The sequence below is a fragment of the Furipterus horrens genome, unplaced genomic scaffold, assembly GCF_987537825.1.
Source record: "Furipterus horrens unplaced genomic scaffold, mFurHor1.1.pri manual_scaffold_3, whole genome shotgun sequence".
NCBI lineage: Eukaryota > Metazoa > Chordata > Mammalia > Chiroptera > Furipteridae > Furipterus > Furipterus horrens.
In genome coordinates, this window is record NW_028327173.1 from 78,924,981 (window position 1) to 78,985,928 (window position 60,948).

The 60,948-nt window shown below is 37.6% G+C and overlaps 1 protein-coding gene across 2 annotated transcripts; it reads left to right on the plus strand.

Moving 5' to 3' along the window:
• The first annotated feature begins 31,808 nt into the window (after positions 1-31,808).
• Positions 31,809-60,625, plus strand: DEK (DEK proto-oncogene). 2 transcript variants are annotated; one of them, XM_090269774.1, is made up of 11 exons: positions 31,809-31,983; positions 32,350-32,500; positions 35,278-35,379; positions 35,630-35,739; positions 38,205-38,299; positions 39,081-39,201; positions 43,420-43,608; positions 54,535-54,670; positions 55,001-55,149; positions 58,427-58,495; positions 59,179-60,625. In XM_090269774.1, the coding sequence occupies exons 2-11, from the start codon at positions 32,359-32,361 to the stop codon at positions 59,188-59,190; spliced, it is 1,125 nt and encodes a 374-aa protein (XP_090125900.1). In that variant the 5' UTR covers positions 31,809-31,983; positions 32,350-32,358; the 3' UTR covers positions 59,191-60,625. The 2 variants fall into 2 exon arrangements, with proteins under 2 accessions (XP_090125900.1, XP_090125901.1); XM_090269775.1 differs by lacking the exon at positions 31,809-31,983 and adding an exon at positions 32,159-32,227.
• Positions 60,626-60,948: the final 323 nt, after the last annotated feature.

Here is a 60,948-nt window from a genome sequence, read left to right on the forward strand (position 1 = left end):
GGAAGTATAATATATTATGGCTAAACACATATGAAAATGTTAAAAAACTGAATTATGTATTCCAGTAAGTTTGTCACTTTTATACTCACTAAACAATTGAGTTAAATAATAGTAATTAAACAGTTCAACCAAATTAAAACTATAATGATTAATTTGCTCATGGTTATTCAACAAGCCAGGAATGATACCTAGGAATAAAGTATAAAACCTATAACTAAATTTAATAATAAGCACACAGTACCTATTTTTTAATTGTTCAATTTCAGTAGGACAATGATTTTCAAACTTTTTCATCTCACGACACATATAAACTAATTACTAAAATTCTGCAACACAGCAAAAAATATATTATTTTTTGCCAATCTGAAAAAAAAAAGGTATAATTTTGATTCATTCACACCGAAAGCCTATTGTCATGTTGGCTGTTGTCATTATTTTATTTCACAATCTAAGGGAAAAAGAGGTCAGTGCCCCTAATTAAACAGTCAGGTGTTGCATGTTTTAAAAATTCTAAGACACAACTGTTGGAAATCATTGTAGTAGGACATTAAAAGGAAGTCTCAAATAAATGACGAGATATATGTCAGATTCATATAGAAAGATTCGATATCATGAGTACATAAATCCTCTCCAAGTTAATCTATATATTCAATGTAATTCCAATAAAAATAAAATGAAATTTGGGGGTGGAAAAGTTACAAAATTAATTTACGGCCTTCTAGTTGGTCAATAAAGCATGTTGAGCTAATTGGAAAGCTCACTCCATTTCCACTCCTTGCTGCCCCACCCTACACCCTGCTCTGCTAACAAATAAGCTCTACATAAAATATAAGAAATTATTTTTAAGTACATCTGGGATGAAAGCAAGAAAGGGAAATCTCCTAGAAACAAAAAAGAAACTCTACACCCACAATGGTGATTAGGAATTGAAGACCTAGTAAGCACACAAGAACATAACATTCACCTTGGAGGGTGGAGTTTATCCACCATGTGGAGCTGGAAATAAGCACCTTACATAAAATTAGGAGAGGGGGTGGACAAGAAAAACTCCATCGTTTCAGAAGGGATATAACACAAAAGCATGCCACTGGCTCTGGGCTAGAGATGCAAAAGGAGACACCCATGAGAAATTAGAGACTTATGTCTGTTCAAGGCATGGGAAGGAGTTCAAATGTACTCTAACTACACAGGATTGGAAACCAGATCCCAAACTGCGGAAACATGCAGACCTCAACAAATGAAACGGAAAACTGCCTCATAGGAACACCTCCCCGACCCAGGATACATGAAACGTAAATGATAAGGCACATGAGCAAGCAAATCACCAAGAGAAAGATGAAATTAGCAGGGGAATCAAAAAGGGAAGTTTACTCCACCAAAAGTAGTAAATAGAGCACTCCATTAATTTTAACATTTTAAGCTGTTTGACAAGATAAAAGATGGAATAGAACATATATAAAAACTAAAACATTACAAGAGAACAAGGAAATTTCAAAAAGAAGCACTTTTGCTTCATGACATTGCCTGTTTATAGTGTTAGGCATACACATAAAATAGGTTTAGACTGAGAATTTCTTTGAGCCAAGTGAAATGAAGGACAACCACATTATATGTTTTAAGGAAAACCTGCACACATATATACATATGGATGTGTTCATCCTTCTTTTCCGATTTGTTTTCTAAAGCTTTGCTTATACAACTTGTACATATTTGTGTGTGGCAGTGGTGGGAGAATGTGTGTTTATTTCCAATTAGCCTAATTGCAGGCTCCTCAGAGGTATATAATATTACATAAAAATATGAATTTTTTTAAGAACAATAGAATTAAAATAGGTAATGAAAAAAAACAGAACAATCTAATATATTGCATTGTTGGTTAAAATTTTTCTTCTCATCTTCCCCTGGTGAAGAGTCTAGTTCTCCATGTCATTGATGTTGGGCTTGGCTGCTGACTTCCAGTTATGAGCAGAGGCTTTAGGAAACACGGCAAGTCTCAGCCAGCCCTCTCGCCGCACACCATCCTAACCTCATGTCCCAGACAGGGGCTACTCTCTTCCTGTTGAATGAACCTGACCCACTACCTGGAGCAGAGACACTGCACCCAGCCTGCAGCCACTGATGTGCAATGTGAGGAAGATATACCTAAGCCACTAGGGTTTTAAATTGCTTGTTACACTGTATTATCAAAGCAAAAGCTGATCAATGAAGCCAGCTGAAGAATGAATTAATGAAACTAAGAATAAATCTGAAGGAAGCCCAGGACACAATATAGAAAAACAAATTTAATGGAAAATATATGCAGTTAAGAGACATGAGGATAGAATAAGAATTTCCAGCATATGCTTTAATAACTCTGAGAGTATAGAATTTAAAAAATGGGGCATGTATTAGTTTTCTGAAGTCATGAAATAACTTAGCACAAATTTAGCAGCTGCTCTAGGGTCCTAGTCACATGGCCCTCCCACAACATGGCAGCTTGCTTCTTCAACACCAGCAGGTGAATATCTCTCCAGTCTTATGTAATGTAACATCATCATGGGCGTAACTAATTCCATCATCTTCACAGACTCTAGTCAACTCAAGGGGAAGGAATTTACAGCGGTGTACACCAGGGGGCAGAATCTTGGGGACATCTTAGAATTTAGCCTACCATGGGGAAAAGAAGATATGCGTCAGATCACACCACTTCTCTTACTTTGGCTCTCACCACTACTGTCAAGGAAGTCCACGTGGTGTCTGTAGCAGGGCACTAGAACAACACAGCATTGCCCTCAGGAATCCTAAATGCACAGCAGGGTTTCCTCTAGAGATATAGAAGACTGACTCATGCCAAGTCACCAGCTTTATTCCATCTTTCAGATCAATCTAATATCCTACCTCTGAGTCCAAAATTCCACTTCTATGGAATAAATTGCACTTGTTCTCTGTCAATGTACATACTTTGTATGTGTTTCACATGTATTTTTCAAGTTGTCTTTTTAACTTCTAGGAACACTTTAATAGAAACATTATTTAGATAGTCCCCTTGTCACTCCTTTACTATTAAAAGACTTTGATTGAATGAGCAATGCAAATTCGGGGAAGATAATATAGACACTAATAATTTAAAGCCCTTTTAAGATTCCCCAAAGCTGAAAAGAGAAATCATTAGCATTCTATTTACTCTGGAGTGTATGGGCTTATAGACATCATCTTTATTGTTTTACTGGAACACACACACTTTTTCTTAATTGATCAATGACAGAATACAAGTGATAAACAATTAATCTTTACTGTTTTTGCTTCTGTGATTCTCTGGAAAAAGAAGCGGAAAAATGTCTTATGTGCTTATTACACAAAGGCAATATCTCAGCTCACTTCCCCAGCTGTGGAACAGATTGCAAACCTCATTTTTAAATTACCTAACGTGTATTTTAATTAATTAAAATTCTGCTAGCATCATTTTAAGATATGAAAATAGCTGTTGTGAAATTTCTGTGAATAGAATAAGTTTAATTCCTGTAATAATCATCTCTGCTCTTCCTTTCTACCCTCTTGTCAATTATATCTGAAAACTATACATATATCACTGAACTATATATATCACAATTATATCACTGAAGAACTATAGATGGTTTTACATGTATAACCCATATAATGAACAAGCAGGGCTCATGGGATATAATCAGAAAATTACTTTATACGTTTCCGCCATTGCCTCTTTAAGTTTATTGTATGGGGCTGGCTCTTCCCTTATTCTTGGATAAAATTCAGGACAGTAGTCATGACTTTTCTAGTCACTCTTAAATAATGAAAACACTTGCAAGTCACTCTAAGTCTTAAACCCAATCACAATTCTATAATTAATGTGTTCAATCTAATATAGTCCTCAAACTCTTTCAACTTCACGTAAAATTAAACTTTTGCCCTCCTGCAATAATGGCCTGCTGCACATTGGCCACTGGTGCTCGGGAAGCTGGACAGGGAAAGATTCTTCTCTGTAGCCAAATTGCTAGTGTAGGTTAACCCACTTTCTGATACAAAAGCGGGGATGAGATACAGGGAAGAAGAGGCAGCAGCAATATTCTTCCATGACTAATAAATATGTAATGATCTAATGCTGGTGATTTATGAACTTGGTGGGCATTTAAATCTCACCTGGTGGGATGGTGATGAGGAGAACAGGGGGTGAAGAGGTGGAGAGCCTCCATGCCACCTCCATCACTGGGGATCTTTCACCTACAGATCCCTTTTTGCAGATGATTACTTAAGGCTCTTCCCTCAGTTTACCCTTCTGGGGTCCAGGTGGCTCTTTACACATGACCTGAGATGACTTCTGGCTAGCTCACTCTCCACTGTAGTCTACCTTTGGTCCTTGGGGAATGAACCTGCACTCCGTGCTATCCAACTCTGGAACAATGCAGCTATATCTCTTTTGATCCACCAGCAGAGGACCTAGCAGCCAGTCTCTTGTCCTTTAGATTACTCAAGCATGAATCTCTGATCCACTGTGCCTCTGAGTCTGTAGGGCATACACATTAGACACGCCAAATGGTCTGCATGAAACCCCTTCCTCCAGACTTGAGATGAAGGGTCAAGTACCTCACACCCTCCTCTCACTGTGGCCAGGAAGGGACACTCAAACCCACACCAACTCTCTAAATACTGTCTTCTAATCATTATTTTCTTGGCCACCATAGCCTGTTTTATCAGCTGGGGATAGCAGATAATCTAACTGCGAAACAATGCTAACCTGGTTGTCCTGTACTTCTTTTTCAGTCTGCGCTGTGCAATTACACCTGACTTTGGGACGTGGCCTCTATTGGCTGGAGAGCCACAGCTAAAACTGAAAACTAAGACGGTTCCATTTTAACATCTTGTTACATGTGTATTCATATTTCTATCAATCGGTTCATTTTTATTTTTTCTAGTAGAAAATATATAGATTCAGTTGGTTCACAAACTCCTGTAAGCAGGATTTGAAATCCCATGGGTTAAGTAACTGCAGAAACTGAAGTTTAAGCACCAGCCATGAGGGATGAAATGACAATGGCTGAGGTGGGATGTTGGGGTGCAGTGGCGGCTTAGTTAGAGGCATATAGGAGCCAGAGTCAAAGATACAGTCCGAGCTCCCAACCTATAAAGCCTACTGCACACTGAGCAGAGTCGTCGTCGGCAGCCGTCCGTCTCGAGAGACGATGGTGTAGCTTCTTAAGAGTCTATCTGCACCGCCGAGAATGGCTGTGCAGTCCGACTCGGGAGTGACACGGTATCTGTCTCCTCCCGTGTTGAATCGACATCTTGTGATGACGCTGGAGTGTCCTCTCCAGTGAAGCTGAAGCTACAGAGCCTGGGCAGGGTGATATGGAGGGTCTGCTGTTGCCCATGCAGCAGACCCCCCCCCTCTCTTCGCAGCTGAAGGATCCAAGGGAAAGACGGAGTCAATACAGCTTGGCTTCAGGTGCGCCGCAGGAGTTGCCGGTGTTGACTACAACGTCAGACCGCCTTAGGGACTCCGGCTCCGGATTTTCTGTCGGGGTTTACTCCCTTAGCCTTTCCCCTGAAGAGGTATGCCGCAAGGCAGTGGAGGTTTTTTGGACTCAGAGTTTTCCTTCACTGAACAGAGTGCATGAGTGTTTATTCTCCCAGTCCTGCTTCAATCAGTCACCAAGTTCTATTAATGCTATTTATAAAACATCCTTCCTACCTAGCCCCTCCTCCCATCTCCTCTGCCACTGTTTTCACTTAGGTCCTCATTAACTCCTACGTATGTTTTTAAGATAGGAGAGGAGAACACACTTACATGCTAATGGAAGAGTCCATAGAGAAGAAGAGATTGAAAATATTTGAGAGAGAAGAACTATGGTGAAGCCAGACCTTTAAAGGAGGAGAGATAGAAACACAAACCCAGGAAAAAAGAAATCTTGGACAGAAGAAAAGCTTCACTATCTGAGATGGTTCCTCATAAAGCTCAATTTATTCAGTTTTTTAATGTCAATGCTTTCTTCCTTTTCTGAAACAAGTTAAAATTAGATGGTAGTATTTTTAATGTCATTATTTGAAAAAAAAAATTTAAACTTGGCAAATTTTCAGTCCCTAAATTTATTTTTGAAATTTTGCTATTTCTTCAAGTCCAAATCCAATTGTGCAATCTTGAGTATCTGTCTAGCTACTGACTTATCTCTCTCCTTTTGGCTGTTTACACTCTCCTATCTTCCTATGCTCATTAATCATTCCACTGCAATCTTCCTTCTAGCTGTCTGTCTCTTCTGAAACTGCCTGTCGCTGAGGTCGTGCTAATCTAATCGCCAAACCCAATGGTAACTTCTTTGTCCTCATGACGCAAATGAGAGTTCCTTTCATCTTAAATTTCTAAATTTCCTTTGATTCACCAGTCTCTCCTGATCTTTGTCTTTCACTCTGCCACTCCTTTCCAAGTCTCCTTTTGTTGGCTTTTCCTCTGTGTCCTCAGGGTTTCATTATTGAAGACCTGGCTCCACTCTCTCCAGGGGCCACCTCATCCATGCCTTCTACCATCTGTATTCTGACAATTCCTATATAATTATGTCATGAAATCTGTATCATTCTGTGAGGTCAATATTACCTTTTCCAGGTGAAGGAAGTGAGGTTAGAAAATGAAAGTAATTTGCAAAGTTTCCATTTTTAGTAGTAAGGAACACATTTAACCCACAACCTTCTGAATCTGAAGGCCATGCATGGCCCTTTGACTCTAAAGCAATAGTGTTAAGGATAAAATAAAATAAACCACAGCACATTTCAACTTCTTCCTTCTCCTTTCACTGACTATGGATTCCACACATATGTACATCTTAACTCCTGATTTTGTACTAATAGGGATTACTTCTCCAAGGTAGAGCAAACAAACAAAAACTACTATGTATATGAAGAGACTGTATTTCAAAAGGAGACACTTCTAATGAATTACGATAGATAGTATTTATTTCTACTAAATAAAGTTGCTGCACAGTAGCAAGTTTTATATATTTTCTATTTAGTGGACTCAATAAAAAGCAAAAGAACATCATCACTATGAAGTCAAAGTAGGTAATCACAAAGCAGGAAGGATCTGAAATTAGGAAGGACAACTTGGATACTAAAAAAAACACCATTTCCAAATAAAAAGTTGCAATAGAGGTAGTAATATATTAAGAAATGACTGAATATCTGATCAAAGTAGATAAGCTTGAGAAATTCTGCTAATATTCAGAGAAAAGGCAAAAAAGACTAAATTTATTAAATTAAAGATGATATGGGAGATGAACACACAAATGTATGTGTAATTGTAAACAGAAAAACACCAATAAAGAATAATCAGAAAAAAATAATTGAATATTGAGATACAAAAGGATTTGTCTTCAAATTGAAACTACTCAAAAGTGCCAGGAAAAAGTAATAAAACAGATTATCACCATACCATAGTCTGTTGTTGTTTTTTAATGAGAAAAGAAAACTATGTTTTAAGCAACCAGACAGAAAAACAGGTCACCTACAAAATTAACTTCTTTTCTGCAACACTAATGCTGGAATTCAGTCAAGCAATATCTAGAGTATTGAGGTAAAGACTGTGACACAAGCATTTCACATAGAGCAAGAAAAGCAGAAAAGTATTCTCATCTATACTGGCTTCCTGAAACAATTTCTTAAAAACATCCTCAGAGCTCCGCGGCCTTGTCCCAGGCTGCTGAGCAATCCTGTCGTGCTTCGGGCCAAGACTTCACCAAAATGCCATCTCAAATGGAACACACCATGGAAACCCTGATGTTCATGTTTCACAGATTTGCTGGGGATAAGAGCTACTTAACAAAGGCAGACCTGAGAGTACTAGTGGAAAAGGAGTTCCCTGGATTTTTGGAAAATCAAAAGATCCTCTGGCCGAAGACCAAATAATGAAGGACCTGGATCAGTGCCAGGTCGGCAGAATGGGCTCCCAGTGCCAGGTACTGGGCTCATTGTTGCATGCAGTGACTTCCGTAGTACACATGAAGCAGAAGGAAAAGTAGGCCCTGAGCAGCTACTTCCTCCCTGATGAAGAGTTCTCCCAGTGGTTTACTTAAGGAATCTATGCCCCACAGCTTCCCCCTGTATAAGGATTTCATGAGCAGATTGGGACCCTTACAAAATGTACAAATAAAAACCCACACTCGACAAGAGAAAGAAAAGCCAATTAAAGCCAAATAAGTTTTTATTTTTATATTGCTTGCATCCTCTTGCTTTCAATAAACAAATTTCTTTAAAAAAAATTCTGAACCACACATGACCTCCTAAAAAAAATTGAATATATACTTAAAATTGTTGTGATATGAATTTAAGGATGGAGGAACTGTAATATTATTAAGCTGGTATAAGCAAAACAACTTAAACAGAGTTAAGTCTAAGTAAACTTGGTCAATATGGGCATAAACCTTAAATACAATGTCAAAAGTAATTCTTTAAATAGAAAATAAATTACTTCAGCATTTATTACTACTAATAAGTTTCATTTTAATAATTCTAAAGTATACAACAAAAAACTAGAAAATAGCCCTGGCTGATGTGGCTCAGTGGATTCAATGCTGGCTTACGAACCAAAGGGTCACTGGTTCAGTTCCCAGTCAGGGCACATGCCTGGGCTGTGGGCCAGGTCCCTAGCTAGGGGTGTTCAAGAGGCAACCACACATTGATATTTCTCCCCCCTCTTTCTAACCTCCCTTCCTCTCTCTCTAAAAATAAATAAATGAAATCTTAAAAAAACAACTAGGAAATGGAGGAGCTAGATAAAGAGATAGTAAAAGTGTCAAATTTCTCATTTTACAGTAAGAAAAGTAATAAATACCATTTATTCTTCCTGGTACTGATTAGGGAAAACAAGGGTATACACACACACACACACACACACACACACAAAATCCTTAAAGGCAGCAATTGTTGGATTTTTAGATATAATCCACACCTTTCAATCCATCAGAAGAAAAGTAAACAAATAAAATATAGTCCAGATAGCTAAGAAAAATGTTCAATAGCATGGGCAATTCTTATAACACTGCTAAATTTTTGTAAAGAAAAGAAAAAGAATGCATAGAAAAAAAAATTCATCCTGTAACAACATTCATAAACATAAATGCCCAAATGCATAGTTAAAAAACTAGAAAAGTGATGCTAAAATATCAGATGTAGTTGGAAGGTAACATTAGAGGTGATTCTGATATTTTTCTTTACACAGTTCTGTATTTTCCAAACCCAAATATAAGATTTGCCAGTTGTTACATATGCTCTTTAATCTTTTTCATAAACCTACTTGTAAACTTAACTATATTTATTTAAATATATTTAAATATGAAAGCCCAAATATTCTTACCTCTTTCTGCTCACATGGTTTCTCAGAAAACATTTAAGCAGCGATAAAGTCCTGAAGTATACTAAAGGAGAATATGATTTTTTTAAAAAAAATTTAATGCATTTTTATTTTAGAGGGAAAGGAAGGGAAAGAAGGAGGGAGGGAGAGAGAGAGATTGAAACAGAGAGGGAGAAAGGGAAACACTGATGTGTAAAAGAAACATCAATTGATTACCTCCCATATGTGCCCCGACTGGGAATGGAACCCGCAACCTAGGTACTATGTGCCTTGACTGTGAATTGAACCCCCAATGTTCCAACCAACTGAGCCACAGTGGCCAGGCAAATAAAGAATATGATTCTTAAATAACTGGACTAATTAAATATTATGGGGGGGAAAGTACTGTTATAATAATTTGAAATTTTCTTAAAAAAATTTTTTTCAATTACAGTTTACAATCAATATTGTTTTGTTTTAGTTACAAGTGTGTAGCATAGTGATTAGACAATCATATACTTTACAAAGGGTTCCCCCTCATATTTCCAGTACTTATTGGCACCATACATAGTGATTACAATATTACTGACCATATTCCCTACGCTGTACTTTACATCCCCATGACTGCTTTGTAACTTCTCAGTCCCTTCACCTTTTTCACCCAGTCCTCAAACCCCCTCCCCTCTGGCAGCCATGCCTGTTCTCTGCATCTGAGTCTGCTCTTGCTTTGCTCATTCATTTATAAAGCAGAATTTCATGAGGCACTACCACCCTCTCCAGGAGGAGATGGAGGTGAGAAAGGGGGCAAGCACTCTGAGTTGCTCACAGCAACATTCCCACACTGCAGACCGGGCAGCTGGACTTTACCAAAGGTGTGGCCAAGGGACAACTGTTGTATGTACTAAACCTGGCAATGGGGCCTTTCAAAGTTTACAAAGATATTCTATGAACCAACTAATGCAGAGAATAACCTCTGCTTCTGGGGATATGGAAGAAACTGCAACGGAAGAATATGGTAATATGTGAAAGAGGAACAAAGCCCTCTATGGTAGAAGGACTCTCTCCTGGGGTAGAAGCTTCAAGATTAGACTTTAAGGAGATAACTCTTCACCTTTTGATGTAAGGCTCAATGCTAATCAAGAGCCAAAAGTAGCTGATTAAAATGTATAAATTCCTAAAACTAAAGGTAAAACATGCTGCTAAATAGTTATATTTGTGACAGATTCAGTAAGTAATATTCTTTATAGGGCAACAACTCTCTACCCTATCAAACTAATACCCAATTTTTTAATGAATATTTTGAAGTTACCTCTTTACTATCTTGAAATGAAACTCATAGAAAATATAGCCTAATTATAATAAATACTTTCTAAACCAAACAAACATAACATGCTAACTATAATATAAAGAAGACATAAAAGAAACTAAATTTAATAAAGTAATACACATTTTAACTTATACCTGCTCTGGCGGGATGGCACTACAATACAATTTTTAAGAAGTCTTAAAGGAATCAGTACCATACATTGGAGAATCACTTGTAGAGAGCAATGGAGAGTATGGCAAATTAGTCATAATATTGATGTCTTGTGAATCACCAAAATTTCATGGCATTAAAAAGAAAATATATTTTTAAAGGCATCCTAGTTGTTATGGATTAATTCCACATATTTGAAATGTAATAAATGTATTTAATCATGAAATCAATGTCAGAATGTTGAGCTCCGTACACTGAATACACCTAACTGAAATATAAACACATATGAAAACTTTATAAAGTCCTTTCAGAATTAGGAAATGTGTCAGATACACCCGAATAAGCAGACTATAATCTATAGATTCTATCCAAAGCTTACACTAGTTACAGAAGCAATATGGGGTATTGAATGTGATATGTGTCCTTGGTCAAGATGCTTAACTTCTCTGAATAACAGGTCTATGTGAAGGGGATAATAATGGCTACCTGTTGGGGCTGTGAGGAGTTTATGGTTTCTTGTTTTATTTTTTTTATCCTCACTAGAGGACATGCCCATTGATTTTAGAGAGAGGCAAAGGGAGGGAGAGAGAAAGAGAAATATCGATGTGAGAGAGAAACATGAATCGGTTGCCTCTTGTATGCATCTCAACTGGGAACTGAACCTGCAGTACAGCCATGTGCCCTTACTTGGAATCAAACCCGCAACCTTTTGGTTTACAGGACGACGCTCCAACCAAGCCACACCGGGCAGGGCTCTATATGATTTCTTAAGATTAAATGCAATCTTGTTGGTGCCTACATAACAGAACAAATTCTTTTACAGCTGGTGACAAAAGAAAAATGTCTTTACACTAGGATCTTGGGCAAAGAGATCATTTAACACAGAAGATCTTGAAAGACAGAAACATCAAGCGGGATTTCCAAAATCAAGCCTTAACTCAGTAAGATGTTGAGGAGTAGAAACCCCAACAATTGTTGGCATTATTTCAAATTAAAATATCTGGGAAGGGGTCTAAAGGTCAACCATCCCTGAAGGATGTGCTGATTTTGTAGGTTATGCTTTTCACATGCCTCACCACCTTACTCTTCTCTGTTTATACTCATCTTTCTCAGTGTACTCTCAGTGTCAGCCAGGTGAAGTAGTTCCCCCACCACCACCACCACCTACCGTAATGAAAAACCCAGGATGCTAGTTCAGTAGTTCACCACCTTTGTGAATGGCCTGTACTGCCTTTAACACCACATTTCAAGTTTCACTGGATATCTAGTTGAGATTTACTGACATTTTTACATTATTGAATTGTATAAAAATCCATTTAAAATGAGCAAGATCCACATTACTACAAGAACTGGAAAGAATATAAAATTTAATGGGTATTGTCAAAGTATGGATTGTGACTATGAGTGCTTCAATATTCATCTGTAGAAATAAATGATTAAAATCTAGATGACTTCTAAAGTGCCTTCCAATTTTAGGACATTATGACTATTATTTCTGCACAGTTGAATCACTGGGAAATTAACACAGCAGTTAAATAAGGCAAGTTGTGATCTAGGCCACACTAAGACTACTCTCTTCATAACTGAAGGTATTTCTTAGAATACTGAGCTAAAAATGTAACTACATTCTGCAACCAATGCAGACATGTTGTAATTGATGGGAGGGAAAAAAATTCAAGCCAGAGTGCCAGCAATTCCTCTGTGAGCTATAGTGGCAGGGAGAGTGTGGGGTCACTGAAGCATCAAGTTACAGACCAAATTAAAGGTCTGAAGAAGATTGGCAGGATCTAATCACCCACTGTCTGAAGCTGCCAGAATTGGATCTACCACCCTTACCAGCTCACAAAGGATTGCTCTACATATCCTAAGCCCACAGACCAAGGGCTTCAAAGATGTTTTATTAAAAAGACCTTCAGTTCTAAATAGATCTTTATGGAATTATTTCGTTGAAGATTTTAGTTCTGTCATATTAAAATTTCCATTAAAAAGTAATCAAAACCCAATGCTTACAGTGTTCTGCCACAAAGAGAAATATTGTGGGTTTTTGTTCCTATTAAAAACATGTGTTACATATATATACATAATTATGTAAGTCTCAGACTCAATATACACACATATACACAAAACCTCAGGAAAAAAAATAACAATAGTTTTGCCTAAGCCAACGAAATTCATAATTTAATTTGTATTCTGTCCATAATTCCCATTATTAAGCCAATGCTTTGAAAAGGTCAGCAAGCAATAAATATTTCTGCATATTTTGTGACACAGGTTACAAACATTAGATCTATAGTACAGATGAATTAAGGTCACTTTTAAAATTCAAACAGTATTTTCTGTACCTGGTTAGCTGAATTGTGTGCATCAGCACTATTTTTCCTAAGGGAAAGTTAATTTTATAAAGAAGAAAAAGTTTGCCAAGAAAACAACCACATTGGCTCAATACCTAGACAGTGGCTCTTAAAGTTCAAAATGCTTTACAGAAAGTTCCTACTTGTCCTTAAAATCCTTGAAAGCAATTACCAAATATCGTTCCTGTTTCATAGCAAGCATCTCATTTTATGTATGACTTAATATTATACCCACTTTATGGTCTTTTTAAAAGTTAGTCCTTTACCTCAACTTTCCAAAAGACAAACTAAAAACTTTATTTTTCCTAGCAGTTACACTCTGAAAGTGTACTTAGAATGGTTCAGGTACACATACAGATACATATATATATATATATATATATATATATATATATGTAGTGTGTGTGTGTATATATATATATATGGCAGCAGATGTACATCTATGACAGAGTGCAAGATAGAGAAACAGTTGTGTAAATTCAAATACAATATAATTTACAGACAAATCATGGTAGAAGAGCTTCCTTTAGATAATTAGGAATGTAAAAGGATCCAAATTAATTTATATGACCACTCCTCCTTCTGTTGCTAGAGATAATAGGCCATTTGGGTCTCTAGTCTTAAAGTCATCAGCATGTAAAAATGCCAGCGGTCCTTGACAGAAAATCAATGAACTCAAGCACCTTAAGGAAGATTTTCTGATTGCCACCAGCATAGGCCTCATTCTTTCGAATAACTACAGTACTAGTGAAGGAATTCTTACATTTTTTAAATTGATGTTTAAAAGCTAACTCTTTAACGAGGGCTCTTAGAAGTGGTATTTCTCTCCACCCTATATCTGAGTTTCAAATAAATGTTAACGCTCCCTTCCCAAAACTGTCATCTCTGAACCAATGGTACCCCACCAAATTCATCAACTTTAAAGAAACCAACTTTCACTCCGTTTTTATTCTCTATTCACACTACTATTTCCAGGTGAGGTTTACCAACAGTTGGGTGCTCCCCTCCTAAGCGGACCCTACAGATACTTGCAAGTGATTTTAAGGGAATGCATCTCAATCACCTAGAGTGCTTTCCAATTCACAGAATCCTGCGCACACACACACGCATTTCTGAATCGATCTCAGCGCTGGACTAAGAGCTATTGCTCTAAGCTAAAGTTCTAGCACCACAGTCACCCAGAAAACCTTGAAAACATCACAGAATTTGATTTTCAGGAAAATTAAACCCCAAACACCCTCAGCCTATTGTTGGGGCAGATACCTACCTTGACCAAGAGTGAATATCTCCCCTAAGTTAGGAAGGTAACAGAAGGCGGGGACAGGCGTGTTTTGGAAGGAGGAGCGGTAATAGTTCAACCTGGAAATCATTGCAGACTGGGGAGGGGGGGCGGAAGCGGGTGCCAGTGTTTACTCCCCACACCTGGTGAGGGTGGAAGACCTTCCGCCTCCTCCCCTAAAGCCCGAGGTGTGGGGTTCCGGGAGCTGCCTACGGGGAGGGGAAGTGAGAGAGGGGAGGAAACAGGGGTCCTAAGCTCCGCGGAGTAAAAGCAGGGATGGCGAGGGTCCCGAGTCCCTGCGGTCAACCCGCCCAGGACTCCCGGACGCCGAGGAGACCGGGGAGGGGCGAGGAAGGCCGAACCCTACCTGGTAAGCTGGCCCGGCCGCGCTCGGGAGAGGGTTGCACCCCGCGCCCTTCCTTACCTTGCGCGCGAGGTCGTAGTGAGGAGCAGGGAACCAGCGAGCGCAGGGCTCCGGCGACAGCTTGCGCCGCTCGGGGTCTGCTGTCAGCTCAGCCCCGCAGCTGCTCCGGGTCTCCAAGGCATTCGGGTCTCCAGCAGCCAGCCCCTGAGCGTGTCTCGGCCCCCTCCTCCGGCCCTGCCCCTGAAGCCTGACTCTTCTCCCCCTCCCGCGGCCCTTTGCCGCGCTCCCCTTCTCCCCCTGCCGTTGATTTCGGAGAGCGGTGGCCCCTCCGAACCTGCCCTCCCCCTGCGTGTTCACGCACACACCTCCCCCAGAAACGCACTGTCGAGCCAGGAGGCAGCGACTGGGGTCCTTCAAATTCTGGGACTGGGCAATCTCAGAAAATCCTTTTAAAAATCTTAATCTGCCCGATGAGGTTTAAGATAGGCACCACCTCCGTTCACCGCCGCCTCCGTCCGCATTCGTGTTAACCACAACATCACTTAACACTTGACGTTCATGTAGATTGTGCTCTGAGACTCTCCTGCCAGTCATTTTATTTTTTTCAAAATAACTCCTTCCTTTTTATTGTTTTTAAAACGAAGACGCCTCTATTATTTAAACTTAGGTTGCCGGGACGTTAGACTGGCCCCAGGGAGGAAACATGTTCAGTTGCACAAGACAGGACAAGTCTCCTTTGCCAGCTTTGTCGATAACCTGCCACCTGTCAGGACTCTGAGTCAGGGCCAGAACAGTTCATTATACCTGACTTTCGTTACTGAGCATGCTCTGAGCCTCTGTTCTCACTTAGGAGAGATGCAATCCCGAAGCCAAATTTCTGGAAAGGAACAGGTGAATGCACTCAAAGAGAGTTCTAATGGCGAGCGAACTGGCAATGGGCAAAGCATACTGAGTGATATAAAACATAACGATGGGAAAGGATTCATGAAAACATTGCTTTATCACTAATAGGCAGGAGCTGGAGTGACATAATCCCTACTGGCAATGTGGGAGGTGACTAGTTAAATGGCATTCCATTCATTCATTCATTCATTTATTCACCTATCTATATACTATCTATTTATGGAGTAGGTTAGAGGCATAAAGGATGTTGGGAATTAAGATGGGAACCAACCAGTTTATTACAGAGCCCTGATCATACAAATACCTATTAAAGATTGATCAGATAACCCTTAATCTGAGGGTTGAGGGCAAGGGGAGAATGCTTACTAGAATTGTCAGGTTCCTCTGTTGGGCAGGAAGTGGGTATCAGAAGATAAACTCATCAAACAAGTTATTGTGCAAGGACCAGTTTAGATGACATAGGAAGAGGGGTGGGGGGGTGGTTAGCACAAAGACTCTGGCCTTCTAATTCATCCTGTCAATATTAATTGAATGCTTGCTAGTTCTGGACACTGCTGGGTGCTAGAGATTCAAGAGTTAATAAGAAGGGCAACATCCTCAACCTCACCAAGCTGAGGAGGGGGATAGACAAGTAAACAGGCTGCTAGAACTAGATGCTCTGATGGAGGGCAACGCACATGGAATGCAGTGTTTATGAAGCCCAGAAGAAGTGACTCTTACACTGAGACCTGAAGAGTGAGTGTAATTTGGCCAGGGACAGGAGACTAGGAGGAGAAAGAATTTGTCAGGAGGGGATATAGCATGGAGAGAAAGCCAAAGGTAAGAAGGAACATGTCAATTCAAAGACTTTAAAGAAGCTCATTATGGCTGGAGGATTTTTTCCTGGGGATGGCAGTGGGAGTGGATGGGAGGAAGAATAGAGACAAGGCTACAGTGGTAAGCAGATGCCAGATCATGGAGAGCCTTCTAGGCTATGTTTTCAAAATTGCACTTTATTCCACAATGGGAAAGCATTGAAATGTTATAGGCAAGGTAATGGTGAGATCAAGTTTTTCCTTGAAAAAGATTTACTGGCTCCAGTAGTAGTCTTTTTCATAGGAGGATGGGGTTAGGGATGGGAGGGAATCAGGGAGAAGAGCTCTAGAAGCAGCACAAGATCAGTGAATACCAGAGTACAGATCTTGCTGTCTTAGTGAAATCTAAATTCAATCCTATGACCAGTCCCTAGAGAGATAAACATTTTCTGAAGGAAGGTATGGAGGGAGGAGAGTCAGTGGTGGTAGTAAACAACTGGGGAATAATAGAAGTAAATAGAAATTAGAGATAGAAAAAGGTTTGTTCGGTTTTTTTAAGAAATAAGAGAAGTAAATAGAAATTAGGAAATGGTTTGTTTGGGTTTTTAATGAAATATTTTTTTTACATAGTAACTATTTCATACAGTTCAAGGATAAAAAGAATATTGATTTGTAACTGAATAGTGGAGTAAATTAATGGAAATTCTGACACATAGGAATCACTTTGATATATATCCCAAACTTCCTACTATGTAACAGCATGCTCCTACCACAGCTTCCCTCTCCTTTCTAGAGTTATTTTATTCCTACTGTCTTTCACTCCTCCCATCTAACTGTTTTATGACCTTTCTTAATCTGGATCCATCTGTTCATGCTACTTCTATTAGGCCATGTTTTCTAGATTCACTAAGCTCTAGACATCTGTGGCTGCCACTGGGAGCTGAATTACTTTGTTGTAACTATGTGGGCTATAATCAGAAGATCTCATGGAAATAGTGAGTGCCTGGGGAAGGGTACCCTGTGGTACTAGGGCTCCATGTTGGATCCTCCCACCTGACTCTGAGATAAATGAGCAAAGGTTAAAGCAAGGGGGAAGGGCTGGACAAACAGAAGAGCAGAGCCAGAGCGAGACAGACAAATATTTTACCCCTAGAGCATGCTCTTCATTATTCTCTTGTTGTTTTAAGATCATTTGCTGCCTCTCTTTCTCTCAGTTCAGTTCTATTTGCCTCAACTTTTTTCCTATTTTTTAATTTCTATTTCTCTTCTTCTTTTTATTTTAAACCTCTCATTGCTTCTTTTTCCTTTCCTTTCTTCTTTTCCTCCTTTCATCCTTCATTCATTCATTCCACAAATATTTTTGTATCTAGTATTTATTTTGTATCTATGTAGTACTATCTATGATGTCACTAGGATACGTGCTGGGTATACAAAGATGGCCAAGGCAATGTCCTTACCCTTGAATTCATAGTGGGTGTATGAACTCTATGGTTCCAAGTAATAGAAATGCAATCAAGATAACGTATGGGGGGTGGATTATTTAATAGGTAACAGGGCTGCCATCTAGAAGTCCAAGGGATGGATACAGACAGGCCTCCTCAACAATCTGGAACTGGTGATTAAATATGATCATGAATCTCTGTTCTTCCCTTGTTCTAATTCACTTTCATCTTCAATCTGTCTCAATCCCAAATTCACAGGGAGGAGACTAACTGGCTTTACTTGAGTTAGATGCTTAGTCAAGAAGAACAAGGTGTTAGGGTCATGACATAGAAACAAGAGCTCATCATGTAATTATGTGCATGGTGGCTCACAAAGGGTTGGGGATAAGGATGAAAGTTGTTTCAGGAAGTTGGGAGGAAGGCGGCTCTTCAGAAAGAGTACTTTAGGCAGGCAACTTACGTGTTTATTATAAAAGAAGATATGTAAATAAGTAATTATAATTTTGTAAGTACTCTAATAAAGATATGAGCAAAGTACTGAAGGAACACAGTGCAAAGGGGAGGAGAAGGAGTCTCAAATTCAGAGTCATAAGGAATGCTTCATGGAGAAGGCAGTGGTTTGAGTTCTTACAAAATTAATCTATGTTTTCCAGACAAACATACTAGCTAGTTATAGGATTTGCAAGGTATTTCTCTGTCTGGTGGACTAGTTTTTCAGCAATGACAAGGCTTCAGTAAGGAATCTATTACAACAGTTAAGGAGAGAACTAATATGGCCTGAAAGAAAAGAAGATATACAGGGTGTCATAAAAAAATGTATCCACACTTTAATAGTTGGTAACTTGCTGAATTTTTTGTTTATTTTAGATTTAACCATTGAGAAATAATGGCTGAAACCAGATTAAGTTTTGAACAAAGAAAGTTTATTCTAAGGTGCTACTGGAAGTACGAAAACGCAGTAAAAGTCAAAGACATGACTGACGGTGTGGTACGGCGTATCCATGCATAGATTAATTGGCCCTTTCTATTTTCCAGGTACTGCCAAACACCAGTGCCACTTACTTGAATTTACTGTAGGAATGAGCCATGCCACGTATTCACAAAGATTTTCATGATGAGGACTTTTATTTCCAACAAGATGGAGAGCCTGCCTCCATATTACCATCGTGATGTAAGGGCCTATCTTAATAAGAACCTGCCAAACAAATGGATCGGGCAAAGAGGTCCTGTAGATTACCCTGTGCATTCACCAGACCTCACACCACTAGACTTTTTCCTTTGGGGATTTCTCAAGAATAACATTTATGCTAAAACCCTGAAACCATTGATGAATTATGAGTAGCCATTGAAAGAGAATGTGCCCAAATACCAAATGAAATGATTCTTGATGTTTGTAATTCTGTTGCTTCGCATTGCCAGCAATGTCTAGACCAGAATGGTCATCAGTTTGAAAACTGGTGTTAAGTATAAAAAAGTACATTTATGTAGTTTATTGTAAACATTGAAAGGGAACTGTATGCTAATAAATACAGACTTTATAATCCTTGAAAATTGTGGATACATTTTTTTTTTGCAACACCTTGTAATATGAGGAATAGTTAGAGGTTTAGAATTGAGAGAATTTGATGTGAGGTTGCAAAGAGGGAGACACCAAAACTGACTTCCAATATTCAAGCTTGAAACAAGGTGGACAACAAAATGATTAAATACATCAGTAAAAAGAGGAAAGATTTGCTAGAGTAGAAAATGAGCTTAGTTTTTGACATGTTGAATTTCAGATATTGATGGGACACTGAGTGAAGAAATCTAATCTGATACTCAAGGAGAAAGTAAATTGCTAAATATAATCATTTAATTTTTTTAATCTAGAGGTCATTGATCCCATGGGTATGGAAGAGATCAACTAGGGAAATCATGTGTAAGGAAAGAACCAAGGGCATAAATGGATCCCTGAAAAACACCAACATTTGCAAGGTCAACAGACACAGGATAGCCAATAGAGGAGGATGACCAAGAGAAAAGAATGTCATGCAAGTCAAGAGAAAAAGTTTTTGAAAGAACAGGATGGTAAATCATGCCAAATGCTGCATAGAAACTAAGTAACATTATAGGAATATTCAAAAGAAGCCTTTAAATTGCATAGATCATTGTTAGTCTTTATGAGACCAGCTTTAGTAGAATTCTATGAAAAGACAGTACACTGCATTCTATCAGCGTTTCTCAATCTCAGTTCTAATAATGTTTGGACCCAGACAATTATTTGTTGTGAGGGCTGTCCTGTACATTATAGGATGTTTAGCAGTATCCCCACTAGAATCCACTAGAGTCCAGTAGCACCTTCCCCAAGTTGTGACAACTGAAAATTTCTCTAGATAGTATCAAATGTCCCTGGGGGGCAAAACGCACACCCCCTTTGACAACCACTGCATTAAATTGAGATGTAGGTGGGAGACACACAAATGGATTTTTCAAAAGAGTATATACTTTTTTCTTTTTTTAAATTAGGAGGTAGCATCACCTTTTAAAAGTTTTTTTTTTATTTTCCTAATTTGCAAACATGTTTATTCTAAATTTAATTTTTAAAACCCAAGCAGCCTATGGGACAAATATCCACCCAAACCTTCCCTTGTTCACTTAAATAAAGGATGTTATAAAAATAAATATTTTATTTTTAAAAATCTAGATTCAAAATAAGATTTACAAAAATATTTTAGAGTTACATACCTTTTTTTTTCTATAGTGGCAGAAAGACTATTATTAGTCATTATCCAGGATTAGAGGTTGGACAGATGAGAGAGTAAGAAAACAAAGGACACACAAAAAAACTTTAGGAGGTGATGGATGTTTCTTATCTTGACTGTGGTCATGGTTCCATGCTATATATATATATGTCAAACTTATCAGATAGTATATTTTCATTATATGCATTTTATTTCATGTTAACTATACCTCAATAAATTGTAAAAAAAACAAAAAACAGAAAGACAGAAAAAATAGATTGTATGAATAGTAAGGAAGAGTAGGCGATGAAGCTAGACAAGTGAGCTAGTGCTCAGGGTGTCATACAACTTGTTGTAGCTTTAAATTCTACTTGTGTTAATGGGGAGTCCATTGAGACTGCTTAGCATGGGTATGACCTAGACATATCTATTTTCTAAGATAACATCCCATTTTGATAATGTTGTGACAATGTTGAGGATTTCTAGACAACTAGTGGAAAACACTTTTACTGTCTCTGATGTTCTGATTCCGCCAAAAGTGATGGCATTAAATATAATCTAAACACTGAATGTTAGTCCATAAGCAGAAAAGACCTCTTCAACAGAGATTATCTTATTGTATTTTACGAAGAACAAAGGAGCCCTGGCTGGTGTCTCAGTAGATTGAGTGTCGGCCTGAGAACCAAAAGGTTACTGGTTTGATCCCTGGTCAGGGCACATGCCTGGATTGCAGGCCCAGTCTCCAGTTGGGGGCATGCAAGAGGCAACCAATTGATGTTTCTCTCCCTCTCTTTCTCACTTATTTTTCCTCTCTCTAAAAGTAAAAAAATAAAAATAAAAATAATTTTAAAAAGGAACAAAGGAAACAATACCAAATCTCTTTGCTTCTGTATTTCTTTGGTCTCATTCCAAAGAAGAGTTGATAAAGATATTTTAATGAACTGTGTTACAAGTTACACTTGCTAAATTTAGAGCAAAATTGGTGGTAGGGTACAAAATTGGTAACATTTATCCTTTGTTATCCAACTTATATAAGTCTCACCACCGCTTCCCTCATTTTCTCCTATTGCTGAACTTGAATAGTCGTCCTTGGCCAAATGGATATTGCTGCATTCACATATTTTCAAACCTAATCTCATATTACTAAATTGTGTGCTTTGGCTAATTCTTTCTACCAAAATAGAGTATGATATCTTGTTTTTAGAAGAACAAAATGTGTCACTATATTTATATTTATGACCAGGTTTAAAGAAGAATCTATCCTCAGCTTATTCAAGCCATATCCATTTACTGAGTTGCTATTGCTGGATGGTCTTTAAATAGCAGCCAGACAACAGACTCAAGCCACTGTTCAAGAACTAAAAGGGGCTGTATTTCATTTTTTTAAAGTATATTTTATTGATTATGCTGTCACCGTTGTCCCAATTTCTTACCTTTGCTCCCCACTGCCCATTCCCCTTAGTTTATGTCCATGTGTCATGCATGTAAGTTCTTTGGCTTCACCCTTTCCTATACAGTTATTAACATCCCCCTGACTATTTTTTATCTACCAACTATGGTTCTTAATCCCTGTACCTTTTTCCCATTTCTGCCTTCCCCCTCCCTGCTGATAACCCTCCAAATGATCTCCATACCTATGATTCTGTTCCTATTCTGGTTGTTTTCTTAGTTTGTTTTTTTAGATTCAGTTGTTGATAGTTGTAAATTTATTGCCATTTTAATGTTCATAGTTTTGATCTCCTTTATCTTAAATAAGTCCCTTTAACATTTCATATAATAATGGCTTGGTGATGATGAACTGCTTTAGCTTTACCTTGTCTGAGAAGCACTTTCTCTGTCCTTCCATTCTAAATGATAGCTTTAATGGACAGAGTAATCTTAGCTGTAGGTCCTTGCTTTTCATCACTTTGACTATTTCTTGCCAGTCCCTTCTTACCTGCACAATTTCTTTTGAGAAATCAGCTGATAGTCTTATGGGCACCCCTTTGTAGGTAACTCTCTTCTTCTCTCTTGCTACTTTTAACATTTTCTCTTTATCTTTGGTATTTTATCTATGGTAAAATACCTTTGGTATTTTAATTAGGATGTGTCTTGGTGTGATCCTGTTTGGGTCAAGCTTGTTTGGGACTCTGTGCTTCCTAGACTTGCATGTCTATTTCCTTCACCAAACCAGGGAAGTTTTCCTTTATTATTTTTTCACATAAGCTTTCAATTTCTTGCTCTTCCTCTTCTTCTTCTGGCACCCCTATGGTTTAGATGTTGGCATATTTAAAGTTGTCCCAGAGGTTCCTAAGCCTCTTGTTTTTTTCAATTCTTGCTTCTTCATTCTGTACTGGCTATTTCTTCCTTATGTTCCAAATCATTGATTTGAACCCTGGCTTCCTTCCCTTCACCATTGGTTTTGTGTGGATTTTCCTTCATTTCTCTTAGTATAGCCTTCACTTCTTCCCTATATGTTTGCTGTACTCAAGCATGTCTGTCAAGTCTGTGAACATCGTTATCACTGGTGTTTTGAACTCTGCGTCTGTTAGGTTAGCTATCTTGTCTGTTAGGTTGGCAACCTCCTTGTCGCTTAGTTTTGCAATTGGAACCTTGATCTGCTCCCTCTTTTGGGCGATACTTCTCTGTCTCCTCAACTTGACAGCCTCATGTGTTTGCCTCTGTGTCTTAGGTAGAGCTATTGCACACTGTTGTGCTGTATGTCGGGGAGGGGTCTGAGAGGGAACAATGCTGCTTATTCAGCCCTCGCCTCTTTTCCAGACACTTCTCCTGCTTCCCGTAGACAGACTGGTGCCCCTCTAGCTGTTACCCTGGTTGTGGTCCCCAGAATGGCTGCATTTGTAATGTTTTAGGACCTTGAGGGCCCTCTAAACAGACATTGCTGAGAGATTGGAAGTTTCTTTCACTGCCCCAACTCCCACTGGTTTTCACAGTCAGAAGCAATGAGGCTTTATTTTCCCCAGCGCTGGAACTCTGAGCTGTGCAGTCTGGTCTGGGGCTAGGATTGCTCCCCAGGTGTCCCTCCCAATTTTTATAACGTGTGTCTGTGCTTTCCACCAGCCAGCCACAGCCACTGCCTTGCTGCCTCTGCCACCACCGCCACCATACTGCATCCTCTCTGCCCTGGCTCTGTCCCTCCTACCTGTCTGGATGAGTGTTACTTCTTCATATCTTTGTTTGTTGGACTTCCATGTGATTCAACTTTCTGGTAGTACTGGTTTTTAGTTTTGAGGTAGTTGTATTTCTTCTTACGATTGTGCACGGTGGTGACGCATGTCTACCTATGCCTTCATCTTGGCCAGAAGCTCAACTGAACAAATATTGTTAAGGTATTTACTGTGTTAGGTACTATGCCGAGTACGGGGAGAGAATAGCATGAATTTGGTCTCTGTCCACAAGGCTTATCAAATTTATAGTCTGGGAAAGATAGATACATGTATGTAAGAACAAGATATGTGTATAGGAAAGGCAGATAGATCTGTGCAGTGTATGTCAAAACTTTTCATGGAAAAATAAGGAAAATATTAAGAATCAGGATTTTGGTACAGGCTGGGGCAAAAGTAGATTTATAGTTATGAGTATGTGAAACACAGAGTTTATTATTTACTATTTATTTATTATTGTATTATTTTCCACACGAACAAATATAAACCTACTTTTCCCTACACTATATTTCCAAAATAAACCTAACATGTTTTCAGATATATTCCCTGTTCACCCCAGTTGTACCTTATCTGGTTGCAATTATTGGTCCCTTCTGTGCAGAGAGAACAATGCTCACCAACTACTCCATATGTGCTCCAAATTGCCTGGATTCTTTGGAGTCAGATGACTGATTTGATCAGTAGCGAATGAGCAGAATCATAGAATAGGAATGAGTTCTGCAGTCTTCCCCTACCATCACTAACACCAAGGACTTGAGTTGAGACAATGGATGGATCTCTAAGATCAAAGTAGCCTAGAGAAACAAACCACATGAATGGAAGCCCTGGGGAATTGCCAGACCCAGCAGAAAGCTTTATGGAGTGAGAAATAAACTTTTGCTCTTAAAAAAAAACCTCTTAAAACGACTGTTAAATAAACTTCTGCTGAAATAACCTGTCATACCCTAATATACCATCTCATTAAACAAAAAAAATGTTCTGAATCTTCATAATAAGAGTTTAATAAGAGTTGGTTTGCATTCTTTTGGCAAATACTACTGGTGACTTACTATGTGTTTGGCACTGCTTCAGGTGCTGAGATGAAATTTTCAGGTAGTGATAAATGCAACAAAGAAATAAAGATTTTACCCAATTTTCAATAAGTCTCACCTCTCCCATGTCTTTATTTTCCTCCCTACTCAATCTGATTCTATGTACCATCATAATGTTTGTTTTCCTGCCCATATTCTCACCTCACTTATCCTTCTCCTATCTTCATATTTGCCTGGAAAAATCCTAACACAATTAAAGCCAAATGTTTGCCATCTTCACACCTATAGCTGAATTTGGCTGGAGAAAAACAATAATTTTGACTGATCTCACTTTGACTTCCTGTTCACTATTCTCACTTAGTCCTCCTTGCAGCTTCCTGGCAACCATTTTATATTCCCTAATCCATCCATCCCCCATTTTCCTACCAAGCTAGTTCACATTTCCTTTCTCCTAAAACTTCCAACAGTCCTCTCCCACACTCATTCACTGTCAATGATTTTGCTCCTGATTTCACTGAGAAACTGAATGGCATAAGGACTTCTAAAACTCCCACTACATCTGCCAATCCCCACCCAGATTTGGAACTCATATCCTCCATGTTTTCCCTTGTTACTGTGTAGAAACTGTCCATTGCTCCACCTAAGAACAACTCCTCCACTTATGCACTATATTCTGTCCTGTTTCATCTATTGTGGTAAACATGGAAATGCACCACCCAGATCCCCTGTCAAGGAAGGACCTGCTGCCCAGTTGCAAGCCTACAGTCAGCAGCCTCCATGCGTCAGCTCCCTCAGGGTCTGCCACAGCTATGGAGTCACTTTACCTGAGGTCATGCCCTTCCTGAGGCAGCTTGCATGCAGTGACTGAGCAAAGCTGGAGTATAAAAGTCAAGCCAGGCAGGACACTCAGAAGAGCAGTATTCATGCCAGAGCTTACTACAGGGCTGGCTGAGGCTTTGTCTGATCTGATTCACAGTTGGACGTCTTCCTCTGTCCAATCCTGCTTCCTACCCTCTTTCTTTCATAGGTACTGATCCCTAATAAATATCTGGCACCTCAAATTCTGCCTCAGCATCTGCTTACAGAGAACCCAACTTGACATACCTACCACCACCACCGAAGGTTGCTTGTCTCCAACTATTGCCCACACCATATTTCATCAATTGCCCCTCTCAACTGATTCATTTCCATCATCCTATAAACGTAGAGTAATATCTTCCTTCCTGAAAACCAAACACCCTTTGAGCTAACTGCTCAATTTCTCTGCTCCCTTGAACATAAAAATTCCTAAAAACTGACTTCCGGCCAAGATGGAGGCCTAGACAGACACGCTGTGTCTCCCTCCACAACTAAGAAGGAATACAACTACCTCAACACTAGAAACAACCAGAAGTTTCAGAAAATTGAGCTGCATGGAATTCCAACAAACAAAGATATAAGGAAGAAATACTCATCCAGACAGGTGCGACAGCTCTACCTAAAACACAGAGGCAAACAAACACAGGAGCCTGTCAAGATTAGGAGACAGAGAAGTATGGCCCAAAAGGGGGAATGGATCAAGGTTCCAGTGGGAGAACTAAGTGACGAGGAGATAGCCAGCCTTACAGACAAGGAGGCAGCCAACCTAACAGATATATGTAGAGTTCAAAATACTGGTGATAAAGATGCTCACAGGCTTGACAGACATGTTTAAATATGGCAAATGCATAAAGGAAGAAGTGAAGGCTAAGCTAAATGAAATGAAGGAAAATAAATACACAATCAATGGAGAAGGGAAGGAAACCAGGATTCAAATCAATGATTTGGAACATAAGGAAGAAAAAAACAGTCAACCAGTACAGAATGAGGAAACAAGAATTGAAAAAAATGAGGAGAGGATTAGGAACCTCTGGGACAACTTTAAATATGCCAACATCTAAACCATAGGGGTGGGAGACTTCCGGCCAGGATGGAGGCTTAGACGGACACGCTAGGTCTCCCTCTACAACTAGAGAGGAATACAACTACTTCAAAACAAAGGATAACTAGAAATTCCAGAAAATAAAACTACACGGAAGTCCAACATATGAAGTTATAAACCAGCGGTGCCATTTGGGCAGGTAAGAGTTAAAGAGGGCAGTGCTGTTTGCGGTGGCACCTGGACAGCGGCGGGGCGGCGAGGAATCCCGGCTGCGGTCAAGCCCCTGGCGGTGCGCGACTCCGGCGCTGGGGAGAGCGGCCGCCGCATCGCCTTGAACAGTGAGGCCCAGGGGTGCGGGAGGACGGATCCCGGTCTCCTAGCTGAATAACTGTGTGAATCCATCTTGGACCCCCGCCCCCAAAGAAAGCACCACAGGGCTGCGAAATAGGTCGCAGACAGGCAGGCGCCGGTCGCTGATTTGTGATGCGTACACAGGCACTGCCCCGGACAGCCGGCCCAAGAAAACAAAACGCATCTGTCAAAATGAGGCAGACAACTATAGAAATCCCGGTGACACAACTCACCAGGCAGCAGATAGAGAACCTGACAGATGAACAGATAAGAAACCTGTCAGAGGCTCAGTTCTGGGCCATTGTTATCAGGTGGCTTACAGAATTCACAAAAGAGCAGGAAAAAGATAAGAAAGAAGCGAAAAACTTTCATAACGAAAGGAACAAAACCGCATACGAGATAGATGGTGAGAAAAAAAAATCCAGAGTTCATTTCAACAAACTGGAATATGGAGAAGGAACAAGCAGTCAACCAATGCAGCGAGAGGAAATGGGAAACAACAATGAGAGGATCAGAAACCTCTGGGACAGCTATAAAAGGCCCAACATAAGAATCATTGGTTTGCCAGAGAATGAGGAAGATGAACTAGAACTTGAAAAATTGAGTGAAAATATAATAAAGGAGAACTTCCCAGACTTGGGGAAGGGAATAGACTTGCAGGTCCAGGAAGCAAGGAGAGTTCCCAAGAGACTGGACCCAGGGAGAACCACTCCAAGACACATTATAATCAAAATGTCAAAAATTAAAGATAAAGAGAGAATCTTAAAAGCAGCAAGAGAGAAGAAAAGAATTATGTACAAAGGGGTCCCAATTAGACTATCAGCTGACTTCTCAAGGGAAACCCTACAGGCAAGAAGAGACTGGCAAGAAATATTCAAAGTAATGAAAATCCAAAACCTACAACCACGAATACTCTATCCAGCGAAATTGTCATTCAGAATAGAAGGACAGAGAAAGTGTTTCCAGGACAAAATAAAACTGAAAGAGTTCATTAGATCCAAACCACTGTTATATGAGATGTTAAAGGGACTGGTTTAAAAAAACAGAAGCTAGGGAGATGAAACAAAGGCAAACTAAATAGGCAACGAGAGTGGAAAAGGAACTGTGGGTACGGGAAGCATATTGGGGGGAGGTCAACAGGGAGGGGGAATGGGGAAAGGGAGGGAGATGATATAGGAATTGGGGATCAAGGTAGGAGGGAATGGAATAGACGGAGAGAGGTTGGGAGGAACTGTATGCACAACTAATGGACATAATCTAAAAGGGGGGGACAACTGGAGGGAGGGGGGCCACCGGGTGGAGGGGAGCAGAGGGAAGGGAAATTGACACAAATGTAATATTTTAATCAATAAAACACATTAAATCTGAAAAAAAAAAAAAAAAAAAAACCATAGGGGTATCAGAAGGAGAAGAGGAGGAGCGGGAAATTGAAAGCTTATGTGAAAAAATAATGAAGGGAAACTTCCCAAACTTGGCAAAGGAAATAGACATACAAGTCCACAAAGCACAGAGAGTCCCAAAGAAGCTAGACCCAAAAAGGATCACACCAAGACACATCATAATTAAAATGCCAAAGGTTTAAGATAAAGAGAGAATCTTAAAAGCAGCAAGAGAAAAGCAGAGAGTTACCTACAAAGGGATGCCTATAAAACTATCAGCTGATTTCTCAAAAGAAAGTTTGCAGGCAAGAAGGGGCTCACAAGAAGTATTCAATGTGATGAAAAGCAAGGACCTACAACCTAGATTACTCTATCCAGAAAAGCTATCATTTGGAATGGAAGGGCAAATAAAGTGTTTCCCAGACAAGGTAAAACTAAAGGAGTTCATCATCACCAAGCCATTATTATATGAAATGTTAAAGAGACTTATTTAAGAAAAAGGCGATCAAAACTATGAACATAAAATGACAACAAACTCACAACTATCAACAACTGAATCTAAAAAATAAAAACGAAATCCAACTAAGCAAACCAGAATAGGAACAGAATCATAGGTATGGGGATCATTTGGAGGGTTATCAGCCAGGAGGGGGAAGGGGGAGAAATGGGGAAATAGTGCAGGGATTAAGAAGCATAATTGGTTGGTACAAAACAGACAGGGGGAAGTTAAGAATAATATAGGGAACGGGGAAGCCAAAGAACTTATATGCATGACCCATGGACATGAGCTAAGGGGATGGGATTGCTGGAGGGAAGAGGGGATACTGGGCAGAAGGGAGCAAAGGTAAAAAAAAAAAAATTGGGACTATTGTAACAACAGAATTGATAAATATACTTTTGTAAAAATTCCTGAAAACTCTATGTGAATCCATTCCTTGCCTACCGTTCTCTATCTCCTGGCATCTTCATATTCACTATTCACCACCCCCAGAAATAGCTGATGTATGTCAGTTTCTCCAATAACTCATCATTGCTCTATTAATGGTCAATTCTCTGTTCTCATCCCACCTGAACTTTCAGCAGCTTCTGACCCTGTTAATCACCCTCTCCCTCTTAGACACTTGTTACTCATTTGGCTTCTGAGACCCAACTTTCACTCGATTCTCTTCCCACTTCACCGGCTACAGTGGCTCCTCGTTTCTTTTGCTGGTTCTTCTTCCTCTCCTGGACCTCTAAGCATTGAAGAGCTTCTAGGTATACTCTTGACCACTTTCCTCATCTATATCAGTATTCACTCTTGTAGTGATCTTATCTGGTCTCAGGGTTTTAGATACCATCTACATGTTGACAATTGCTAAATCTATACTTTGAACTAGAGCTTCTTCTTCTGAAAGCCAGACTTTCACATCCAGCTGACTATTCTGAATCTCCATTTAAATGCTAATAGGAACCTCAAACTTTACATATCTGAAACAAACAGTTGATCCCCTTCTTCATCACCCATCCCTGCTCTCACCCCCCAACCCCCCATGAAGCCCTGCATCCCCTCTCCAACTCCTAAGGTCTTCCTCATCTAAGCAAATAGCTATTTAGTTTTTCTGGTTATTGAACCAAAAATCCGAAGTCATCATTAACTTCTTTCATACCCCACATTCAATACTTTGTAGAATTCTTTAAAATATATCCAGTCTTCACTGCTCTCATTTACATAAGATCTCTTTCCAAATGTCATCTATTCACAAGATCTTCCTTATCAAATATGTAAAATAGAATTCCATCCACCTTCCTGGTATTTACTATTTCATTTACCCTGCTGTACTTTATAATATATTCACTTATTTGTTCATTGTCTCCACTAGAATGTAAGCTTAAAAATGGTAGGGACTTAGTCCTGTCTTCTATTTTCTTAGTGATGAGCAGTGAGTAGGTGCTCAATATACGTTTTGAATGAATAAATAAATGAATGAAAAACAATGGGAAAGGAACAGTGATAGTACTGGGGGAGGAAAAGCACGTGAGCATAGAGCTAGCAGAAAAAAGTAAGTGAAAAGTTGAAAGGCAGGAGTGAGCTTGGCTTTACGAGAGAACATGAACGAAGGCTTGTGTGGCTGAAACAGCTAACTGCGTTGGAAAGTTGAGATCAAGATTGTCAGCAACTGAATCACATAGGACCTTATAAACCATTGTATTGTGAATTTTATTCCACGTATGAGGGAAGCCATTGGAGAGGTTTAATTAAGCACAGCTTCCCCAGTCTGATTAAAGCAACACCACCTTGGCTGCTGTGTGACTAGTGGGGGGTGGGGGTGACAGTGTGGAAGCCACCTGTCTAGTAACAGTCTCGGTGGAAATCCAAGTAAAAGAAGAGAGAAGAGAAAATTTAAATGGCATCAGTGGAGTGGGAAATGGTATAAAAGTTGAGGGTAGAAACGACAAGATTTGCTTATATTTTCAGTAGGTGCACACACCTACTGAGGATTCAAAAAAAAATGTCTAATTTTTGCTTTTCAACCAGAGTCCATTTAGGCAAATTCGTTCTTGTATTTGGATGGATCAGACTTCTGTTAAGTCCGTTGGGCAGCTAGTGGTTTAGGAATTGGGAAAAATGAAGGGACTCACATACAGAAAAGGAGAGTATTTGGGAGCGGGGTAGATACTACATTCAGTTTCTTAAATGCTGAGTTTAAAAGGTATCTGCGGAGCTGGCCTAGAAGTCTGGGAGATCTCCGGACTGGGCAATGCCTTATTTCCTCTATTATAACACACACACACACACACACACACACACACACACGACGCACAATTTCCCCCTACATTTACAGGTCTGAAAATATATTTTTCTCTGGTGACGTGAACTTCCAACGTGACGGGCTCTTGTTCCTTACGGTGCACCTGACAGGCAGCGAGCGGGTCCTCAGAAATACAGCGGGGTCCGGAGTCACCACCATCACTTACTGTGGGACCTAAATGGGACCGAACATGTCTGTGAAATGCTGTAGACAGCGATTGCGCGATTTGTAAACTTCTCTACCACCCCTGGCCCACCCCATCCCCGGCCTCGTGACTGCGCCTCCTCTTATCCGCGAACGAGCGGTGGAAACAATACCCACACAGGCCCCCTAGCGTCCTTCCGTCCGGCGCCTCCCGGGACACTGCCAGCCCGCCAGACTCAGCCCCGTGCGGGCAGGAGCGCTCGGCACCCCTCGGCCCGCGGCAGGACGACCCTCCACAGCCCCGCCCCGCCCTGCCACAGGGGTTTCCCGCGGAGGCGCCCGGCCAGCCCCTCCTCCCCTACCCGAGCGCGCCAACTCCCAGCTCGCGGTCCTGATTGGCCACCGCATTCCCGCTTTCTTGCCCGAACCGCCATTTTGAAAATCTTGTTGATTCTGGGGAGCAGAGAGCGCGGCGCGAGCGTCACGCCAGACAGCGTCCCGCGCGCCTTCTCTTCCTCGCCCGCTGCAGCTTTCCGGAGCCTCCTTGCGCCCGGAGCGCCAGGCCCGCGGCGGCGGGGACCAGCGGTGAGGGCTGCTTCGGGGCAGAGAGGCCGCGGGGCGCCGTGGAGCCCGCCCGCTCCGCCGCGGCCATTTGGACCGCGGCCTGGGGCGGGGGAAGGGATACGGCGCGGTCGGATGGTGGGAGGGGCGGTTCGGCCCCTCGCGGATTCCTGCTTCGGGGATTCCCGGGCCGCGGGCTAAGTAGGAGGGAAGCCGCCGGTGGGGAGGGAGCTGCACTGTTCCCGCTACCGGAGAAAGCAACTTTGAGGTCGGGTTTCCCGCGGCCCCCTGCCTCCTAAGGGCTGCGGAGGGTCGGGGCAGTGGCGGGGGCCGCCCCGTCATTTCCCCGGGGCGAGGAGACCGAGACGCCTGGCTTCCTCCCGTCCGCAGATCGACAGCATGTCCTCTTCGGGCCCTGCTGCGGAGGGAGAGGGAACCCCTGACCACCCCGCGTCCGAGAAAGAACCCGAAATTCCCGGCCCGAGAGAGGAAAGTGAGGACGAGGACGATGAGGAAGACGAGGACGAGGACGAAGAAAAGGGTGGGAAGTCCTGTCCCCTAAGTGATGAATTTCACAGGAAACCACTTTCCTTGCTTTTTTATGCTTAGAGGCACTAAAGTGGGAGTGATTTTCAGCAAGAATGCGAAATTTATGTTTTTGCGTTGAGCAGTAGCAGAGAATTAACTTTGGGGATTCCAGGTTTTTAAAAATAATACTCGTAAGCGTTGTTACTAACGTTATTTTGGAGTGCAGTTGACTTCCCACCATCAGTATACTTTAAAAACATGTCATCATCTGACAGGAAGTTTGTAAGTTTCAGATCTGATTTTAAAACTCTTAGCCTTTGAAGTTAATAAGGTAATTTTTATTTTAACCTTTTGGCAATTTAAGCACGCATCTTTTGCCTTTTGAGGTTACCGTAAGGTCTTGAGTAAAACGACACGCCGAGTTATTGTTCGTCCTGGAAATACTTTGTTTGCTGAACTTCAGCAGCGGTCCGTTTAAAAGGCCCGGCGGGAGTTACTTTCACGGGGAAACACCGGCGAAAGCTGTTGCTGCTTGAGAAAGTGTTTAGTCAAATGTGAAAGCAGTGAGCTCAGAAGTCAGGTTAAATAGGAGTTTTCAGTGCGTTTTCGGTTTTGGTGCTGAGGGCGAGCGTGACGAACCAGTTGACTGGAGGCAGGAAACAAGCAGCTTACAGAACTAAGGGATGGGACGGACTGCGTCGTTTCAACCGAAGTAGGTGAGGCGGTGCCCTTTGGAAGTGGGCCAGCTTCCTAAGATGTTGCCCGCCACCTAAATATCCGTATCAGTGATAACATTCTGGGATGATATTAGCCCAGTCTAGGTTTGCTTACAACTCAGCCAACCTTGGGAAGATGTTTCAAGTTTTCTTCCCCAAAGCTGACTTAACTATTAATTTCTTTTAAGTCAGGAATCAGTCCATGGTCAACATTTTATGAATACAGTCAGGGCTGAGATTGCACTAGGCGCTTTAAGAAGTGAGCATGTCCACATTTAAGTACAAACAATGCTTTAAAAAGTTCCTCTTTTAGCTGTTCATAATACTATAACAAAATTGGCCGCGCTATCTACTAGTCCAAGACTTTCTCAGCACTCTTTCCTTCATTTCTTTTGTTTTTTTTTAGTCTTTTTAAAAGATGGTTTGGATACCACAGAGATGATGAATTTCAACATTAAATTTTAAAAAATTATTCCCAAGCAGTTTATAGTTGTTCCAATGTATTTTCCCTTCATTTGAGGTGTTAATGGAACAACTAAAATACTGAATGTTTTATCCTATTTAGCCCTGAAAGTTTAAGTCTACTGTCGAAGTCTGTGCCAAATAAGGGGTGGAACTGATTTAACTTGGATTTCTTGGCAGGGGTCATCTAGCAAAAGATGACTCCTAGATTTTTGCCTTTAGAAAGGGTAATATAACACCTTCTAAAAAATATAATTCGTGAAGATGAGTGAGTTTGGATGCATTGAGTTAGGTACCTGGAGGACAGGAGTGGAGCTGTCCAGTTGGCAGCCCCATTGAAACTTGGCGGGAGGTGGGGGAACTCAGAGATAGACCAAGAAAATTATTAGTTTATAGATGGTAATCTAACTCAAGTAAATGGTTTTAAATCATTCAGGGAAAGGAAGCAAGTGAAAAGGGGTTGCTTCTGAGTGCTTTCTCTTCTGTAACCCATTTCCAGAATGTACCTGATAGAATCCCTTTCTCCTAATTCTTTCTGTGTAGTTCCTTACATCTCCAAATCTTATCTGTCCTTCAGAGCCAGCTCTAAAGCCAGATCTAATGTTTTGATCCTTTTTCCTGATCCAGAGGTATTACTCTTCCCTCAGCTTTTAGAACTCCTTTTTGTGTCTTTATGAAAGGTGTTCTATTATCTACTTTGAAGTGCATTTGTGTCTCATTACCCCCCAGGTAGAATCTTCTAAAAGAGAGTCAATGTCTTAATCATCTACTCAATCCCCCTTAGTATCTTGTGCAGCTTTGCACAAAACAAGCAGTCAGTTAAATGATTGGAAGGCTCTCCAATGATATAATACAGTGTGCTGCTACTTATCTATCAGTCGCTGGGTAAGTGGTTTTAGAAAATCAGACTTAGTGTTTTTAAGTTTTAAAGTATATTTTCTAGCTTTTTGTTTTTTTAAGCAGTCCGGACTAAAGAGAATTTAATATTTTGAAGGACTTATTATCATAATTATAAATATTATTTATTATACTACAAAGTAATACAAATGCCCTCCCAGTTGATTGCCGTAAATGTAAACTTGTAGTATTTTACCCTTTTCATAGTAACTCTAGGCTGCTTTGCCTTACTTAGATCCTTGTTTTCTTTTTTGTCAGCCTACTAAATTATTGCTTTTCTCTGTATATCTTTTGACGTTCTTATAATCTTAATTTTAAACTTACTGTTTTCAAGATACAGTAAATAGAATTCTAATTAATAGAATTATGTCTAATTAAAGAATAGGCAAGTGAGGGCCTTGGTGATTTTTCACAAAGAGACTGAACTTTCATAACAAATAATTATAGTTGGATAAGTTTGTTTGCTTTCTGATTTTTTCAAAAAAAATGGATCCTCTGTGAGGTTGCCAGGTAAGTATAATGTTACTACAAAAATAAATAAATATATTGGTATTGCTATTGACTGATCAAGTATTTTTATCTGTTATTTTCTTCTCAAAATAATGCTGAGAAGAGTAAGGTATTAGGTTTCTGTGTGTATTTTCTACATGCTTATGCAGTAATGTTAATCTTTTAAGTTTTTTGTCATTTAAGAAGTTATTAAATTAATTTCTAGAAAAGAGTCTCATTGTGGAAGGCAAGAGGGAAAAGAAAAAAGTTGAGAGGTTGACAATGCAAGTCTCTTCTTTACAAAGAGAGCCATTTACAATTGCACAAGGTAAGTTTATTCTATGTTCCTTGCATTTTATGGTGAAAATGCCTAAATATACAAAATGATGGTTAGCAGTGCTTAGTTTTTAGTGTTTACTAAATAGTAATGTAGTGTTGCTATTATTTTGTTTAATTTGCCCTATTGGAGCAAAAGTTATGTAAATTATGCTGTAAAAATAATTTTCATTAAATTAACTTTGTGAATGTATAAACACATAAAGGTATTTAACTTCAATTATTACGGTATTTTTTTCTAGGAAAGGGGCAGAAACTTTGTGAAATCGAAAGGATACATTTCTTTCTGAGTAAGAAGAAAACAGATGAACTTAGAAATCTACATAAACTACTTTACAACAGACCAGGCACAGTAAGACCTTTTTTATATCTTTAACCTAGTAGCATTTTATTGTATTAATATGTATTCAAATACTTTACAATAGAAGCATAATTTTAGTCCTGGAAAGGACTTTAGTGATCAGATAGTTCAATTTCCATACCATGCAGGGATACATAGCTGGGTATTAACAATTAGAATTGCAATATTCCGGGATCTTTCTACTGAACTTATTTTTACGCCAAACTGAAATGTCAAATGGTGATGATTTTAGAATTTTTAATTGTGTAAGAAATTATTTTTTGTTCTTTTTTAGTCATTCAGAATTAATGATACACAATATAATTAATTATATATCACTGAGTGAATATCTGACAGGTGGTAATTCATTGCCAATAGACTTGTTAGATCAGTGTTTTATTTACTGAGTTATTTTACAGTCGTCGGCAGCCGTCCGTCTCGAGAGACGATGGTGTAGCTTCTTAAGAGCTGAAGCTACAGAGCCTGGGCAGGGTGATATGGAGGGTCTGCTGTTGCCCATGCAGCAGACCCCCCCTCTCTTCGCAGCTGAAGGGTCCAAGGGAAAGACGGAGTCAATACAGCTTGGCTTCAGGTGCGCCGCAGGAGTTGCCGGTGTTCCTCTTATCTGTATGGGATACAATCCCAAGACTCCCAGTGGATGCCTGAAACCAAGGATAGGACTGAACCCTATGTGTGCTATGTTTTTTCCTATACATACTTATAATAAAGTTTAATTTATAAATTAGGCACAGTAAGAGATTAATCATAAGCAATAATGAAATAGAACAATGATATCAATATATTATAAAAGTTATGTGAATGTGGTCTCTCTCAAAATATCTTATTGTACTGTATGGTACTCATCTTTTCACTTAAAGGAAGCACTTTATAGCTTCTATTTGGCATATCTGAAATGCCAGCATCGCTTCTCTTGGCACCTTGTGACCATTATTAAGTAAAATGAGTGTTAACTTGAATGTAAGCACTGAGATACCACCACAGTTCAAGCTGGCTACTAAGTGACTGACAGGCAAGGAACCTATACAGTAGTCCCCTGTCACCAACTGTTCTGCTTTCAATGGTTTTAGTTACCTGTAATCAGTTGTTTTCCAAAAATATTAAATGGAAAGTTCCAGAAATAAAGTCATAAGTATTAAATAGCATGCCAATCTGAGTAGCATGATGAAATCTTATGCTGTCCCACTTGAGATGTGGATCTGTCCAGTGTAGCCATGTGTATATTCTACCTGCCTGTTAGTCATTTACTGCTGGGTCTTGGTTGGTTATGAGATTGACTCTCAGTATCTTAGTGCTTTTGTTCATGTAACCCCTATTTTAATAATAGCCCAAAGCCATTCACATAATTTTAGTACAGTATTTTGTTATAATTGTTCTATTTTATTATCGGTTATTATTATTAATCTCATGATTAATTTATATACTAAACTTTATGATAGGCATGTATATATAGGAAAAAACATTATATATATATGTGTGTGTGTGTGTGTGTGTATATATATATATATATATATATAGGGTTCGGTACTAACCTGTTTTAGGCATCAGTTGGGGTCTTGGAAAGTATCCGTCTCAGATAAGGTGAACAACAAGGGATGATTCATGTCCCAGTGGGATGCCTTGAGATTTCATCAAGCTACTTAGAATTGCTCACAAAACTGGTCCTGGCCAGTGGATTCTATTCCCAGTCAGGGCACATGCCTAGGTTGCAGGTTTAGTCCCCAGTTAGGGTACATGTGAGAGGCAGCCAATCTGTGTTTCTCTCCCTTTATCTCTCTCCCCTTCTCTCTGAAATCAATGATCATGTCCTTGGCGGAGGATAAAAAAAAGAGTAGCATTCAAAACTTAAAAGAGTTTTTATTTCCAGAATTACAGTATTTTCAGACCACAGTATCCATGGATGGGAGGCTACTGTATGGTACACACAACTTCAGTATTCCATGTAATCGAGGAAGTTTTGCTTTGGGATCGTACATGGGTAAAAGTAAAGTTTGATATTGTTAGGTTAGAATTTTTGAGGCATGGTATAATTTATTTTCATGTATGTTACCTCATTTGGAGGTGCTCTGTTCTTTCCAAGAGTAAAATCCTTGACTACTGATTTGGAAAATAAGAAATATTACTTGTAACTTTTATTACTGAGGGAAGAATGTCTTTTTAGGTAGTGACTGTCCACGTCCCCTGGTATTGTCAGATAACATTAAGTTTTGGTTTTATGATTACCACTAAAAATTGCCAGATGAAAATTCATTCAGATTGTCATTTTCAAAAAACTTAAGTTTGTACACCTTTTATAATGTTAATATTTTAGTAATAAATTCAGTTTTCAGTTTTGAGTATGAAATGTTGCAAAAACCGACCTTGTAATGTGGAGACAGATAGGAAAATAAAGATGTTGCCTTTGAATTTTTTCTTGTGTACATTACTGGGTAATAAGTAACAATAAGAAACATTTTCAGGTGTCCTCATTAAAGAAGAATGTGGGTCAGTTCAGTGGCTTTCCATTTGAAAAAGGAAGTATTGAATATAAAAAGAAGGAAGAAATGTTGAAAAAGTAAGCTATTTTTTATAAATATATTTTGATCAATGTGCTTTAAATTTTAAACATTTTCAGTAGATTGCTGATTTTTTGCTGTAACTGCCAAAACCTGATTTGTCTTTATAACTGTTAACTTGGGATATTCATTACCTTCCAGTAGACAGTGGCTATCAAGATTACTGAAAACTCAAAGACATTTCTGTTTCTTAGGAGAACGATATACACAGGGAAATCATTCAGAGTCCAAATTTCAGAAGGTCTAAAGGGAATATAGTGAAAATTCTCCCACTCCTATCCCGTCAGCCCCTCTGTTCCATCACTTAAGCTGTTTTGAAGATAATCAATTTAATAGAAACAATGTCCTTCACCATAATGCAAGCAAGATGATATATTAGAGCTTTTGTTTATTAAATTCCCTGTAGTTTATAAACTCTAATAAAGGTAATTACATATTTTTTATTGAAACATAGGAGTACTGGGGAGTGAGGGGGCAGGTAATATTTAGCCACAATCAGCAGACAGGAATGATCAAGTCCATGAATTTTATAGTTGAAAAATTTGTACATTATTTTCTAGTAATTAGGTATTTTAATACCTTTAGAATTTAATTGGTAAACCGTGGTTTTAATTTTTTAATAATCTGATTTAGTTGTACACTAATCAAGATTTTTAGGAGTACTTCTAAGATTCAGAGAAGCATTGGCTACTCTAATATTTATATTGTGGAGAATGTTTATGGACTTTACAACATAATCACCTTGTTTTCGTTCGTTCTTTTTTTAATTTTGTTTTCCAGATTTAGAAATGCCATGCTGAAAAGCATCTGTGAGGTTCTTGATTTGGAGAGATCAGGTGTAAATAGTGAGCTGGTGAAGAGGATCTTGAATTTCTTAATGCATCCAAAGCCTTCTGGCAAAGTGAGGACCAATTTGTATTATTTTAGTAACAAATAAGTTATTTATAGCCTTAGTTTCTCTTTTATGGAACAATTTAGTTAGCAGCATTGCTGTCAACATTCAGTAAAATTGTCTACAGTCAAAGAATATATATGCGTTCCAGCGACCTATCTGCAACAGTATGATAGAAATAACATAGACAGCATGTGGATATATTCTCCCTTATGAGACATAAAGGATATAAGATTAAGGAAAATAATTAAATTAATAACAGGTGGGTCAGAAGTACAAACGCAGTATCTAGAGTTATGTATTAGAAGGCACTGGAAGAACAGAAACAGGTTGAATTGAGGATGATGTGTTGGGCTGGTATGCAACCTGTAATAAGGTCTTGAAAGACAACATGGGGGTTTATTAGGACTAGATATTTTCTAGATGCTAGAATACAGTTATATAAAAGTGACATAAAGCTGAATCTTAATAAGTTTCCTGTATTTGTTTTTGAGAATCCTCTGCAGAGCCCAGGAACTGGACAGAGATGTAAAATTTCCTTATAGTTCACCCTAGTCTTCCTAAAATAGATTAGGTTTGCCCTAATTGTTTAATAATAACAAATAACATCATTGACCTAAATATCTGTTGAAGTGCTATTTATATGACCTTGCATTTTCAGTTTAAGTCTGTCCACAAGTATTTTCATTTTCTTCCTCATTTTGAGAGGAAAGAAATTATGAAGTCCTCTAGAGGACCTAGGAGTTCAGGGGAACACTATCAGAAAGGGAAGAGGGCCTAAAGATTAGAAACTAGAAAATAACTCTGGACTTTGTTTTGTCTGCTCTTGGTTCTGTTTACCATTATCTGGACAAGGACAGATAAATGATATTTGTGTCATGCAGCTACAAACCCAAGGGGTATAGTGATTTTTCAAGGGGGTTTTAAATCGGCTTGTTTAAAGATGAGATATTATCAAGATCTTTCTATTTTTCTATACTTTTACTATGGCTGTACTTAAGGATTTTATGTGACAAGTTGAACACTTTCCTCAAAAGCAGCTACTAAGTTGCCGAAGTTATGAAGGATATTTTTATATTCATCTTTTTCTCAGTGATTTTAAAGTTTGGTTTTAAAGGACTCTGCTACCCTTTTACAAATCAATGAGGACCCCAAGACCTTCTGTTTATATAGGTTATTCTGATATTTTCTGTATTCTAAGTTAAAACTGAAAAAAATTCTAAAAGAGCTGTAAGTCCACTATGTGGTAACAAAAGTAATATTTTGTATGAAATCTGTGCCTGATGGAAGAAAAGATAGCTATATTCTCGTTTGCTTCTGCATTTTAATTTGTTGCATTGTATTGTTTTGCTTGAAGTGTGTGAAGAAAACCCAGCCTCACTAAGTTATGTAGTTAGAAAAAAGTATTTTAAAAACCCTTTTAAAAGATTGTGGATATTCTCCTTTGATATAACATCAAAACTTCTCAGTGTCCTTAAAGGTTAGTTGTAATGTGGTATCTGATATGCTAAAGAACTTGGACCTTTTACCTGTAGGCATGATTTTGTAATAAACATTTACCATTTGGGAAATATTAGTTCTCTGAATTACGCATATCTTCCAAATGTTGGCACATTCATTTCATTAAACACTGTTGATAAGACACATTCATTAATGCAACCACCATCTCATTTGAAAAATCTCTAGGTATTACAAGGCAGTCATGTTCATGGTAGTAGATGGTAATTTTCCAAAATTCTAATTTTTACTTGAATTTTGAAATTTGTCATTGGCAATGAATAGGCAGTTAATTTCCTTGAACTGACAGGGTCATGTTCTTTATTTTTGAGAATATGTCTATATCAAATACCTAAGTCCAAATAGGCATAGTTTTTCAGTTATTTTTTAATAGTGTTCCATGAAAAAAGTAGCTAGCTTAGGTCACATCTCAATAGTGCAAGTGTTATTTTTCCTTGAGAAAACCAGTGAACTTCAATTTGTAGAGAAAGTACTTCATGTTGTACCTCCCATTTTGTTAGATATTCTAAAGAAAGTTTAGAGTTAATACAATTCATATTTACTGCTTCATCCAAAAGGTGAAACGCCTTTTTCCCCTGCTAGTGTGTGGTTGTGAGGAATATAATGACTTTTGCTGCCCCTGTTTTGATTAGTAAGTACTAAGGTGCCAGCAGTTTTACCCATATTTGCTTTTGCATAATCAGTGCAAATATCAATGCAGTGAAAGAGCAAATAAATGTCTTGGTATTATGAAAATAGTTTTGTCCTGGTAGGCTTCTGAAAAGTTCTCAGGAAATTCCAAGTTCCATGAACCACACTTTGAGAATGTCTGTTTTATCCTTCCTTATGGAATCTTACCTTTTCGTATTTGATTCTGATACTGCTTAATCTAATCGTATATTAAGCTATTTTCTATGCTACCATATACCTCCATCATTATGGAAAACATTGTAAACTCATTAGTACTAATTACTTTCTCTATAATCTTAATATTGTTGAGTTAACATTGTTTTACTATTGTTTTGTATTTCTACTTTATTTCTTAATCAGATTTTGTATACAAAAAGGGATGATAACCGTTGACACTGGATTCTGATTAATAGATTCAACTAATTTTAAAATCTGTAGGAAAGTTCTAAATCATTTATATATTACTGTTTTTTAATTAAAAGCTTATTTATTTTTGAAATTTGCATTCTCTTGATTGGTTACTTGAATGATTTAACAGCTTTTATTTTCCTGTATAGATTTATTTAGCACCCATTCTAGTCCTCATATTACTAATTCCAAATACAGATTATATTCTTGCTACCTGCATCTGATTCCTCAGCTGAGGAAAGTGAGGGTTGTCATAATTTTTCTTAAACATTTGAATCCTGGATTTCATATAGTGAGTAGTGCAAGTTTAGACAGTGAGAGTTACCTTTTCTCCAAACGGGGATACAAAGAATTTATCTAAATGTATTCGTTTGCTGGTAATGGTAATAGTTCATTAACAAGGATATCTGTATTCATTCAAGGAAGTTTCTTGTACATAACCCCTGAGAAATATCTTTGGTCCACTAACTTAAAATTTCTGGAGTGACCTAGATTGGCTGTTTCGCAGTCTGCTCTTAGAAGGGTAGGTAGGTTGTTTGGGCAAGTTAGAGGCTATTCTGTAGATTGTAGATTTCCTGAGAAATTGCACAAGCAGCTACTTTTTCTTAATTGCGCAGGTGACAGTGACCTCTAGACTGGAAATTCCTGGGAGAGAAGGGACCTGGGGTTCTGCTAGTTTCATAAAAAATACTGCATAAAGTTATCACTAACACTCATACAATTGTGCATCTTAAGGTTATATTATGGAATTTTTTTTAATGTTTCTGTTGATTGCAGAAAATACAGGCAAAAATAAAAATACTCATAATTGCAGAAATAACTAATTTTAACTCTAATGTATATCTTTTAAGATCCTTTATGTAGGGTTATTTTATGGGTTTCAGATTTAGAGGTTAGCAAATTCTCCCCTAAGAAAGCATTTAAAAATTAAGTCGGTTGTTTTATGTAGTCACTTTCCTCACAGGATCTACTCTACTTTTTAAATGTGTGTTTTAATCGAACATCAAAGTAAGAACAGTGCACTTATTTTGTAGTTCTTAATTAGTTTTGTAATTAACATACCCTGTACTTACTGCATGTATACAATCATCAGTGAGAATATAATGCTGGCATTATTGAAAGCAGAGCCCAGAGGTAATATGAACATAAACTATGTATTTCATAAATTCAGAATGGGTAAGGTGAAATTTTTATTTACTTTATGGATGGTTCTTCCCAGCCCTTTGATTGGAGGGTTCCCTAAAACAAGAACCTTCTCTGGCGGTGGCTAATATATACTGGAATGAAATAAATTATAAGTCTAATTCAAAATATTGTCTTGATAAAGTATAAACAACTGTCTGAGCTTAACACAGTGTGTACTTGGGCTTCTAGTCCCATGTCAGAACATAGAATGCATATTGAAGTGTCTCTTGCCTAGGTGTTTAGAATACGAATGAAGGGTATTGGTAGTTCAGACAAAAAAATTAATGACACATTAAGTTACAGGTGAATTATTCTCTAAAGCTGCTAAGCTTGGAAATATAATATCTTGAGACAAGAACAAGAAAAATTGAGTTGAAGTAGGTCTCATGAACAGTTGATTGACTTGAAAATATATTACTTCATTGGGATTTATTTTATTTTATGCAGCCATTGCCAAAATCTAAAAAGACTTCTAGCAAAGGTAACAAAAAGGAACGGAACAGTTCTGGAATGTCAAGGAAAGCAAAGCGAACCAAATGTCCTGAAATTCTGTCAGATGAGTCTAGCAGTGATGAAGATGAAAAGAAAAACAAGGAGGAGTCTTCAGAAGATGAAGATAAAGAAAGTGAAGAGGAGGTAAAAATTTGGGGTTTTTTTCACTCTTTTTTTCTGTGGGAGAGTTAAATATTCCTGCTATATCATAGGTATAGCCAGAAAACAGATTCTAGGAACTCTCAGTACCATATTGGTTGTTTTTAATTCTGAAGACCTTACCTTAAGAAGGTTTGAGTTGTTGCTATGCCAGGGTGTAAACGTTGGAAAAGAGTGAGGTTTGTGTGGACTGGATAGGAGCTGGGCCTTGACTAGAGTAGGCCAAATGGGAGGAGAAGGGACTGGGAGAGGGGTTCATATCCTGAACAGGAACACAAAGGAGCAGATTTTGTTAGAATTCTTTCATAGTATATTAATATATTATGATGATCTTGAACCATTTTATTCTGTTCTATGCAAAAAGCAAGGGTTTAAGGACCACCATCCCCCCCGCCCCCCCTGCCTCAAGTCATTGGGGATTAATTAATGAGAGTAACAGCATTTGAAGTGTGATTGGTGGGCAAGTTTTGTATCACTTAGGAATGTCTACCATTTCCTTTACTTGTAAATCTTTGTTAAATGTTGAATATTTAGTTTTCAAAGTGAAACTTCAGGAAGGGAAGAACTGCTGAACCATTTAAAGGTTTAACTTTATACCCTTTCCTTGTGTGTCTTCAGTCAAGTAGGTGGCGAATGGGTACAAGAAAATGACTTCCTATTGTTAATAGTGTTTTGGTAGACTCTATATTAACTTTATTTTGGTGTCCCCTTCATTGGTCAGAACTTGCTGTATAAGTTGGTTAATGTACTTGGTCTTATTTAGGACTTGATAAATGTGACTTGACATTTTGGGCCAAAATGATTCTTCATTGTGGATGGCTGTCTTGTGCATTGTAGAATGTTTGCTCACTAGATGCCAGTAGCACACTTCCCCATCCTCCAGTTGTAAAAACTAGAGATGCCTCCAAACATTGCCAAATGTCTCCTGGGGTGCAAAATCACCTCCGGTTGATAACCTCTAGATTAGAGGGAATAAAGATGTGGTGAACTCTGATTTTATATGTACAAGTATGTATTTTGTATAATCTGTCTTTATGCATTTAAAATCCATGCATGTTTTAATGTCAGATTTTATAAGGACTTCAATAAAGCTCAGTTTGAAATGCTTCATAACTGAAAGAATATTACAGGTCTGGCAGGTGGTTCATAAATATTTTAATATATTTTTGGTGTAAAAGGAAGATTAATCTGAGCACTAAGGTTTGTGTGTTTTTTAAGATTTTATTTATTCATTTCTAGAGAGAGGGGAAGGGAGAGAGAAAGAGAGAAATATCCATAGGTTGCTTCTCGCACGCCCCCAACCAGGGACCAGGCTCACAACCCAGGCATGTGCCCTGACTGGGAATTGAACTAGTGACCTTCTAGTTCACAGGCTAGCACTCAACCCACTGAGCCACACCAGCCAGAGCTGAGCACTAAGGTTTTTATGGAATACATTTTAAAGACTATCTGGGAGGAAAACATGTCTTTTTATATGTGACTGTGCAATATTGGCAGTTTTGCAAGCAGTAGTAGTATTTCTAATTCAACAAATTTTTGATTATCTGCTGTGAGTATTCACTATGCTTCCCCTAAAACCTTTTTACAGGCAGAGTTAGAGCATGAAAACTTGTCATAGAAAACAAACATCTGATTTCTTTTGTAGAGGCAGTATGATTATGAGCATGGGCTTTGAAAACTATCTGGGTTCAAATCCCAGCTGTACCATTGTATGACTTTGGGCAAATTACTTAAGCTCTAACATCAGATTTCCTGCTGTAAAATGGGGATAATAATAGTAGCAACCTTAGAAGATTGTATTCAATGACTTTCTGTAAAGCTCTCAGAGCAGTGCTTGGCACAAGTACTGTCTTAAGTATTAGCTGCTATTCTTAGTATTAAGCTGACCTTTTATCATACATAGGATTTCTAAATCTAATCTTCCTGTCATTACTAAAGTGCAGGAAGATTGTATTTAGGAAGATTATTCATTTTCTTATTTGCTTTCCAGATTATTGTTTCATTGTTCTAAGTAGAAGTAGTAGAAGTCTGTGAATATAGATGATCCCTGATTTATAACCATATTGGTTATTGGATAATCACAGGTGAAACTGTCCCACTATAAATCACAGCCTTTCTTTCTACAGTGTCATAAATGAGGAGGTTTTGCTAGAAACCCAGGTCAAATGATGAAAATACATGGAGAGAAAGGCAAACAAAAAACACACTTTTATGGCCCTGGCTGGTGTGGTTCAGTGGGTTGAGCGCCAGCCTGCAAACCAAAGGGTTGCTGGTTCGATTCCCAGTCAGGGCACATGCCTGGGCTGAAGGCCAGGTCCCCACTTGTGGGCGTGTGAGAGGCAGCCACACGTTGATGTTTTTATCCCTCATTTCCCCTCTCTCTCAAACTAAATCTTTAAACAAAAAAAAACAAAACAAAAAAACCCTCCTTTTATGAACATTATATAAAGTAAACTGTATCATATACTCTTATTTTTTACTTCAGTCTTCTGCTTGGGCTGATACAGGCCGACTTCATAAAATAAAAAACTAGTAAAATCTGGACTGAGAAATTATTCCTACCCACGCATCCCCCAAATAAATCTCCCGCTAGTAAGCATTGGTATTCTCTATTGCTATGAAGACTTTCAAATTTAGAGGTATTTTCAAACACTTGACTGCTGATTTAATTTCTGTGAAAAGCTCTTATTGCCTTTGGAAGCTAAGTGCTAGCAGAAGAAGCTCTTTTTGCTTCCATTTTTTGAGGACTTGGTTAGGTGTAGCCTTGTTAGGGACTTCATAAATGGAAGTGTTTTTGGTCATTACTATGAAAGGACCCCTTTTCTAAGAGGCCATAAAAAAAAAAAGAGTTGTTGGCTGATTGGAAAAATGATAGATTTGCCTATGGATGGAATTTTTTGCAGATTTTTTTTGTAGAAAATTATAAGTTAATACTATTTATTCTGTTTATTTCCTGGAGTGAATTTTTTCTTTCATACATAAAACACTTCTCCTTACTAGGATCAGTTTCATGTTCTATTTTAGATTCATGGGGTAAATAACTATGAAAATTAATTTTACCATTTCTTGTTTTTTAAAAGTGTTATAAGAAAAGGTCACATTAGCATGTCAGTCAATAATTGCTAAGACATTTTGTTCAAAGTTCTGTATACCTGTATCTGTTTCTGTGATATGCAGTGAATGGTTCACAACGGTTTTGATTCTCTTTTTCGTTGGAATTAACTCAGATAAAAAGATGTTCTTAGAATTACTTGGATAATAATTGTTTTATATAAGAGCTGTTTTAAACTTCTTTATCATCTCCGCTGTTGGACATTTACAGGAGAGCAATCTGGAACCAGTAGGAAACTGGTAGATGAAGTTTCTTTAAAATAAGAGAATAGAAAAATGACAGGTTTGTTTTCTATAAATTCATTCTGAAAATGAAAAGGTTCCCATATCGGATTAGCATCTTCTGCTGAAGTGAACTCGTGAGATTAAGCATGTCATTCACAGAAAGTAGACTGAAGCGCAGAGGAATAACTGGAGAGTACAGAGGGAAGGAGGAAGCAGTGCTTTCAGGTTGGAGGAAATGTGCCTAATAATTATTTTAGACCCTTAAAAGCATACTTCTTTTTTCACTTTATTACTTACGTAGTTTTTGTTTCCCAATGTTTTTATAACCTCTTATCTTTAGAAAATATAAAACTGGATTTTTACTTTGTGAGTATTGAGAACGTGTCTGAATGTTGTAATATAAATGAGGAATATCTTCAATTGTAAATACTTAAAAACCTCACTAATAATGTCCAAAACAGAAGTTCCTTATTCTTTCATGGGAAGAAGTCCATAGATGGGTAGTATAGTATCTCAAGAAAAATGTATCAAGAATTTGGGTGCCATTTTTCTTCCTGAGCCATCCTCTTCATATGTGACATTCAACCTTATGATCACAAGATGGTTTGTTTTACCTTTAGGCATTGTTTCCATACTCCAGGTAGGAAAGAGCAGAATTATTTCTTCTAGCAGTGTTTCCAACCTCCCCTTCCTCCCCAGCCACAAAAAAGGATGCCTTTTACCAGAGGTCTCCATGTATATCTCATTGGCCAGGACTTTGATTCATGGCCACCTTAGGCGAAAGGAAAGCTGTGAGATCCAGGTGTTAGCTTTCCTGCCGCTATAGGAGGAAGGCAGATAAAAAGAGACATGTTGAGTAAGCCATTCTATAACGTTTGCCAAATAAAAGAAACTTTGCATTATAATTTCTGGCAAACATATATTTGGACTATTTGAAAAATTATTTGGTAGTGGTAGGAAGGTGAATGTGAAAGTTTTATTAGTCCTTAATGATGTTCTAGAAAATAAGAATTCTCCCAACTTATAATTTGATCAAAGGGATTATAAAACTGTATAAACTATTAAACCTTTTTTGGAAGGCAAAGTTGAATAATCACCATAACAAAATATATTTAGACTTGTTTTCATATTCTTCTGTGAAATATAAAGAGGTTGCATATTCTTTATTCTTGGCACTCTTGAGTTTTCAAAGCCAAGTTGTTTTAAGAATAGTGTATTTTAAGCTAATTTTTATTTTGTTCATCTGTTCACCCAGTACAACCTTTCTGCTGTGAGGACAGGATTCTGGCTCTGTGACAGGCGTCTTTTTTGGAGACCCTTCTTCAAAGAGCCCTGCTGCCTATAAAAAAGATAGGTAAGCCTTCTCTCCCAAGATTTTTTTTTTGCCTTCCTTCAAAAAGTTCTTGTGTCAGTCCTCTGATTTTATACCTTCATGGTTATCAGAGACATGGAAATTCCCTTCAAATTTTTAAAAAATTGTATTATTATTCTTTTAAAAATTTAGATTACAGTACATTGTACTATCTAAAATTAATGGCAGCTGTCAATTCTTATCTATTTTCCTTTAGCACATGAAAACTACCTACAATACTGGGTGGTCTTGATTGAACTGCTCACAGCATATTCAAAAATAGCAAGCCAGAATCTTAAAAATAAATCCATGACAATTTGAAAACTAGCCTTTTCTTCTTTTTGTTTTAAACTTGTTACTTAATTTTTTCATATTCATTTTGTTAAAAGACTCAAGTTTTGGGAACATGCTAAATGCTGTTGTAGTTATAGAAGACACTTTCTACCCAAAATATCGTTTGAGTGATTCTTAATATTAACAGAATTTCAGAAAAGAGAATTCTCTCTATTGATGAAGGAAAGCTTGGGGAGAAGTAGAAGACATATCAGTGGAAATTGACCTTGGGAATGGAAAGGGAAGTTGGACTTGTGAACAAAGTTGGGGAGGAGGAAAGTACAGGATACCACTGACAAATGCTTGTGGTTAGGTTGTGTCCTCAAATAAAGCAATGAGAGGGGAAGCTAGAGTAATGTACTTTGAAGCAAGACTAAGAGAACCCATGAGGTTGGGCATTATTGTGTGTACAATAAAACCTTTAGGGATAGATTCATCATTCTCATTCATTCAAAAACAATTGTCTTACTCTACCTGAGCACTTTGGTCTGTGGAGGAAAAAGAGACAAGGCCTCTGCCTTCCAGGAACTTAACAGTCTACGTGTGGAAAGTAGACTGCTGTTCAGTAAGCATTTATTGGTATGTACAAGGAGGAGAAACTGTTGAGAGTCATGTACTTTCAGGGTTTGCACTTCATTTAGCTTTGACTCCATGAGAAAAGAGCATATATCCTCATTTTTGTACTTTGAGGTTACAATAAGTATATAATGATACTTAAAAATGCATTCTCTGTATTACTGTTTGCAGAGCTTCTAATTCATGTACTTTTGTCCTCAGAATTCTCTGTAGAACTACTGATTTAGATCTCAGTTTGATTTTAAGCAATAGCTTTAGGAAAGGTAATAAGTATATATCTACTTATGCTTATAAAAACTTAAAACTAAAAGTTGTTGACTTAAACTTTATAACTTGAGAAATTATCCTATTGATTGCTTTATCTGGTTCCTGCCCTTTCCTATATTGATTCATAAACTAGATCAGGAGTTCGTAAACGGTCACCTATATAACAGATTTAGCCTTTGGCTTATTTTTTATAGCCCACAAGTTGAGAATGGTTTTTCCACTTTTGAAATATTTGGGGAAAAAACAAAAAATTAAGAATGTGCAATAACAACCATATATATCCAGGAAATCCTAAAATATTTACTATCTTGTAATTTATAGGAAGGGTTTGGTGGCAGATCTAGACCATAAATTTACCTCTCATGGTTTATAGCGAGGAGAGTCAGCTATGCGGCTTTCCAAAATATAGGTGCCGAGGCCCCTCTCATGATGATATGATCTAATAGTCTTTTTCTTTTTTTCCCTTCTTAAATGTACATTCTGTATAGCTAAGTTGTGCCAGAAGGCAGTGATATTAAAAGTCAGGTTTGGCTAGCTGCTTTTAATATTGTGGAAAAACATGTTTATTTCAGCAAGCAGAGTGATTCTAATGAAACAGAATCTTGGCGTTGGAATAGATTGTTAAAGATTATTTAGTCTCCATGGATCTTTTCCCTTCTCGATTTTCAAAGTTGTTACATAGGAACTACAAGTGCCAGTTTTAAGCTCTGCACTGGAGATCAAGAAACAAGACAGGGTCTCTACCATTACACAGTTCATTTTAGTTGGTAGGAGGGGAGAAGTCAAAGATTAGGAGAAAAAAGTACAGTAGAATATAACTTAGCTAAAAAAAGAATTGTGGACAAGGTAATGTGGAAGCTCAGAAGATAAGAACTAGGAGAATGTGGGGAGCAAAGATCCAGATACGGGAACTTCACAGGAGGTAACAATTTGATCTGAACCTTGAAGGATAAGCAGGAGAGGTTGGTATAACAGACAAAAGGTATTTGGAGAACACTATTTAAACAAAATAGGTTGACACCAATTTTAGATTTAAAAACAATTTTTTTTTAAGAAAGTACCTAGGGGCCCATACAGAGTTGGGGGATAAACTCAAAGACACTCCTAATAGAGTTTGGTTGTCCTTTGTTGCTATTCTGTATTCTCTGCCAACATTTTTTATTCTTTGTCATCATTAGTAACATTTGTATGTAATGGGAGAAACGTTTAACATATATGTAAGTTATGGTATCACTGGCTTATTCCTATAATTTAACTCATTAGTTTCAACTCTGGCTTAAAGAAATATATAGGTAGATTAGTCATTTCTGTAAGCAACTAATATAGTAGGAGGCACTGGATTTAATTAAAGGTCTTGGTTTTTACTAGCTATAGGGCATTGGCTCACTTATGGGAAATGATTTGTCTTTGGGGTTTGTTTTTTATTTTATTTTACTTTCTTTTAGCTTATAAGATAGTGGATATGAAAGCAGTGCTATATAAATGCATTTTTTTTCCCTTCTAATTACATTTTAAACCACAACCAGACTTCAGAGTAAACCAGATCCTACAAATGACACTAAACTGAACATGACAAGCAATACTTAAATGGCTACTTTATGCCAAACACTCTTGTACTTGCTGCAGACGCATAGGACTAAATGAGATAGTTGGGTGCCTTTTCTCAAGGATATTGTCAGATATTTCCTTAAGAAACTTGTAATATAGTGGGAAAACTATGTAAATAACTACAGTTTAATAACAATGCATATATTAAAATGTGTATGTTCTCTGACATATGAATTTATGCATTTGATCCTCACAAAAAATTCTATAGCTGTGGCTGTAGTTCATCAAATCTACAATGCCTATAAGGCATCATTTTAATGTAAATTGTAAAATGTACCCCACTATCAGAGATACAAAACTGTAAAGAGGGGGTATTAAATTTAGCCTAATCAAGTATAACCTTCATATTTTACAGATGAGGAAACAGGTCCAGGGAAGGGTGATTTGCCTGAGAATGCAGAATTAGTCAGTGGTGGAGTTAGGACTTGAACCAGGAAGTTTGGCTCTAAAACCTGTGTCCTTATTCACTACTTCACAATACCTTCCATAAAGTAGGTATAAATGAACTATAGGCCAAGTACTGTGGGACTGTGGATTAATTGAATTGGTTGTATTATGAAAGACTTAGAGGAGGTGATTAATTGATAAGCTGAATTTAGAACAATGAGTGAGGAGGTTTTCCTAAGTAGAGGAGGAGAAATGAAAGTAGAGTTTTGAAAGTTGATGTAAAATGTAGGTGGGCATGGTTTTACTTTCCTTCCCAGCTCTCCCAGGGCCTCTTTCCATTACCTCCAAAATTCCGGGTTACCCATGTTTGCCTTACTTGCCAAAAATTCTCCAGTTACCTATTCCTCCTGTACTTAGTAACTTATCTTCAGGGCAGCTGGTGTGATTATTTAGACCAAAGCACATGATGTGAGTTACCTGATTACCTCTCTGCTGGAGATGAAACCTTTAGGTGTGAGTATCTACACAGTTCAATTGTTTTTGTATCTTTTTCTCTTTCCCATGCCAACATTTGTCTGTCTAAAAAACATACTTTACTGGATTCCCACTTTTAATTTGTCACACAGTAATTTGTAAGTTGTTACTGAAGATAAGTGAAATTCATTATAAATAACATAATTTGTTACTACAGGGATTTGGATATTGGTGGGTATCAGAACGTAATGAAAAAAACGATGTGTCCTGGTTAACACAAGTGTCATTGAGCCTGTCTAACTACTTCTTATTCTGTTTATCTGTTCACTATATATATGCCTTGCTTTTAAAGAAAATGAACTTCCAAGTTATTGGAGGACGTTACATTTGCATAATGAAAGAATTTCTTTACAAAAGGAAGCGCTCATAATAGTAATAATAGCTAGTATTTATTAAGTATTTTCTATGTGCCAGGTACCATTAAAAGTACTTTCATGTATTAATGCATTTACTGCCTACAAAATGATAATTACCTTTATTTCCCCCGTTTTGTAAATGAGGAAACTAGGGCTCAGAGATGTGTTGGGGTTAGAATTTGAAATCATTCAGAAGATTGCCTCCAGAGCCCACACTCATTATTATTCTGTATCTCTATAGGGCTTGTAACAGTATTTTTGCAATCTTTGTTAATAGGTAATAAACTAATTGTCTACTTAAAAAACTGTAGAACACTAGTCCTTCTAGATAGTGAAGTTAAATATAGAAAGAAGCATAGTTTTAATTCTTTATGTGTTTATACCACAGTAACATTTTATGGAGATGGCTTGATTACCCTCTATCACTGCAAATTTTAAACTATTACCACTCCCAACTTGCAGGTTTTTAAATGGTGTTATATTGTGTGTGCCTTTTAAAAATTTTTTTTTTTTTTTTTTAATTTTAATGACAGACTTATACTCTGACCTTGAAAGGCTTTGAAAGTATTTTATTTATCTGATTCTAATTACCTAATTTGAATGGGGATAAAGTAATAATGTTTATAACATTGTTAATCCTTGCACACCCTCTCCAACCCCTTCTATAATAACTTAGTTTTTTATAAAATATTTGAATGTTTTACAGTTTCAGATTTTAAAATATTTGACTAACGAGTGATATTTAATAATGATGATTTTATTCTGTGTATTAAGTTCAGCAACAGAACTTAGAATTTTTAGTATTCCCTTTCAGACCCTAGTGTGGTTCTCGTGAATTAGGTATATGCTTAATAAACTTAAATCTTAATTTAAGTTAATCACAGAAAACTTTGATGAGCCATTGATACCTTTCCAGCAACCCTTACTATGTGAAACACCTCTGAGAATTAGGAAATAACTAAAAATGCCCTTTAAATGGAAAAATCCATAGTAAAGCTCATATACTTTACTTTTAGAAGCATGTTAGCCTCTTGACACCTCAAGTGCACTTTTTAGTAGCAGTTAAACTAGATAGATTAACAAGTTTCCAGCTGACAGTATATTATTGAGGTGATTCAGGGAGATATTAGACTTAGGTAAGGCAATATGTACATTGATAGCAGTGGAGCAAGAAAAAACAAACACTAAAATCCAATGAACTGCACTTAGAAATTCCCTGAGCCCTCTTAATTTTTGGAACAGATTGATAAGGGTAAATTCAATACAATGCCTCTGTCCTTTAAAAAAAAAAAAAAAAAAAAAAAGGTTGAATTGTGATGATCAGAAATTGAATGTAAAACATTTGGAGAAACATTCTATCAAAAGTGATTTCCAGTATTTTTGGTGTATAAAGATGAGATTTTAATTTATCTTGGGATATTTGCTTACTAGGATACTTTTACCTTTGGAAATGTTAATTAAATGAAGAATTGTTGTTTTCTGATTTCATTGACTCTGGGTGAGACAAAGGAACTATAAACCAATTTTGTCATTTTAACCTGTCCATGTGTGTATTATTTGCTTTTGTCTTATCAACTGTGAGTTAATATTTAAGAAAACAGGTTTTGGAGCCAGATCTATTTGATCCTCACTTTATTAGTTATGTGGTTGTGGACAAAAATAACCTCTTTGAGCTTTAGTTTCCTCATATACTCATAAATAGTAAGTGAGCAACTACTGTGCACCTTGCACTATTTTAGGAGTGAAGAATACATCAATGAACATGGTAAGTCAAAAAAAAAAATCCCTGTCCTTATGGAATTTACATATGAGTTGGGCGAGACTGACAGTAAATAACAGAGCATATTAATAGTACCTGTAATAGAGTTTTTCAAGATGAAGTGAGATAATATATATAAAGTTTTCTATCTAATAGTGTGGAATAAATGTTGGCATCTATTATTTTTAATGTTTTTTAATCCTAACTTCACATGACTAGTCTTGTGTTGGCATAAAACTAAATTTGTTAGATATATTACTCATCTCAAAAATTGGTAATTAGTAATACTTCTTTATTGGTGATATTTAATACATTAATTTTCTCTAATATTGTGGAAGGATATAGAGGAGTAGAGATAGCAGTTAATCTCATCAGTCTATGTACTTTGCTTTCCTTTATAACAGCCACCAAAAAAGGCATCTAAAAGAGAAAAACCTAAACAGAAAGCCACTTCTAAAAGTAAAAAATCTGTAAAGAATGCTAATGTGAAAAAGGCAGATAGCAGCACCACCAAGAAGAATCAAAACAGTTCTAAAAAAGGTATGTTAGAAATTACACATTTTCAGCAACTTTAAAAATATAACATATGCTGTAACATAGTCTGTAATTGTTCAAAAAATAGATTAAACTGAGAACATTGGGGGAAAAGTAGTATAGCAATTTCTTATGGTTCATAATTTTTCAAAATTGACAAAAATTTCAATGTGTTTTATAGGTGTGATAATTTAGAGTGGTAATTTATAATATTTAAAAATCCAATACCCCTTTGAGAATCTGATGAATGCTTATAGAATTTTTCCCAGTCTAATATGCATGCTAATTTACTATGTAAGAAAAAATATTTTTTCACATATAATATCTTACTTTTAGAAAGTGAATCTGAGGATAGTTCAGATGATGAACCTTTAATTAAAAAATTGAAGAAACCTCCTACAGATGAAGAGTTAAAGGAAACAGTAAAGAAATTATTGGCCAGTGCTAACTTGGAGGAAGTTACAATGAAGCAGATTTGCAAAAAGGTAATTGGACAGATGCTTAGATCACTTTGCTTTTATTTGAAAATTCTTTCATCCATCCTTCAGTTTGGAGTCAGATTCTTTAATGCGTTCATTCATTGAACACATACTACATGCCAGGTACTTGTTACAGGGGCTGGGGTAACCATGTTAAAAAAAAGTAAATCAGAGCCTTTGCCCTTTGGAGTTATTTCATAAATAACAGTAGAATGTATACCGTGAGTAAAGTGCTGTTTTCCAAACTGCATAGGAAACTTTCTTTTCCCAATATGGAAACTTTATTGATGCATCCTTAGATTATGTTAGGGTTACAAAGCAAAATCTCATCGACCACCTCATTGTCAGTGTTACTGTGATAAATGAGGTGTTATAAATTAGATTCTTAGCTCAGACTTATGTGAAGTTCTAATACTTCTTGGAAAATGATCTAGTCCTGAATATATTCCATAGAGATTCCATACCCTACCTCAATATTGGGAGGTTTTAGAATCTAGTTTCATATGGTAAAATGAAATTAAAATTTGCAGTGTATCAAAGGTAAAATATTCTATACTTTTCAAAGACATTTACCATTTTTTAATTTATTCATTCAGCACTTACTGAGCCTTTACTACATACTAGGCCCTGCGATAGATGTTAGAGGTACAACTAGAGAAGATATTACTTCACCTTAGGGGGCTTGCAGTCCAGTGGAACTGAAAAACAGCTGGTTTAGTAATTAAAGAGTATAGTTTGTGAAGGCTGTGTTAGAAGAGTGCAGAGGTTACTACTGCACTGTGAATAAAAAGGACCTCCTTGGGTTTGGGGAAATCTGGAAAAGCACCTTGAAAGAGATCTTAGAGCATTAGTTGTTCCATTCAACTGATGAACAGTTGACACATTCACAGAATATGACAATGACTGTGAGGAATAGTAATTGGTTTAATTTGGGTAAAGACTATAGTTGAAAGTAAATCTTCACAGAAGTTAGAGAAAATACTAGAGCTTCTCAGTTTTAAACTATGCCATGTTACAGACTTTGGTTTTCTTCCTGAAACTAATAGGGAATGGGAGGTTGGGTAGGTTATTGAAAGCTATTTGGCAGTAGTGTGACCCAATCAGGTTTTAATTTTGAGAGTCATCCTAAGAGGTATCCTTGAGGTATCAAGGACAGACTGGTAAAGAATGAGATGAGAGACAAGAAACTCAGTCCATCTCAGAGTCAAGAGTTACAGGATTGCTGTACCCAAGTCAGAAATCAAGAGAACCTTATCACAGGTGGTTTTCGTGTGGGTATAAGGGCTTGAGAGCATTAATCATAACCAGGAACAGAACAAAGGTATACTTTTTGAGGCAAAGATGAGTTTTGTTCTAGAAATTTTGAGATGCGGTGCTTGGAACATCAAAGTGGGAGAAATTCTGAACATTCTCCAAATTAGGAGAGAAATCTATAAAAAGTAAACATGGCCTTTAAATAAATGAAAACATGCTTAACCTTCCCTAATAATGAGGAAGGTAGAAATTAAAAGGAAATATTGTCACTTACTAGCATAACAAACTATGAGGAATTAATATTTTCATAGTTTGCAAGGATATAAGGAAACATTCTCTCATGCTTTTAAGCTGTAGCAGCTTTGAAGAACAATTGGCTAATGTCTTAAAATTTAAATTACAAATACCCTTTTACCTACCAGGTCCATTTTTTAGATCTATCCTAAAGACATAGACACATCTACACAAAATGGTTACAATAATGTTCAGTATGTCTAATATTGAAAAATCAGAAACACTTAAATGGCCTTCTGTAGGGAAATGATTAAACTGGTGATCACATCCATATTTTTGGAATAATATGCAGCAGTTCAAAAGACCATGGAAAAACCTTCCAGCTATCGTCAAAATTTTAAAACAGGGAATATTACCCCATTATGAAGATACAGAAAAACGATTGCTGTTGATACATTTGTGTATAAAATCATTTTTAAGGAAGGCCTGGAAGAATGAATTAAAGCTTCTGTTTGAAGCAGCTTGCTTTAGGAGGGAAGTAGTAGATGGGAGGCAGGGAGTGGATACAAGTGGGTAAAATATTTTTTAAGCAAGGGAGAGAAAGTACAAGCATGTGTTAGGAAAGGAAATGCTAGGAAAGAAGAAGCTGAAGGTCCAGGAGAATTGAGGGATGGCTGTCTGCAGAGGGAAAGGAAATGAGTTGATGAATCCAGATACAAATAAACTGGAAAGAGTTATGGCAAAAAGGGAGGAATTCATAATAATAGCTTCGTGGCTGAAAAAAGGAATGTGCAACACTTGAGAAAGGGGGTGAAATTGCCACAGGGATTGCTGGGGAGGCTTTGACCTCGAATATTATGGACTTAAAATGGGATCAGTCTTTTCAGAATTGTTGCATTTTCCACAGCAATCAACCATAGAAAAGTGGGTAGTTAGACCAGTTCAGGTTTAGAGTTTTATAGAGAATGAACAAGGGGCAAACAATTAGAGTATTGTAAATGATTGACTATGTTTGCAGGGATTGGCAACTATAGCTTCTGGGCCAAATCCATCTTACTGTTTTTGTGTTGTAACACAACACAAAAGGTGTCTATGGCACCTTTTACACTACAGTGGCATAGTTGTGACAGAAAATGCTTTGCTGAAAAGCTGAAACCATTTACTAATCTGGTCCTTTAGCGAAAAGTGTGCTGACGTTGAACTATACTACAGGAGTGTAGTTGACAGGGTAATATGGAGTCAGGACTAGAAGTCATTGAGAAGTCAAGCAGCAGGTGAAAAGTTGATAAAAGGAGAGAAATTTGGAGTAAGATTTTAGGAGTAGAGAATTCCTGAGACCAGCTGGGTCTCAGTGATTTAGCTTTGGGGAGGGGATTGAGCAGTGAGTGAAGTGTGAAGTATGCTAGAGTCCAAGTTGAATTATAAGTAGTTGGGTGATACAAGAAAGTAAGAGAATATCTCTAAAAAATATCTGACAGATAACCTGCCAATAAAGAATTCAGTCCACTTAGTTAAAATTTGTTTAGATGTCTTCCTCACGCATGTTTATTGTTAATTCAACTGATATTCCCAGTTTAAAACACTGAGAATGTTTGCATGCTTGTTTATTTTCTGCTCTATATACAGTATTATTAAAACTACTCATTTGCAGTGGAATTCTCTATGGTGAACCAGAGTACTGTTAGAATATACATGCAGCTATTTGTATATAACATACATTTCTTTTTTTATCCAAAAAAGAGCGTACTTGGATTTTTAAATGTACTTTTAATACTGTTTTTCCTTTTCACTACAGGTATATGAAAATTATCCTGCTTATGATTTAACTGAAAGAAAAGGTTTTATAAAAACAACTGTGAAAGAGGTAAGTACATCTACCATTTCTAAAGGTTTCTAACTTAAGTCATTTTGAACATATGAGACAAAAGAAATATATATCAAATATTACATATTTTTTAAAATGTATGACTAACCTGGCCAGGTAGCTCAGGTGGTTAGAGTCCCAATATGCCAAGGTTGTGGGTTCTGTCCCCAGTCAGGGTACATACAAGAACCAACCAGTGAATGCATGGATAACAACAAATCAATCTCTTTCTCTCTCTCCCCCACTCTCCCCCTCTCCCCTCTCCCTCCTTTTCCCCTTTCTCCTCCCTCCTCCTCCCCCCCCCTCTAAAAATCAGTAAATTTTAAAAATACATGACTAAATATCACATTTGGTCCTCAAATTTCCTCAAAATAGATGGGGAAAGATATTTCTTATTCCCATTTTAGAGCTTAAAAATGAAGCCTGCACATTGGTGACAAAACCCGACCTCAGTGTACTGGGCATCTCAGGGGCACTCACGCAACTATTTGGGCACATGTTTCTGTCCTCCAGTCAAAGAAAGGAGAAAATCAACAGTAGCTATAGTTTATATTGATCCCAACTGATTTCCCAAGGTCACAATAGTAAAATAAAGTTTAAAAATGAAATAAGGTTTTATGACTTATGTATACTTAACACCGTGTGTTGGGTATGAGAAAATAATGTTTCTCTTTTCATTATAGCTAATCTCTTGAGATAAGAGGACAGAGACAGATGACTTGTTCCATGGATTTAAAGATCTGATTTATACCATTATACCAGCAGAGAGAATGTATTTCCTTTTATAAATCCTTGTAAGCATTGTGTTGATAGAATTTTCTGCTTTTCTATCTTGTCTTACATAAATTCGAGTTTGCCATTTTAAATTGCATTTCTATGCAGTTTTTAGTTTAAAATTTTGCATGGCAGTAATTGTTTCTTGCTTTTATAGTTGTATTTTGTACATTTTGGATTTCTTTATATAAGGTTCATAGATTCTTGAACTGTTGTAGTTTTCAGTGTAGTTAATAATAGCTTAAGACATACTTTTAATCAAGTAGAATAGAAACTATTATAACTGGCATTTATACATGCAGAGACCAGTGCAGTATTTAGTATATGAAATATTTTGAATACAACACATCTGCCAGTGTAAAAACTCAGTGGCAGTGTATTCATCATATTAAGAATATACAAGCTTCAGCTATCTAAATTGGAACTTTCCTCCTGCATGTATATATATGTCAGTTTTTCAGCATGACAAAAGTGACAGATGTTATTTTTATATTTTCAAAAACAAATTTGTTGTATATAAATTTTTTTTGAATTTCTTTCATGCAGATCAATTTTTAAACACATGGTTGGGTATCTTTACAGTTATAAATTGTGAAATGTCAGTGTTCAGCCAGATGGTATCAAAGAGCAGTAAAAGTCAACTCAGTGAAGAAAACACTGAAGGAAGAGTTCTCTGCTTTGCCTTGAAAGTGTCATCATCAGTTTGTAGTTTTAGTGTTGACTCTGCAACAGTGTGTATAGATGTATTTTATGTTAAGGGTAGACCAAAATCAAAACTTCCAAGAATTGAGAAAGGGTGAGATTAAGTACAAGAACATTTGGCTCATAATAAATGACAAGTGTAATACCAGAAGATAATGTGTAGGCAGTAGTGGATATCTCTGACAAAGTATTTCTCATTAGTGATAATAGACTTGTTTTTACATTAAAGAAATTTAATGTATTTGTGGAATTAGAGCTATTGGGTATTTTGGCTAATCAGGATTCTAGGTGATCAACATGTATACCATCCCTGAATGAAACTAATTTGTCTTTTAAATTGACTCATTTTACTAAATAATTTCTGAATTTTAAAATAAAACATGCTGCTTATGAGAGAATTAGGTCTTTGATAAACCAGTTGAGTGTTTAAAATAAAAATATCTTTGCATCATAGACAGAAATACGTAAAAATATGTTGACTGTTAACAGGTATTTTCAGTTTTGACTTGTTTCTTGATAAAGTTGTTAAGACATTTAAAAGGTACACTTAATACAAATGAGTGAAACAAACTAAATGAAACATAAGGATTTGCCTTTGATTTTAAATATTGAATTTGTTCTTATAAACTTTGTCAATAAAAATAATAAACAGTGCTTGTCTCTTGTATTTCATGGCTTAACTGCTGTTTTATAGCATTTCCCCTCTACATGAGGGTTTCAGAACATGGGTTTTTAAATGGCTTTAGCCCCAAAGCGTATATAGAGTGTTCTTCAGCAATAACTGACCGCTTTTGTTTGGAATAAGTACACTACAAAGAAATCACCTAGGAAAACTAGAAGTGATTCACAAAAGTTGATCAAGGTTAACAGTTATTTACTTTATGACCATGTACTTGAAAGGAGATAAATAGTAATGCCTGGGACCTAAAAGGTCTAAAGAGGGTTTGGAGGTAAAGGCATTGAGTTGGTGGATGTGA

What these genes read in the sequence shown, in the direction of transcription:
- DEK (XM_090269774.1), top strand. Translation starts at nt 32,359, where the DNA reads ATGTCCTCTTCGGGCCCTGCTGCGGAGGGAGAGGGAACCCCTGACCAC. An exon ending in GGACGAGGACGAAGAAAAGG is followed by an intron (nt 32,501 to 35,277) that starts GTGGGAAGTCCT and finishes ATTAATTTCTAG; the next exon opens with AAAAGAGTCTCATTGTGGAA. An exon ending in ATCCAAAGCCTTCTGGCAAA is followed by an intron (nt 39,202 to 43,419) that starts GTGAGGACCAAT and finishes TATTTTATGCAG; the next exon opens with CCATTGCCAAAATCTAAAAA.